The sequence below is a fragment of the Diabrotica undecimpunctata genome, chromosome 5, assembly GCF_040954645.1.
Source record: "Diabrotica undecimpunctata isolate CICGRU chromosome 5, icDiaUnde3, whole genome shotgun sequence".
Lineage (NCBI taxonomy): Eukaryota > Metazoa > Arthropoda > Insecta > Coleoptera > Chrysomelidae > Diabrotica > Diabrotica undecimpunctata.
This window is the reverse complement of record NC_092807.1, coordinates 97,748,926-97,808,478: the sequence shown is the minus strand read 5'-3', so window position 1 is coordinate 97,808,478 and position 59,553 is coordinate 97,748,926. Positions and strand designations below refer to the sequence as shown.

The window sequence follows — 59,553 nt, the reverse complement described above, 5'->3', positions numbered from 1 at the left end:
TTATTTTAATAATATCTCAAAAATAGCACCCAGGATTTTGTATTTTATTTTTATTCATCGTATAGCAATTGACACATTTATATATTTAAATTTACATATATTTTGTATAAAATATAATACATATGTTTACAAACGACCATCTAACTTATTTATACCGATTCGGCAAATTTTCAACTACCGTATACGTTATTCAGTATGTGGAACAAAGATAACACTTAATTGTTTGAATACGAGTGAGACACAATCCACGAACTTGGAGTAGCGAGTCTAATTTTTAAACAGTGTTGCGAAATTTCTGTAACATAACTCCTTCTAAAACATTAGTCGGATACATGAGTGTAACATAATGTTTAAATCCACTACAGTTCATTGTAGAATGAAAATTAATATTGCCCCAACAAACCTTACATGAAGTAATCATGTAAGTATTATTTTTTAAACGATTATATCATTACTTCATTAATTAACAAAGAATACTGAATTGAGAAATTGAGATGCGACAACAGCGTGAGCTAAATAAATAACGCACTTCAGTAGACAGGTCAAATAGTATAAACCATTTGCCCTCTCTACGACTTCCCCTCAAAAGAATAGGCGGTCCTTATCTCTACAGCAGGTTTAAGGTCAATAAGGTAAGGTCTATTTCTTTGATTTTTAGCTGTCGTGGTAAAAGGTTGAAAACAATTAATTAACATGCCAAGCGTATACAGTAGAACCTCGATAAGTTAAATTCCAAGGGAAAAACCAAATATTTTAAGTTATAGAGGTTTTAAGTTATCAAGGGTCTATGTTGTGATGGATTAATATAGGTCAGAAGTTCATTAAAATGTAGGCATTTATTATACACTACATTCATTTATTATATTCGTTACAGAAAGTTAAAGCAATAATTAAAGGTATAGTCTACTAAAAAAAGTCTGTGATTTTCTTTTGTTTTAAACAATTCATAGGTTCTAAATCGATTTGATTTTCAATAACATAGAGAAGAAAATACGTTATCTTTTATGTTTCTACACTGCTCTATAAATGATCGTACAGTCGTTATAGCACTCTTGCTTCGTTGATTGATGAAGTTTGTGGGTCGTCATTAAATTCATCGTCTTTATAACTTTAAATACAGTATGTTGTTATTCCATTATTCAGGATCATTATTATCTTCCTGTTCAAAATGATTTCTTGAGGTTCTGAAGAAAAACCACAGGTTCTAAAGCAGTTTTTCACTGTGAGGAGTGTTACGTTTTGCCATGTTTTGTCCATCATCCTCATTACTTGAAGAACATTGATAGAAGAAATCGTATTTTGCTCCATATCAGCTATCATTCTTCTAACAACTTCTTTTCTGTATAATGTTTTAAAATTTTTAATGATACCCTGATCCAAAGGTTGAAGTTGTGATGTTGTGTTTGGTGGAAGAAATTGTACTTTGATTGCCTTTAATGCTGGTATGTCCCCGTGTGCTGTTCAGTTGTCGATGAACAGAACAATTTTTCTATTTCAAGTTGCCCTTTGCTAATCTATATTAATCAGCTATTTTCTAAAAAGTTCTGCTGTCATCCATGCTTTTTTATTGGCTTCATAATCCATGGGTAGTGATTTTAAACCTGCAAAACACCGAGGTTTTTTTGACTTACCTATATAATTAAAGGTTTGAGTTTTTCTCTGCCCGTAGAATTTGCACAAAGCAGAATCGTAAGTCGTTCCTTGCTGTGTTTTTCTCCATGACATTTTTTGTTTTTGAATGTTAATGTTTTTTCGGGAAGACATTTAAAGAACAGACCAGTTTCATCAGCATTAAAAACATCATTGGGATCATAATTATTCACTAAATTATGCAAGTCAGATTTCCATTCTTGGCAGACTGATTTGCTTACGCTCGTACTTTCGCCGCACATTTTTTTAAGGCTAAATCATTCGTTTATTGAAATTCTCTAACCAGCCATTGCTGCCTTTAAAATTATCGATTTTTAGTGAATTAGCGAACTCTACAGCCTTTTCTTTCAATATGGGTCCACTGATACTGATGTTTTTGTTTCGATACTGTTTTAACCACGTAAACAAACACTGTTCCAAATTAGGGAATTCGGCAATTTTTGTCTCCTGATTCTTGTTTTTTCAATAGTTCGGTTTCTTTTTTTATGATGATTGATAATGTACTCTCGTGTATTCCAAACAGAGCCGCAACTTCTTCTCTTTTGAATCCATTTTTCACTGCTTCTATAGCTTTTAATTTATCAGCATATGTTAGCGTTGTTAATTTTCTTTTTAAACTCATTTTAAGCAAGGTATCACACAGTACCTATAGTAGAAACCCTCAATTCAGAAGAGTGATATCATAGTTTAAACGCGGAATATCCTCAAATTTAAATGTACACAGCGGCCCTCGAAAACTGCCTGTTTTCTCGATTGCAATTTGCGTTTCCTTATAAGAAATTACAGAATATATAAAGTAGTATATTTATTTGTGCTTCTCTATAGTAGACTTGACCAGAAGTTGTTGTACAGTGTAGCCAAATCTTGTTCACAAGTAGTAATTATGGTCATACAAAACCTGTATTCTTCCACGCAGCGATTATTACCGTCATAAAAATACCAAAAAACATGATTTTTTCAATAGTAAAAATTAAGCACAAAATTGTAATAAAATAAATTTTATTTATATGTTCCGTTTCGTTACGTATTTAAATTTATAAAATAAAAATCGATATTTTAAAACATTATTTTTCAATCGTTTGGCAATGTTGGAATTAGCGAGGGAACTCGGTTTTACAATTCGGATCCAGACATGCAGTAAAACTAGTTTTTATTATTTTTTGCCCAAGAAATGAACGAAGAAAACATTGGTGTTTCTATGGGTAAATAGTGCATGTGTTTTTGTGAGTATATTTTATGTGATAAGTTTGTAAACTTATTGTTGTCAATACTGTTTTATCAATACTGTATTGTAGTATTGATAAAACGTGTTATAGATAATAAGAGTGTTATAGTTTGTCGTTTTATAGTAAATATTTAGTTATATTCTTTGAAATTATTGTATATATAGTATATATCCAGATTATTGAAACACAATGGACGAAAAACCGAGTTGTTCCAAGAGAAGACAGCAAAATTCTGATGTTGATTCCAAGAATGAAAAGCCGCAAAAGAGACGGAAAATGTTAACGTCCGAAGAGAATGTAATGATACGAAACGTTTATGAAGGAATTGTCGGCAGAAAAATGGCATTAAACGTTAGCCAAGCGGTCGACATTTGTAGCAGTTTAACAAAAGTATCCGTTAGCTGTATTTATCGTGTACTTAAAAATACATCGGAAAATAAAAAGCAAGAAAAAGGTAAAACTAGAGGTAGGAAAAGCATTGTTTTGGATGACGAGACAAGGAATATTATACGTCGAAAAATTCATTCATTTTATTTTCGGAGTGAAATTCCAACACTGAAAAAAATTTCTCAAGAGCTCGAAAATGATGACTCTTTACCCAAGATATCTCGTAGAGTCTTAATCAGGACCATGCACGAAATGAACTTTCGATACGTAAAACGCAACAGAAAAAGTATGCTATTAGAAAAAAATGAAATTATTCTGTGGAGAAGAAAATATTTAGAAGAAATACGAAAAATTCGCAGCACTGGATGCAAAATATATTATTTGGATGAAACCTAGATTAACGAAGGTCATACAGTTGGAAAAGTTTGGCAAGATTTAAATGTAAAAAGTAAACGCGAAGCATTTATAGAAGGCTGGTCTACAGGATTAAAGGCTCCATCAGGAAAGGGACGGCGTTTAATCATCGCCCATATAGGAAGTGATACAGGGTTCCTTGATGATGGTTTGCTTCAATTTGAGTCGAAAAAAACAGGTGATTATCATGAAGAAATGACTTCTGAAGTATTTGAGCGCTGGTTTAAGAGAATTTTACCAAAATTGGAATCTGGGTCTGTGGTTGTTATGGACGATGCGCCATATCATAGCCGCAGACTAGAACAATTACCGACGACGGCATGGCGGAAAGCGAGAATTCAAGAATGGCTTACAGAAAAGGGAATTGCATACGAAGAATCAATGCTCAAAATTCAACTACTTGACATTGCACGGTTAAGGAAAATTTAATATCTTAAATATGCTGTAGATGAAACTGCAAAAGATTATGGTGTCAAAGTTCTGCGTCTACCACCTTATCATTGCGAACTTAATCCCATTGAACTTAGCTGGGAGCAAGTGAAAGGAGAAGTAGCACGCAATAACAAAACGTTCAAATTAAACAAAATTAAGAAACTTTTGAATCAAGCAATCCTCCATGTAACTCCAGAGAAATGGGCTAAATGTATAGGCCACATAATTAAAGAAGAACATCGTATGTGGGAACTTGACACTCATATCAAAGTTTTACTAGAGCCAATTATAATTACACCAGGTGGTGAAGATAATGACAGCGATAGCAGCACTGCATCTTCAGGTTTAGACAGTGAATAATATTTTCTAATAGTTTAATAAGAACATCAACATAAAAAAAAACCAAAAACAAAAAAAAAGAGAAGAACATAGTAAGTGTGTATAGTGTTTGTGTTTAAACACATCAAACATTATTTTTATTTTGTTTTTATAGAATTTTATTTTGTTTTATAGGATTTTATTTTGTTTTGTTTTATACTGTTTAAGTGTTTTGTTCATTTTATTTAATAAGACAATATGGCTCTTGGCGATTACCCATTTAAAAAAAGTATCGCGCCACAAGACATACCTCTGGGGTGGTGTGGAAACTGTCTTAAAATTTGTTTTAAAAAAATTTCATTGTGTAACTCTTTAAGAGCGGGTCACGTCAAAAGACGTTTTAGCGTAACTTCCGCGACAGCCGGTTGGTATCAGTAAACTTTCTGCAAAATTACTTATTTTTTATAGCTTTTTGTTTGTGGCATTCTGTATTTTTAGGGGAATGTAGGGAATGAGCCACAAAATATTTATTCATATGTTTATTTATTGACGTTTCGATCTCTATATCCAGAGACCGTTTTCAATTATACAAATGATAGTACTATTTATTTTCTATGGCTTTTCGCTTGTCGTTCTGTATTTTTAGAAATACTGTTGGGAATAAGCCACAATATATTTATTCAAATGTTTAATTTACGGACGTTTCGATCTCTATAAAGAGACCGTTTTCAAACATACAAATGACAGATATATTTATTTTTCTATAGCTGCTTGTTTGTGGCATTCTGTATTTTTAGGGAGAAGGTTGGACATAAGCCACAATATATCTATTTACATGTTTAATACATTGACGTTTCGATCTCTATTCCGTTTTTAAAGATAGAAAAAAAAAGAAAATAAACAATATAAGATTATAAAAATATATAATAATAAACAAATAAAAAAAATATTACTATCATTTATATCTTTGAAAGCGGTCTTTGGATATAGAGATCGAAACGTCAGTAAAAACTTGTAAATAAATATATTGTGGCCTATTTCGAACATTAATATTTGAAAAATAAAATATAATTAACGTTAAAATAAAAGTAAGTGTACGTCACTGGATTTCCAAACGGCTTTCCGCATTTCTGGGTCTTTAAACGATGACTCACTCTCTCAAATAGTGAAATTATACTTTAAATCGATGTTTCTAGAACAGTGATCAAAACTTATGATACAGTAAGCTGTTCAGCTATCATTGGTAAACAATATTATGTTATAGAGATTGTGAAAACATTTCTTTAAGTTACTGAGGGCCAATATTGATATTATTTATTTAAGTTATCGAGATTGTGTATTTTAAGTTGTATAGGTTTTGGGCTCCGATGGGAAGGGAACATATAATTTTTTGAAGTTATAGAGGTTTTTAAGTTATTGAGGTTTGACCTATCGAGGTTCTACTGTATTTTCTAAAAGAAAAGATTCAAATGGTGAAATGGTATTATGGGAACCATTCTATTGTAGAAATAATACAGTTATTTATTGCTGCTTTTTAAAAACAATAACTTTTTAAAAAAATTTTTCCGATGAATCTTCATTCACAATCCATAAACGTCATAATCCATCTGTCGTCCGCTATTGGTCTAGTGAAAAGAAACATTTGAGTATGTAACAAAAATTGTGCTAATGTAACAAAAATGTGGTAAGGAGTCGGGGTGACTCTATCCAGTGTAGCAAAAGGGTGAACTCTAAAATGCACCTTGATACACCAACGAACTAATATGTGGAATAACGGAAGATGGAAGGGGTTAGATAGAAATAAATTATGTAAAAGAAATAAAAAAAAGGGTAGATATGAATTTCAAAATATAGCAGAATTAAGTGTTGGCTAGCGACTATGCAGGAGAATGACCACTTGACACTCAAAGAAGGATTCGGCCAATTTGCATGCCCTACAGAGACCGTAAGATATAAGAACTAATGACAAGAAAACCACCAAGAAATAAACAGATGAAAAATAAAAGTTGCTCTAATGAATTCTTGGGCGCCAGGAAGTTAAATGTTTTCTTCCGAGATATCTTGTATTGCTGAAATATGAAAGATAGGTACTAATTGAAATATTAAATTTTAACCACAACTTTAATAATTACCAAACTTAGGTACAAACTATTTTAAAAGCTTATATACTAAACCACCACCTCTTATGTACAGTTAACTATAGCTATATTTACAGTAAAATCCCTGAATATAATTATAAAACAATTTACCCCTGATATACCCCTTAAAAATTTCAAATTGTGACAAAAGTTATATCCAATAATAATGTATAAATGATAAATATAATTATATACTACTCACTAATAGTTTAGTTTTCGTTCAAAAATTGTTTAGGTTTTTAAGTAAAAATTCTCCGAATATGTGTGCACACGAGAACCTAACAAAGAGAAATTCAAGGGAGAGTTATAATCTCATCCCTTGGTAGACAATAAATAATTAAATTTAATTACAATGATAAATGTTTTTTTTTTTAAATTGAAGATATTTATTATTAAGGATATTTTTAAATTAAAGTGAAACTAAAAGTGAAAACCTTGAAGAGGACGTAGCAAAAGTTATTTAAAATGACTGAATGATAACAAAAATAAGTCAGTTCTTCCTGCCGGTTTCCGTAGGTTTCCCTCGAAGATGATCCGGTGGAGAACTGGACTCAGGTGGTAAAAGGATACCAAACCTGTATTCCCTGAATCAGGTACTATTGGACAAATAATTCCAACTAAAAATTCTTCTTAATTTCCATAAATAAATTTGAAATTTGTTCCCCTCGTCCTAAGTAAGGATAACCCCAAAACTAAAAAAAATTCTTCCCTTGACTTTTAACTGGATTCTTGGAGTAGGCTAAAAGGAACAATTGTGTTACTTCATGTTCTTTGTACATACAAAAGGTAAGGAAAAACACAAGGGTTATCAACCTTGAAAGGCGATACAAAAAATGTCAGCAAGTGACCTTAAATTGAAATAAAAACCTTAATGGTTTTCGGTAAATAGTGACCTTCGAATGGTGTGACAATGTTTTTATAATGTAGGGATATATTAAATAGATAATTTTAACGGAAAACATGATCTTTATATATTATAGAATAGGAAAAAAAAGAAATATTAGCCGGTTTTAACGGTATGAAATTGAAATAAATAATTGTTTGCTTTAACTCTTGAAAGGAAATAAAAATTTGAGATAGATATAGAATCTAATACTTATAATTTATTTAGGTATAAAACATTTTCCTTAATGAAATAAGGTGAAATATGACATGTCTAAAATATATGAAATACCTATCAAAGACGAAATTAAAATAGGTCTGAATTTTACTAACAATGGCGGATGATATGAAGGATTTTTCCTTATAATTTATTTGTAAATTTATCTTACCGGCTAGGGTGATCCAACTGAAAATATCCTCGTACAAAACAACAAAATAACTCAAATGATTTCCTCCAAAATAAATAGCTCTTCACAATAAAAATAAACTTAAACTAAATTCGGGAAAAAGTGGCACTCCCCCAGCCGCAACTACTCTGATCGAATCGATCCTCTTTCGATCACCTCCAGTTAACAAGTACCCACGTTGAGATTCTACACGTCTCAGAATGAGTGTACTTTCAGAATTTTACCACTGAGGGCGCAGTTTAATGCCAACCTTAGAAAATAAAATTTACTGGGAGTTATTTAAATATTTAGTTTAAGAATATTTCAATATGAATTTAATTTAGAATTAAATTAAAAGATTCCAGTCACAAAAAGAAGGTAAAGGATTATTTAAGTAACGGACTCGTTACAAGTATTGCTGTGAAAACACAATTCCCAAAGAAATTAAATGTGTGGACTGGCATTTATAACGATAATAAAATTAATCCATTTTTTATTACGGGAAATCTGAATGGACGAAAGTATCTAGATTTATTACGCCATCAGATTATTCATTATTTGTAACAAACATTTCCTGGACGAATAATTTCTACACGAGGAACAATAAAATGGCCCCCTAGATCACCAGATTTAGCACCTTTGGTATTTTATTTCTTAGGAATGCTAAAATCAAAATTATATCGGCATGAATTCGAACGAGCCACCAATTTAGCAGAATTGCAAGAAAAAATTGTTCAACCTTGTAGTCGAGTACAACCAAATCAGCTAAATGCAATGAGACTTGCTTTAATTGATAGATTCGGATTTTGTTTAGCTTAAAATGGTGGTTTGTTTGAACATTTAATTGGTTAGAGATTTTTTAAAAATGCCTTTAATTTTAATTATTTAGAATAATTTTTTTGATTGGTTTTTTTCTTATAAAAATAATATTTATATTTAGTTAATGTTTGTTAAGTTAATTATTGTTTTATTTCCTAGCTACCACAGCTAAAAATCTACAAAAATTACATTTAAAACTCGAATACCTATAAGTGTTTGAGTTTTTCTTAAAGATTTACCGACGGAAAGTTGGCGACGAAATAATTTTATGCAAAGAACTGCACCCCATCAATGTCCGATAATTACTGTCGGTCATCGGTGTATTTTTATGCCGCTTCGCACTGTAAAAGAAGGCGTTGCTTAAAATTTTAAACTCTTCAGCGGAATAATGCTTTGTTGCCACACCTAAATTACTTAAATGACTGTTCTTTGTTAACTAATAAAGTAATTGATAAAATCGATTAGAAAATAACAATTACGTGGCTACTTTATTTGAATTTTTTTGGGATAATATTAATTTTTATTCTACAATGAACTGTAGTGGATTTAAATATTATTTTAGACTCATGTATCGGACTAAAATTTTAGAAGGAAAGATGTAACAGAAATAATAGCAACACTGTTTAAAAGTCATACCTACTCCATCGAGATGGTGACTGCCTCTCACTTCTATTCAAACAATTAAGTGTTATCTTTGTTCCACATACTGAATAACGTATACGGTAGTTGAAAATTCGCCGAATCTGTATATTCTGTCAACTCTGGATACGCCATTAGGAAATCCTCTGACCCGCCATCTTGTAGGACACTGTTCTGTGATGTGACAGATGGTTTGTGGTTGTCTGTAGCTCTGTAGTCAAAGACTGGGGATGGTCGTTTACCTCATTTGTGCATCATGTAACCGCATCTGCCGTGTTGGGTTCTGATTCGGTTCAACATAGTCCATGTGTGTTGCGTGGTAAGTCAAAACATGGTGGTTTTTGTGCGATGCAGGGTAAGCTGCTATTTTGCTGTTCCATTCATTCTCGAGTCTAAGTGGTCGTTAAGTTGAACTCATTTTCCACAGCAGTCTGTGCTGTTTTTATTGGCGGTCGTCTGGACCGTAGACGGTTCCGTTGGCAGCATCTATATCTTAATGGATTATTGGCAGGTGGATCTGATAACGCCAGCAATCATTCTCATTGAATTGTTCAATTGGGCATATATTTTGTGTATATGTGGGCTGTTAAGCCAGACTGAAGAGCAGTATTCCGCGGTTGAGAAGACAAGACCCAGGGTAGATGATCGCAAAGTAGAATCCGATGCACCACATGTTGTGCCGCACAGCTTCTGGATTTAAGTTTTTTGAAAGATAGGGTAATGTCAAGAGTCACCCCAAGGTACTTTGGTGTATTATTGTAGGCGAGTGTGGTATTTTTGAATTGGACGTTGAGTGTTCTTCCTGTAAGCTTGTTATTTAGGTGGAAACTGGAAACCTCTGTTTTGGTAGCATTTGGTTGGAGTCTTCATTTACGGAAATACTTTCCCACTATGTGTAAGTCCGCCGTGAGGATTGCTTCTGTTTCTTCAAATTACTTACACTTTGTTACAAGGACCCAGTTATCAACGTAACCAAACTTCCTTGATCTGGTTGCTGGTATATCAGCGATGTACAAGTTAAAGAAAAGAGGAGCTAGGACAGATCCCTGAGGCAGTCCATTCTCTAATTTTCTTGGGGTGCTAATGTTGGTTCCAACGACTACTTGAATCGTTCGGTCGGCTAGCACGCTGTTGATTATTCGAGCGGTGGAATTAAAAAAGATTGTACAGAGGAGCTTGTATATCATACCTTATCTCCAGACTGTATCGTAGGCCGCTGTTAGGTCTATGAACGCGGCTGCAGTTTTAAGTTTTCTGTGGAACCCTGCCTCAATAAAGGAGGTAAGTGAAAGAACCTGATCTGCGTAGCTTCTTTTCGGTCGGAAACCTGCCTTATCAACCGGTATTGATTCAAGTAGCTTTGGATTAATTCTGTTGTTGGATAAGTCGTTTTAGTAGCTTGTACGTAGCCGATAGTAGGGCTATTGGTCTGTAGTTCGTAGGGTTGTTATCATTTGGTTTCCCTGGTTTTAATTTAGCAATGACCTTCAAGCGTTTGAGTTCATGTGGTAGGGTTCCGGTCTTTATAAGGTCTGTGAAAAAGTGGGCCATCCATTCTCTCGCATATTTGCCGCTGTTAATTAGGAATTCGGGATGAATATTGTGAAAACCTGGGGCTGTACCTGGCTTTACATCCTTGAGAGCTACAGTGACTTCTTCGCAAGTGAGAGGTCGAGAGTATTGGGTTTCTGTAGATTGGAATTTTAAAGTTTTGAGCTCTCGTTTTACCTTGATTGTGTGGGGCTTGTTTTTTAGGGCCCTAGATGTCGATACCAGATGTGAGACAATAGTGTTTCGTTAATTGTTGTTTTGTTCCTTATTACGGCAGTTCCGCTTCCTAATTTTCTTAGTAGTGTCCATGCTTGCCTACTTGATGTGTGAAAATTAAAACTTTTTACAGTTGCGTCCATTTTTGTTGTCTCACTGCACCTAGGCAATGGTGCAGTTTATCGGCTAATTCTTGATCGCTGCTTTCAAGGAAATTTTGGTACAGTTCTTCGCTGTTATGGGACCAACCAGGAATGTATTTTTCTCGATAGCCTCTTAGTATATGCTTTTTTACTTATTACGGCTCCAACGAATCTTTTAGAATTTCTGATGGTATATGGTATCCAGCCTAGAGTCTTGTCCAGTTCCACAGGAAATCTGCCCCACATAGCTTTCTTTAGATTCCACCGTGGGCGAGGGATGGATGTGATTATAGGAATTTGGGTTCCTTCCTCTGTGATCGCTGGACGGTGTTGGCTGTGTGGGAAGTCGTCCATTACTTTTCGAGAGACTGCTAGAGGTTGCCTGTTTTTATTAGTAGAGACAAAACATAAATCAGGATTGTACTCCTACTTACATGCTGCTGACATAAATGTAGCTCGGTCTTTAGCATCAAACTTAAGTGATAGATGTTCGTCCTCTGTCCATTTTACTAATGCATTCCCATTGCTGTTCTATTTTTCACACAAAAATTCAATGATTTATTGATTAATTTTGAAATAATTCCTATAACAACAACATCAAAATACAGTAAAAATAATTAAGTTTTAATGAAACTATAGCATAACCTTAAAATATGAACATTCATAGTAAATATCTTAATCCTTTGATATTCTTACCTAACAAATTCACGAACAACAAATAATACCAATCGCACAGAATGAATGTTTATAGCCAAAAGTCCTTATTTATTCTTCAAACAATTAAAAAAACCAATATTTACTACTTCTTATGGGACAAATACAAACAAATTAGAAATGTTTGGAAAGGTTTTTAAAAGCGCTGCTTATTGTGACGTCAGAGCTGAGGTAGTCCATTGGAACTCAAGAGGAATTACACTTTACTCTGTTTTAGAAGAATTAGTGCCACTTAGTTCTTATTAGTTTAAATAAATTATCATCTCTTAGAAAATGTGAGCGTTATTTTTAAATAATTATGTGTTATGTACCTACCGAAGTATGTACATAATCGCAATTCTCAAGAAGGAAATATTGTGAGGAACCAAATCGACTACATTACAATTAACAAAAGGTTCCGTAATGGTATTCTAAATGTAAAAACGTACCCAAACTGTGAGATAAATTCAGACCACAATCCTGTAGTTGCAACCATCCGATTAAAACTTAAAAGAGTAGACAAGGCTAAACCCAGTCAGAGAATAGCATGGAATAGTGCTAACCAAGGACAGCAACAGAAGTATGAAGACATGATAGACACGCAATTAGAGTCTAAGACAATAGCTCCTACTAAGGAGAAGACAATAAAAGAAAACATTAAAGACATGTGGGGGAATATTAAAAATACTGTCTTGGAGGCAGCAGACCAAAGTATACAGAAATAAAACCGTAAACATAGAAAACCATGGATAACAAACGAAATATTACAAATTATGGAGAGGAGACGGATGGTAAAAAACAAAAACCTAACAAGATACAAAGAACTCGAGGGAAATTAAGAAAAAAAATAAATATAGCTAAGGAAGAGTGTATGAAAGAAAAATGTAAAGAGGTAGAAGATTTGGATATGAAGCATAAAGATAGAGAACTACACAGAAAGGTTAAAGAAGTAGCTGGAATATGGAAACCCAAACACTTATCGATTGTAACAAACAAGAAAAACCAAATGGAATTAGACCCTTAAAAACAGAAAAAAATATGGGAGCAATATCTTAAAGATTTGTTTGGCGATCAGAGAACAGAAGAGCCCCCACAAATAGATACAGATGAAAAATTAAACATTCTCACCGAAGAAGTTTTGCAGGCAATAAAAGACGCAAAGAACAACAAGGCACCCGACGAAGACCTAATAACAGCCGAACATTTTAAACACCTAAGTGATAATGCTGTCAGGAAATTAACATCCCTCTACAACACTATATATGAACATGGCATAATACCGCATGACTGGCTAACATCCACATATATAGCTCTTTCTAAAAAACAAAAAGCAAGGAAATGTGAAGACCATCGAACTGTATCCCTAATGAGTCATGCCGCTAAGATTTTTATGCGAATAATTTATAACCGAATTCAATATAAGTGTGAAGAATACCTGAGTCGTTCTCAATATGGCTTTAGAAAGGGTACAGGCACTAGAGAAGCATGAAGCTTTGACCGCATCAAACACGGAAAATTGATCGAGGTGCTAAAAAAAGTAGGGTTGGACGGACACGACATAGCTATCATAAGTAATACATACTGGAACCATACAGGATGCCTTCGAACAGAGAACGGAAACACCAAGTACATCAACATAGAACGAGCAATGCGTCAAGGGTGCATTTTATCCCTACTATTATTTAATGTATATGCCGAACATATAATTAGAGCTTCTCTTTAAGATCGCCCTGAAGGTGCCAGAGCCAATGGAATCATCATTAACAATATAAGATATGTCGATGACACCGTAGTATTAGCAGAAACAGAAGACCAACTAAAAATATTGATGAACATAGTATCAGAAGAAAGTCACAGGCTGGGCTTGGACATTAACTTTTCCAAAACCAAAATTCTGGTATTCCACAAAAATTCCCATTAACAAGTTACACCTAACATACAAGTAAATGGTATCACCCTTCAGAGTTCCCAAAGCTTCATATACCTGGACAGAGAACTAAATAGTCAACTAGACCACTCAAAAGAAATTAGAAGACGCATTGAAATAGCAAGGTCTGGTTTCATGAATATGCGTAAAATGCTCTGTAACCCCAAGCTATCAGTCTCAATAAGATTGAGAAACACTAAAGTATTATGTACCGCCGAATGCTAAGAATAAGCCGAAAAGAAAAAATCTTGGCTACTAAACATCAGAGATTGGACCCACAAAAGAGGAAATGAATTAATTTATCAAGCCCAGAATAGAGAGAAATTTGCCATATTGATCGCCAACCTCAACAGAGAAGGCACTTCTCTGGAGGCACAAGGAGGAGGAGGATGTACCTACCATCTACCTATATTATTATGCTGTGTGGGGCAATCGCGTAAATATAATAAATAAATAAATTTAAAAGGAAAATTCCCAGTAAGTGGTTGGCTTTATCCCGTAGTTTAAAAAGACTGGACGTAACGAAAAATGACGTAAAAACTTTTTATTTTTAAATTTATTTATTATTTTTAAATATATTATTTAAAAAAAAACTTATCAAAATTTTAAAATTATCCAAAATCGATTGATAAATTTTCAGAACGTTTTCGATCCTATAAGATCATCAGTGAAAAACCTACAAATAAATGGTAAAATTTTGACTGTTAAGTAAATTGAAAATGGAGTTAATACTTACATCTATAAAGTAATTGGAACTAGTGACAACATGCATGAGATCAGATGACCCTTAAATTACATCATTAGAGTAACGAACATTATAATTATTGAGACAGTAGGACTAGGTCGATGATAAATAAATAAATATACTTATATCTCGTAGATCTATATCATATCCTATAACCGTTTAACCAATTCATTTCTCTTAAAAATTACTTTCAAATGCTTTTTACGCTTTACTGGTTATATTACATATTCAAAACAATTATCTAGTTGTTTTTACAAGAAATTAACCTGTTTCAAATTGTACCACTGCGTATGGATTATTCTGTAAGTAATATTTAGTTGATATTTAATATATTATTATAAAACATAATGACACAATTAAAGTGATATCCCCAATCGTTCCAAAATTAATAGCTTTGCAATATAGCCTTGATCAAGACGTTTATAAAAGAACAAATAAGTAGAAAAAGGTATATTCTAATTTGTACTATTATATTTTTGATGAAATCTACAAAAATGAACATCCGATTGAGTTATTTTGTACCATGTTTCTTTTATGTCGCAATAGTACAGTCAACGGTCCCATATATGACCATGAATGGAGGAGTTAAAATGCCTGCAATAGGCTATGGAACATTTTTGGTAAGTTTTACCATTAGTTTTAGTTATAACTATTTACATTTATATGTTTATTTATTTGTAAACTTCTGCAGGCTATGTAGTGCTAGCATAACCTTACTATATACATAGTACAAATATACATTTTTTTATTATTAGATGATATTTATAATTTTTTCTTCATAATCAGTCCATATTCGTCCATTAAAATACATTTGTATTGCCAGTGATATAGTCCATTGAAAAGTTACATTAGGGTTCATTTTTGAGAGGACGAAATTGTATTGCGGTGGTGGTGTATATTGGGGGGTGGATAAGAATAAGCTTAAGTTCAAGTTTGTGAAGTCATCACCCTTGTCCACCGGGACACTACAAATTTTTTTATTTTATTAATTTCTCTGGGTTTTTCAGCACTCCGAAATTGACCGGCTTCTTGAATACTCGTAAGAATACGATAAAAACTAACTCTTAGGCTTAGTTTTCTATTATATATTTTTTTATTCGAATAATTTATCATTTTCTTAACATTCGTAGGTCATTATTAATTAATAGTCGACCTTTTCCCTGACCACCTGGACCATATGAGGTAGAGTGTGGAGGTGCGTTTTTTTAAGTGGTATCCTCATTAAGTCTAATCAACGGATAATTTCCAAGCGAAAGTTGATTTCCAGCTATTATTTTTTCATTTTCTTTGATGGTCCAGGCTGCGGTTCAGAATCTAATTCAGTATCGAAGGTTTGCAGAAGAACGGGAGTTAGAATTGGCGTCATCATCATTCTCTTTGCCTTTATCCCTATGCGGTGTAGGCTTTCTTAATTACGTTCCTCATAAGTTTCTATCTTGGGTCATATTATTATTAATACCGTTTACCGACATGTCCTGTCTAAGCGTCTCCCCCTAGGTCTTTTTTGGTCTTCCTTTCCTACTACTTCCAGGAACCCGCAGATCAGCAACTATTCGTATTGGGTGATTCAAATCTCTACGTTAAACATGACCAAAGCATCTTAACCTATTCTCTCTCATCTTGGCAACAATTGGTGCCAATCCTAGACTGCCTCTAATATACCTACTTCTTTTTACCTAATTTTATCCTTTTTTTGTCACTCCACTCATCCATCTAAGCATTCTCTATGCCGCCCGTATACGCTCGTTGTTTCTGTTTCTTTTTAACTACCCAATATTCGGTTGCGTATATCATAGCTGGTCTTATGACTGTTTTATAGAATTTTCCCTTCAGTTTAATTGCATTTTTTTTGTCACACAACACACCACTCGCTTGTTTACACTTCATCCATCCAACCCTAACTCTACTGCATGCATCTCTATCTATTCCCCCATTAGTCTGTAACACCGATCCTAGGTACTTAAAACTATTACTTTTCACAATCATTTCTCCATTCAAATACCTATATAAGTACTAACCTCATCTTTAAATGAACATTCCAAATATTCTGTTTTTGTCCTACTAAGTTTTCAATCTTTTTCCTCAAGAGCTTGTCTCCACTGTTCCAGTTTTTGTTCTAAGTCAATTTCACTATTTCCCACTAACAGTACATCATCCGCAGACATTAAGCACCACGGAATATTACCCTGTAGTTTCGGTGTTATTTGATCCAGAACTAATGAAAATAAATAAGGATTTAGGCTTTGGTGCAATTCTACTTTCACATAAAATATAATAGTCTCTCCCATACCTTTCCTAAAACTAGTTGTTACTCTCTCATACATGTCTCTCACAATCTTTACATATTCACTAGGGACTCCTTTCTTATTGAGTGCCCACCACAGAATCTCCCGACTAACTCTATCATATGCTTTCTCAAGATCAATGAATACCATATGAGCGTTTGTTTCTTTATTCCTACATTTTCCCATCAACTGTCTTATAATGAAAATTGCGTCTGTGGTCCGTCTATTAATTACTCTCTGCCATATTTTCATGGTGTGACGAAGTAGTTTTATGGCCCTGTAGTTTGTACATTGTTGTACAAACCTTGTTTTTGTAGACAGGTACTAATACACTCCTTCTCCATTCATATGGCATTTGTCCAACTTCCATAATTCTATTAAATAGGCCTGTTAACCAATTTGTCTCTGTCTCTCCTAATGCTTTCCACACTTCCACAGGAATATCATCTGGCCCAACTGCTTTTCCTTTCTTAAAAAATAAAAAAATATAATTAACGTCCTTTGGTAAATGCATAGAGCATTTTTAACTGTTGGGCGTTTATCAAAACTTCTTAATCTATCGCCTTCAATATTTTGTTCAAGCAAAATTTTGTTTCCCCGTGTCACCCCGTATTAGATATGAGGAGTTTAAAGGGAAAACAATTATAGTCCACTTTTGGTCGAAATTAAGATAACGAAGTTTTCTAGTGATGAATACATATTACTTTTGGATGGCACGGAGTAAAAGGGAAAAACATTTACAGTCCTTTTATTACAAATGTTAAATGTAACGGTGTACTGGGGAAGAACCATCATAGTCAGCGCGCTGCGAGGGAATAATCGTCAGGGTCTGAAGGCGCCTCCACTTTGTCTCAACGGGTCGGGTCGGGTGCAGCATTTCTGTGATTCTCTTTCTTAGTTTAGCCACAATATATTGCTAAAGAATTCTTTAGCAATATACTGTGGTTTAGCAACTTGGTTTGTGTGTTCTAGTTTGCCAGTTGATTCTATTTGAACAATAGTAAAGTAGTGAGTAGTGAGTACATACTGATTAAAATGGAAAGTAGTGGTAGCGATTGTAGTGATGTAGATGTGGAGAGTGCTGCTAAAAATAGAAGAACAACAGGCCGTGTTCGTGACGTTATGAAACTTCTGAGAGCCACCACTCATGAAGTAGGCCAAATTGCAAGTACCACCGTTTTCGTTGTTTTGGGAACGTCAGTGAAGCCGAAAGGCGACGCTTTTTGCTCAATTCAATGAACTTGCTAACTAAGACGATCAGAATCGGTATTTTGGTCTGATAACCGTTATCCTAAAGAAGGAGTGGAGACCAACAATATAAAAGAAATTTCACAGATAACGCACGAATATTATACAAATCTCTATAAAACAGAACAAAAACCAACCCAAGAAATCCGTACCTAATCAGTTACAAATGAAAATAAAGAACGTTAACTCTGACCTGCAACCAGAAATCAGTAAAAATGAAATAAAAAAGGCACTCAAAGAAATGAAGAATAACAAATCTCCTGGGAAAGATGGAATAACTGTGGAAATGCTAAAAAATGGGGGGAAAACTACAGTGAAAGTCCTTTATATACTAATGAATAAAATATTGAACACAAAACAAATACCCACCACATGGAAAGAGGCCTGAAAAACTATAGGCCCATAACGCTACTGAATGTAATTTACAAACTGTTAACTAAACTACTAACAAACAGATTAACAACTAAGTTAGATAATTACCAGTCAAGAGAGCAAGCCGGTTTTAGAAAAGGGTTCAGTACAAGCGACCATCTGCTTACGATAAGAATATTAATTGAAAAGGCCAACGAATATCAAATCCCAATGTATATGGCATTTGTAGACTTTAAAAAAGCATTCGATAAGGTGGAATATTGGGCAGTAAAGAAGTCTTTACAAAATGGGAGAATAGACTATAGATATACGGACTTAATTTCCAATATATATGATCAAGCAACAACATCCATCAAAATAGTTGAACAAACGGAGCCCATTAAGATACGGGGAGGAGTCAGACAGGGTGATACTATATCACCCAAACTATTCAATCAAGCTTTGCAAGACGTTATGAATTTGCAAGAATTGCAAAATATGATGGATGAATTAAATAGTGAATCAACAAAAATAGGTCTACAAATGAATTATAATAAAACGAAAATTATGACCAACCAACCAGAAGAACTAATAATTACAATTGCACAAACAACTATAGAACAAGTAAAAGAATATGTATATTTGGGACAACTAATTAAATTAAATAAAGAAAATCAGACCGGAGAAATAAACAGAAGGATACGGTTGGCTTGGGTATCCTTCGGAAAACTTTCCTATATACTAAAAAATAGAAAATACCCCCAATACTTAAAAACAAGAGTTTTTAACCAATGTATACTTCCTGTTCTCACCTACGGTTCTCAAATTTGGACGTTTACAAAGGAAAACATGGAAAAAATAGCAAAGACCCAAAGAGCCATGGAAAGGCAAATGCTGAACATCAGGCTATCAGACAAGAAAAGAAATACTTGGATCCGCAACAAAACAAAAGTGACCGATGTATTAACGCAGATAGCAAAACTTAAGTGGAAGTTCGCTGGACATACCATAAGACAGAAAGACGACAGATGGAATAAGATGATTATACACTGGAGACCATATAGTTACAAACGAAAAAGAGGAAGGCCACAAATCCGATGGTCAGATGACTTGAAGAAACACGCAGGCCCGAAGTGGATACAAACTGCCTACAAGAGAGGGACGTGGAAGAAGGAAGAGGAGGCCTATGTCCAAAATTGGATAGCAAGGGCTGATAGATAGAACCGTTATCCCGGTTATGCGTCGACAAATTCGAGTGGGTACAGGGACATCTAATCTTGCTTCTTATTTCTATCGTGTTAGGTGTGGCCCTGATGGAGATCTTCGTGAAGTGCAAGTATTTTTCAAAGCATTCTTATCCATTCATGGAATTTCAGCTTTCAAAGTGCAAAGAATTCGAGAATTACTGGCCTTAACTGCCCCTGTATCGTTAGACGCTAGAGGAAAACACGGAATTAGGCCCCACAAAATTTATAAATATGCTATCCTCAAAGTGACAGAATTTATTGGTTCCTTGAAAGAAAAAAAATCGCATTACTCCCGGAAAAAACTAAGAAAAAAATTAAGTTACATACTATGTACTTGGAAAAAAATTCCGATAATGAATTGTCGTATGACAAGTTTCGCGAAATTTTTAAAACAAATTTTAATACTGCATTCGGTTTTCTTAGAAAGACAGTTGTAGCTAGTGTGACACTATAAAAGCGAAAATATCTGCTCTTTCGCAAAAATTGGATGCCAGCAGTGATGAATATAAAACCCAAATCTTGGAGAAATTACAGGAAAAAAACAACAGGAAACAACTTCATCTTGCAAGAAGTAAAAAATTTTATTCTTAGAAAAGGAAATATCGAAAATTGTCGTCAAAAGCAATCGATACCGAAGCCATAACCATAGACTTCCAAAAAAATTTACCAACCTAATGTGACATCAAACGATGTCTACTATAAAGGCAACTTAATTTTATAAGCTTTAATGTACGTGTATTGGCTGATTCTATTACTTTTTTATATGCTTTTGACGAATGGGTAGCAAAAAAGTGTTCGATGATTCATCACTTTGTTTATAACGTACTGTCATCTCAGGTTCAAAATTTAAAAATATTTTGCGACTCTTGTGGAGGGCAAAATAAAAATTACAGTTTTTCGGTTCCTTCATTATCTAGTTCAGACATTTGGGTTCAAATGACAGTTTGACTTTGTGAAAGTAATTTTTCCCATCAGAGGACATTCTCATCTAGAGTGCGACCGGGACATGAGTTTAATTAATGATAAAGCCTATACGGAAACTCTAGGATGATTGGAGAGAAGTCTTCCGCAACAGTAGAGTGAAACCGAAACCGTTCCAAGTGATGGACTGTGGGAAAGATATTAAATTTCTGAATTGGACTAAGCATTTTTCCAACAAGTATACCAAGAAATGCCCAATGCATTTCGATACCTATTCGAGTGTTGGAAATCAGGAAAAATAGCCTTCAATTTATCTTTCACAAGAATACCTATTCTGGGTAATTTGCAAGATCGCTGTTCGAATGCAAAAATTAAACGAAACCCGAAAAGAAATTTAAGGAAGGCTCATAATATTACAACTCCGGAAGTTACTATGCAACAATCACCCGAAGTTATAAGATCTGCTCCACTTGGCCAAATATTTGGAAAACGTAAACTCTAGGAAGTTCTACACTGATTTACAAGGTACTGAACAGAAGGGAAGTTCGAAGGAAGAAACATTTTGTGACGTAGAAGCTTGAAGGTATTAGGAAAGAACGTTCATGGCCCATGTCGGTACACTCAATTTTTGGTGTGATGTTTCGCAAATAAAATATTTTTTGTCTTCTCTTGATTTTTCCTCTGAAACATGTCAACGTACCACTGAAAAAATTTACCGGTTTATACGGTTGAGTTAAAACAATCTGTTTTAATTTGAAACATTAAATTTCGATTTCCATGAAAACTGTTTTTGTGGAATCAGATTGTTTTCCCCCTGTCTCCTCATGTATCTACCTTATTTATAATTTTTAATTAATTTATTACAAAAGTTTTATTTTTTATTCTAATATCTCGTTTATTTATTATTACATACTCAAAACGTTCACAGATTATTTGTTTCTAGAAGTAAATATTCCCAATTTTTGCGCCCCTCAAAGTTAGTGTGGGCTCTCCGGCACCCGCGGAACCCGCTGTGGCGACGAATGTGACCAGAATGATTTCCCTCGCGAAATTCATAACATTACATTAAAATATTCACATACTGTAATTAATCGAATCTAGTTCTTAGTGAAAATTTGAATTTAATTGTAGATGATGAACGAAACAGTTTTAAAAATAGCCCTAAACGAAGCGTTAAAAGTAGGCTACCGTCATATCGATACTGCACAATTTTATATGAACGAACAAGTAGTCGGAAAAGTTCTCAACGAATGGTTATCTTCGGGAAAGTTGAAAAGGGAAGATTTATTTGTCACAACCAAATTGCATATAATTAATGAGTTTCCCCATAAAGTAGATTCTGCTTTGAAAGAATCTTTAGAAAAGCTGCAGCTAGATTATGTCGATCTGTTTCTTATTCATTTTCCCATCGCTGTAGACCTGACAAAAGAAGGAGGCTTTGTTCCTAGGCCGACCGATCTAGTTGGAGTGTGGAAGGTAAGTGGTAGTTTATTAGTCAGTAATATTCAAATTAAAACACTTGTTGACAAAAGCATTACACATATATTATCACTCCATCCGTTTATCCATTAGTTTATCAGGACAATGTCTGATAAAATTTCGAATCTTGGATTATGAAATTATGTTTGCTAATTACTCGAGGAATTGCCACAGTCACGGTGATTTGACTATATTTATATGTATGTTTCGAAAGATTTACGCGGTTAGTACAATTAAATCTAGAGTTAAAATTGTAGCATTTGTATTTTCTTTCGTATGTATGTAAAAATCACCCTGTATGAATTAAAACGCCGAAGAATATGTTCAGTGTATTTCTATTTCCTATCGTATAAGTTAAAACACCGAAAAAGTATTTTCTATCCTTTTGCATCGCTGGAATTGATAATAAACACATTTTAAAGTTTGTTTATATATCACAGATGCGTATTTCCTTGGTATTTCTTTGATCGTGAAACCGATTTAGAATATTTTGCGCGTCAAATAAACAGAATATATTAGTTTATGCTTTGTTGATAACGAGTTGGGCGAATGAGTTTTAAAGATTATGACTTTCGGTAAAGCCGTTCTTAAAGGCGTTTAGTTTTATTGGAGTCCAAATTTTTCTTCAAATTGGTAACGTTTTTTCATTTTTCGTCTTTTGTCTTGGGAAAATGTGTATTATTGTTAATTGTGCAGTTAGAGAGGTTGGATTAAGATTTTAAAGAGAGAAGACGTGGGTGTGGGTGGCTGGAAGGAACCGGCAAATTGTTTGTGGATATGTGAATTCACTCAAATGTAATGTGCCAGTTTTTGTCTGAGTAATCACTGTTTTGTTTCGTGCTGTGTTTTACCTGAGGAATTTGTAAGACGGCGTTCCAAACAATTTTATAGATTTCCACATGGTTCCAAGCAGAAGCTTGAGTTTTTAAAAGCCACAACATATCTCCTCAACTAAGCAAAAATCCTTGGCGAATTGGTTTCTAGTACTCATAAAGAATATACCGGAATAAAAGGAAAAAAACAGTTATGGAAAATGGCTTCGATATGGACGCAATAGCGACATATATGACAATAAATTACGAATCTCGAAATCCAAAGATTTCTAATTGTCAAAACCAAATTCAGATTTTTGCATGAATCTGTGCCTTCTAACAATTACAAGGCAAAACAGACGTTGATAAAAATGTAAGCAGGCCCAAATATATCACTTATCTTCTACAGAGCGCTAATACGTTCAGTGATAGACTATGGATGTATCTTATATGGAAATGCAAGTTTGACTCAACTGGAGATATTCAAAAAAATAAAAAATAACTGTTTACGACTTTGTCTTGGATGTTGAAAAAGCATACCAACAGGTATTTTAGAAATCGAAGCAGCAGAGCCTCCTTTGTATCTTAGACAACAATTTTTGTGTGATGTTTTTAGATAGATAGTTCCTTCTAGCGACATAAAAAGCATCCAAAAGTGATAATTAGTTATCAACACCTAATTCAAATTAGTAGCTTAAAATATATCCAAAAAATTCAAATGTCTATTTACACTTCAGAGTTCAGCGCAATTCTTCAGGCTTTGAGGTATATTATTGCCCATCACAAGAGTAAGTTATATTAACAGATAGCAAAAGTTCGGTAGATACAATAATACAAACTAAGTTATCAAGGTCTTCATCAGTCGTGATTATAAGAATTTTAGAAGCGGTACAGTCACTTACGAATAAAGGTAAACAAATTCCTTTGGTTTGGATTAAGGCCCATTATGGAATTAACGGAAATGAATAGTGTATTTTTATGTATGAGAGAGTAATAAAACAATAAATTATGTATGCAAATCCCTAAACTGTTGATACGGGTGACTCAATGAAAAACAGATATTTGTCAACAAGTTTACAGAAGTATATAGGAAAACAATTTTAAATTGAGTATGACCACCAGGTATAAAGGTTGGAGCAGAATAGAATACAATAGTTGTGAGGTTACTAATCCCTAAATAAGGTTGCCAGTGTCGGAGTGATGGAGGTCAACAGGTACTAATGAATTTGCAAGAAATGTAAGATGTTTATTTTATTGGTTATATATAACCAATAAAAGTTTAATAAGTACCTACCTATTTGCAAAATAAAGTTTAATTCTTTAGATAAAAATAAAACGTTTTATTTTATCTATTTGCAAAATAAAGTTTAATTCTTTGCCTATTTGCAAAATAAAGTTGAAATGAGTGCATTCCACGAAGTAAGGGTTTCAACAATAAAACATTTAATTCTTTAATTCCAGGAATCTACGACAGTAATTGACTAGATAATTACCTTCTAAACTTATTCCACAGAAAATGTGATAGTGGGTTTTTCCATTTTGTATATAGGAAGGTCCAAGTGGCGTATTCAAAATTCTTAACAGTTCACTAAAAGTAGGTCCTTCAGTTGCAAGGTGCAGTTTATTGTGTATACTAGTGTTATGGAAAATTTGGAAGTGCCGTGTAAACGCCGAAAAATTGGTCCTCTAACAGTTAATGAAAAAACATTAATATTTAATTGTTTTAAATCATTTACAGACAAACGTTTATGTGAAAGTGTTGATGAGACCGTTGAGTTAGTTAGCAGTACACTTGGTGTTGGGAAATCTACGATTTACAGAGTTATTAAAGAAGAGAAATGTGGTAGTTTTCAAATGCCACGTAATGCTCCAGGGAAACCAAAATTTCAAATAGAATATCATTTTAAAGAAGGACTTCGACGGAAAGTGCATGAATTCTTCTTTAGACAAGAATTTCCAACATTGGATAAAGTTCTTGTCTCAGTTCGAGATGATAAGGATTACCCAGAAATGAGTCGAAGTACGTTATGGAAACTTTTAAAAGAAATAGGCTTCCGCTGGAAAAAGAATCCCAGAAAGTCCATTTTATTAGAAAGAAGCGATATTGTCATATGGAGAAGACATTTTCTAAGAACCATAAAGGAAATGAGAAACCAAAAAAGAAAAATATTTTATCTTGATGAAACATGGATCAACGAGGGTCATACACCAAATAAATTTTGGCAGGATGAAACTGTTACAAGTCAAAGGCACGCTTTTGTAAATAACTTATCTACTGGTTTAAACCCACCATCAGGAAAGGGACGCAGGCTGATAATAGTACACATTGGCAGTTCAGACGGTTTTGTTGAAGGTGGTTTATTAACTTTTGAATCAACTCGTACCGGTGACTACCATGAAGACATGAACGCTGATGTCTTTCAAGAATGGTTCGAACAAATGATAGATCTTCTTCCTAAGAACTGTGTAATAGTAATGGATAATGCAAGTTATCACTCCAGACTTATAGAAGGACTGCCCACAACCAAGTGGTTAAAAAAAGACTTGCAGAATTGGCTGAGTTCAAAAAATATTACGTACCATCCCGGATCTATAAGAAAGGAACTTTATTCGTTGTGTGCCCTTCATAAAGAAAAATTTAAAAAATACGAAATTGATGAAATTGCCAAAAATCGTGGAATGACCGTACTTAGATCCCCTCCATATCATTGTGAATTAAACCCGATTGAACTGGTATGGGCACAGTTCTGAAAGTTCATCTTCTGAATCTGATTTGGATTTGTAACAAGTAGCTGTAAGTTTTATATTAATATTTTTATTCATCTATTTAACATACCTTAGACGGTTTTAAAAACTCTTTTTCTCTTTTGTAATTTTTAAAAATTAAAAAAAATGTGAATTTTTTAAAACCCTTTTTAATGTAGGCCAGTCAGTTCTAATATAGTGTGTGATAAAAGAGGTCACTTTTGTTTACATACACATAACACTTTATAACACTGAAATAATTCATTTATTTTTTACAATTATTCAAAGTAATTTTTCAATTAATCTTGAGCACGCCCATGGAGTGGTCGGAGCTACCAGTTAAAATTATGCTAATTACTCTCTCGTTCATAAAAATAAACTATAGCAAAGGATGCTACTACAACAGGAAAAACGATAGAGGAACCATAAATGCCAGTCACTGATATACGACAATGGGGTAAGAAAAAACAAATGGAACAATGCCAACAGCAATATGACATCTCATTGAAAGGTATAAGATTTCATGATATCCAACTAAAAATTTATATAAAATCGTGGTTTTACGGTCTTACCAATCGGCACTTCATTAAGACTTTAAACAGACCAAGGAACAAACATGGTTTATATCCATCCCACAAAAATAAACTGGGGTTGGCCAATTCTCAAAACTGAGTTTGCGGAGAGTTGGGTACATTAGAACATGTGATTTTTGATTGTCCAAGCTCCAAATTCTAAACCAAACGTTATACAAAAATCTACAAACAGCAGGCGCTACTCTCCCCACCAATTTAAATGCCATTAAAATGCCAAATCAAAAAAAGAATAAGAATAAAATAATTATATACAATAAAAAAGTTACAAAAAAATACATAATGAAAAATAAAACACAAAGAGGGTCTAAACCTTCGAGGTATTGAATCGAGTTTAGGTCTTTAGGTCTTCGAGTTTAGTATTTAGGTTTAGCATTTAGTAGTATAGTTTTAATATAGGAGAAAATTACACTAAAATAACTACTTAATGCCACATTGCCTCTCCATTCTTCTTATAGATATCTAAAAAATGTCGTTTTAGAAAATGGAAGAACAAGTTGATTTGGGAAGAACAAGAACTATAGGAGTCTCTAACTTTAACCAAACCCAGATGGAAAAAATTATGTCACACGCTAGGATTAAACCGGCAAACCATCAACTTGAGCTTCATCCCTATTACCAACAAAGAGAATTGCGTAGATATTGTAGGAAACATAACATTGTCGTTGTTGCTTATTCGTCTTTGGGTGCTCCGGGATTCTATGAGTTCGTGAAATCTGTTGGTCTGGAGTAAGTAATAAATTAATAAAAAAGTAAATAATAATACAGATTGATGAATTTAGACTATTTTTTATGTCATTATTCATTCTTTATCAATCATTATTTAGACTGTCCATTTAATTTATCTTGGCTGGTAGAGGAAAGAAGAAACCTGAAAGATGGAAATTGGCAGTCTGGAAACTGGCAGTTCGAATTTTGGCTATCCTCATTGCTATTTCGCACGGAAATTTGCTATTGCTATATCGTATACCTACACAAAATAGTTAATTGGAGTTACAACCAAATCAATCTCTTAAATTAGCCAAGACGTCTTTCTTCTCTCTATACTTCTTCCTACAATTTTTTCTTGAATTATGATCGCACCAGGGTGGTCTGGGAGTCCGTTCCTGACGCTCTACCCTCCATGTAGTACCTGTGTTGCTACAGGAACACCTGCTTATCCCTGTATGTGCGAACCGGTGAACGCAGGTAGGAATAAGATCCAGACGGCCACGTTACTGTACTTACATTCATTGAAATAAGACAAATCGCACTTTGCGTGCGTTTCTGCGGTCTCTACACTACACTTGGATTGACGGCTCACCACCTCTCATTCTATCCCATTATTCGCCTCCATACCTGTCGCACTCTTGTAAAAAAAATGTCACCACATTTAGTTGGCTTCCAGGCCGTATGAAGCCGTGCGAAAAGCTAATTTTGTGCATCATGAGACATGACTTTTCAATAATTAGTTTATAAATGACAAAATAAGTATATTAATAATGGGTTATTTATTTCTTTATTATTTAGAACAACATATTACAACCATCTTGTCTTACTTACAATTATTATATTCGTTGACTTTGACGTAAGTCATAAGTACACTGTAGCCAACCTACACTATTGTACCGTCCTATACTTAACAATGACATTTGATAAGTCCTGCGCTGTGACCAGACTGACCAGATTACCAGTACCCTAACCTAACCTAACCTAACCCTCTTTTCTACGATCGCCTATTACGATAGGCAGGGGCCATAGCATCCAGGTGTGGGAGGAAGTCCGAACTGGAAGGAGACCACGCGGACCATAGGCGAGATAATATAGCAGGGGACCTAAGCACTATGGGCGTGGAGAATTGGATGGAGGTTGCTCAAGACAGAAAACAGTGGAGGCATGTTGTCGAGTCGGCTAAAACCCACGAAGGGTTGTAACGCTACGGAGTAAGTAAGTTAATAAGTAAGGGGCCATAGCATTAGCAGTAGCTCTTTGTCCTTTCGCCGAGTAAGGTAGGCTACTTGGATCGGCCGCTACTAAATAGCCGAAGAGTTATTAGAAAATAGTTTCAATATTTCCTTTCTTATTACGAATTGCTTTATACATGTTTTTCTAGTGTTAAAGTTTTTCTAAAACGATATAAATAGAAATAATAATTTTTAGTCCAATAAAAGTGCCACCTGTGTTGGACAATCCGGAAATAAAAAGGATAGCTGCGAAACATAAAAGAACTGCTGCTCAAGTTATTCTGAGATTCGTTTATCAATTGGGTGTAGTTGTTATACCGAAAAGTGATCATAAAAATAGAATCAAAGAAAATTTCCAAATCTTCGATTTTTCTTTGGATAGAAACGATATGAAACAAATGAGAAAACTAGATCTAGGAGCACAGGGCAAAATTTTTGATTTCAAATTTTTGCACCCTGAGTAAGTACATTTTATTATATTTATTTATTTCCAAGTAGATTCATAAAAAGAAAAAATACTCGTAGCTTTTGTTGAACTCGAGATATGAATAAAAGCGCATAAACATAAATATTTATTTATTATAACTTAAAATTAAATATGTGAAAGATCATACAAATATCTCGATCATTAAAACTTAATGTCCAATTAAATGTTCAAATTGTTTTCCGTCGTTGTCCACACAAAGATGTAATCTTTCGCGCGTAGACATAACAGCTGCTTCAATCTCAGCTGTTGATGTACTATTTATTTCGTTTACAATGCGCTGTTTCATGTCGTTTCGCGTAGTTGGTCGAGTTTGGCACACTAAGTCCTTCAATCTTCCCCACAGATAAAAGTAGAGAGATGTTAAGTCTGGCGATCTAGCTGGCCATGAAAATATACTTCCCCTTCCAATCCATTCATTTGGATAACTTGCATACAACTAATCTCAAACTCGCCTGAAAAAGTGCGCAGGATGCCCGTCATGTTTTAATATCATATATCTTCTTGTTTGTAAGGAAATATCTTCCAATAAAACAGGAAACTGATTTTCCAGAAAATCCAAATATGTTTTGCCATTTAAAGTTCTATCAAAGAAATACGGACCTACGATATTTCCATCAACTATACCACACCAAACATTAAGACTACATCTACCTTGAACCTGCACCCCATGTATCCAGTGCGGATTTTCCTCAGCCCAATAATGCATATTATGCAGATTAACACCACCCGCACTATTAAACGTTGCCTCGTCTGTCCACAAAATCTTTGACATGATATGCGGTTGTTCTTCTAGCAGACCTAACATCCAATTGCAGTAATCCAGCCTTGTATCAAAATCTCTCTCATGTAAAGCTTGGTAGAGAACTACATGATAAGGATGCAGTGTAAAAAACAGAACAACAAATATTGGTGAAAAAGAAACCACTCTATTTACTAAAACTCAAAAAATCTTCAAAAATCCACAATTGTTTCACAAGATAAATCGTGCATAAGTATTTTTAAGAAACGAATGAAAGGATAAAAGCGCCGTGTTGCCGTTTTTATCGATATATATATATATATATATATATATATATATATATATATATATATATATATATATATATATATATATATATATATATATATATAACGTTCACTTTATAATATGAAAAACCAACCTGTGATGTTTTAAAATCCTTAGAACAATAGTTTTGGGTATGTTTAATTCTATAGAGATTTGCCGACTACTTATATGTGGAATATGCTGAATTAAAACAAGAACATTGATTGAATTATCTTCGGTGATACCTCTACTACGTCGTTTAAAACAAGGACGATGAAAACTACCACCAGTTCCTCTTAATCTTCATGCCTTTCTTTTAAATACTTCTTTGCCATAATGTCTCCTGTCAGGATATTTACAGAATATATACGTGAGGCAATAGCGGCATTTTGGTGACATTCGAAATAATCTCCAATTATATCATACTATTCTGCATTTGATATACTCATCACGAATATTGGTACTGATAATTAATTACTAATATTACCAATATTAATATCTATTGAAAAAGTGCAATCTTTAATTCTAATTATATTATAACACTTCTTAACAATGTTTTGACTGCTGTCAATAAATAAACAATATGAACTCCCCGTCAAATTCATTCGTAGCCTACTCAGTTTCAAAAAAACTATTTTTAATCATATGAAATAACAATGGTCAAAATAGGTATCAACATAAAGATTCTTTTGCTATAAAAAATTTGAAAGTACCTACCTACCGACTTATTTTTTAATTTAATATATAATACAGGGTGAGTCAATACTATACTTACTTATGTTTATGTGTTTTTATTCATACCTCGAGTTCGACAAAAGCTATTAACATGCGGGTTACGCCGTTTTGTTACGAATTTAATCCAGTTCCATTGTAATTTACAATAAATAGGTGTTTCCATTAAATATTTCGAAGAAAAACAAATTTTAATTTTTTCTATTCGAAAGTACCCTCTAATTATGACAATTCAAACTAAATTCAATTATTTTATAGTAGACATAAATTAATTTATCTACACTCTTTCTAATGACACTAATTTCGTTAAAATCGGTTGATCCAAACCAAAGTTATAAGTTTTTATCCACAAATACTTTCCCACTCTGCCCCACCCTTTATTTGAAAAAATAAAAAAAAAGTACTTAAACAACTGTGTGTAGAATTTAGACCTCTTTCTAGTTTACTTATTTTACACTTGGTATAATTGGGCATATTTCCCAAAAAACTGCTTTTCAAAGTTTTCTTCACAGGTTACGCCACCTAGCGGTGAACCCAGAAACTTGAAAGTTATATCCAGCGATTTCTCTTGCCCACTTTTACTAAGGAATTTTTTCTCGTAAAGGTATAACATGAATAGTTTCTGATATGTAGCCGAGAGATCGGCTTATTGGACCACCCGGTACATAATAACATACCTATAACTACATAGATATAAATACGTATTAAATATATGATATGATATACTCAGTGACATTAGAAGTGTTACACCCAGAAGGAATAATTTCTTGAACTTAATTTTTTGGCAACATGGTAGATTTACATCAAGAATTTTTATTAACAAGTAATCAAAAAAAAAATTAATAATGTGTTTGGCGACCCCGTAGATGAATACACTCCTGTATACGTCTAGGCATGGACAAAATGAGATGTTCAATGTCTGCTTGTGGCTCCTCGTTCCAAGCAACTTAAACTTCATGTATTAACTGTGCCAGAGTCTGTGCAGGATGGTGCAAAGTGGAGAGTCTCCTTCACATCATATCCCATACATGTTCGATAGGATTTAAATCCGGAACACGGGGCGGCCGTGGCAACATATTGACGCCAGCTTCTTGGAAAAAGTCCATAGTTTGATGAGCAATATGGGGACGCACGTTGTGTTGCTGAAGAGAAGCCGTCGAGATAAGGCAGTAAACTGGTTTGTAAGATGTCTTCAATATAACGCGCAGCTGTGATATTGCCTCGAATAAACACAAATGGTGATCGGTTACCATAGGCAATAGCCCCCCAAACCATTACTCCAACTGACCTGTATACATGCCTCTCAACAGCAAACCCGATATCTCGTCGTTCTCCACGGTGGCGTCTTACCATCCTACGACCATTATGCATTCCTAAACAGAATCGTAATTCATCGCTGAATGCTACATTACGCCATTCTGCTTCCCAATGCTGCCGTTCTCTGCACCAATTCAAACGTTGATGACCGTGGTCCGCAGTCTAAGACAGCAGTAGTCATGGGAGGAATGAAACCAGTCCAAAGGCTCGAATACGACGGTATAGTGTACGCATACTAACAGGTCTACCTACTACTCCAAACCATTGGTCAGCAATTTGACGCGCAGTAGCAAAACGGTCTCGCAGAGCCAGTAATCTAAAGCGCCTATCTTGACGCTCTGTGGTACGCCTTGGTTGACCAGTTGGTCTTCTTCGTATTCCTCTGCCTTAGTTTGTCCACACACGATAGACACGCATAGCCGTCATTGCCGTACAATTAACACGACGGCCAATTTCGCGATACGACAAACCCATATCTTTATACACAATACATCTACCCCTGTCAAAATCGCTAAAATTGTGGTAATTATGGTTTATTCGAACTCGAGGCATTTGATTACACTGAATACAATTAGACTGAGGAACAATAACTAAAAATTTCTATACGAACCGGTTTTCACAGGTCGGTCTCTCACAAAAAAATTTAAAAGATAAAACTTTATTTTTACAAAAAGTAGAAGAGATAAACCATTGGTATTGTTATCATAGAATGTTTTAAATATAGTCATTCTGTTGCCAAAAAATTAAATTCAAGAAATTACTCCTTCTGGGTGTAACACTTCTAATGTCACTGAGTATATTTAATTTTATATTTATTATTCCAATCCTATTAAAATATTATATGTACTTGAACTTTTTTGTTAATTTTAGCGAATCCGCTCCTGGAAGGTCTGTTGTTTGTTATTATAATACTAAATTGTGGTAGGGTGATCCCACAAGCGTCAGGCAAATTTGTTATATCTTGACGGAAACTATTGATCTTGTGTAGTTTTCCAAATTATTTATCAGAACCATTATTAATACATATTTTATTTTAGGATATTCGACCACCCTGAGTACCCTTTTGCAGACCTAAAATATCGAAAAGCCACATAAATATTTAAATTTTTGTTTAAATGTATGTAGACATAAATATTTTTATTTAAATATATGTATATATAAAACAAAACTTTTTGTTTTAGTTTTCCTAGTCGAAAAAGCCAAGAGTTGTTTTTCAAGTAACATGCTGTCTTCTGGCACTGGAGAGCAACAACCTGATTTAAAGTTTCTTCTTCTTCTTCTTCTTTTTATATAGACACAACTCTGTCTGCTTTTCAATGTGCCTCCAGTAAGTTATCGTTCCATCGTTTTCGTGGTCTTCCTACTGATCGTCTTCCTATTGGGGAACCGTCTCTTGCTGTCTTTACTACTTTATTTGTTGTCATTTAGCTTATACGATTGTTTCATTCTACTCTTCTATTTCTTACCAAGTTCTTAATGTTCTCTACCTTGCATCTACGTATATCTGTACTTCTAGCTCTGTCCTATAGTATCTTACCATCACTTTTTTTCTGTGTTTTCATCTCTGCTGTTTCTAACATCCTTTGTGTCCTCCCTGTGTCAGGTCTTGTTTCTGCCACGTATGTCATTATTGGTCTGATGACTGTTTTGTAAATTCTGCCTTTCGTTTCTTTCCCGATATTTTTATTTCTCCATATTGTTTCATTCAGGCAACCTACGGCTCTGTTTTCTCTATTTACTTGATCTTCCACTTCAGTTTCGAGCTTTCCGTAGCTAGATAATGTGGTGCCTAGATATTTAAACTTTATCAGTTGTTCTATTATCTGACCTTCTAGCTCCAATTTACATCTTAGTAAATTTGCTGTTATAACCATGCATTTTGCGTTTTTTTTTTGGGAAATTAACATGTTAAATTTTCTGGCGGTTATATTAAATTGGTGCAGCATACGTTATAAATCATTTTCACTTTGAGAGAGTAGTATTGCGACGTCTGCATGGCAGATTATTTTAAGCTATTTTTCTCCCATTTGGCATTCTTTTTTAGTTCTTAGATTTAAAGTTTCTATCAGAAAATTATTCTACGACTTACACCTCTACTATACTGACTATCTTGTGGTCTGACCCCATATCTGTTTCTCGTACACTCCTAATGGCCTGGAGCCAGATTTTTCATGTTGACAGTGCCTGATCAATTTGATTTCTATATTTGCCTCCCGGCTTATTAATACATACAGGCAAAATTGTTATATGCGTTAATAATATGCCTAATTTTAATTATATATAAACCAAAGCTATTTTATGCTCCGTCAAGCGCAAAATTCAAAGGAAGAAACAACATTAAATAATTACTGATCACACGAATGGAATATAGTATTTTAAACCTTATAATATTTGCTTTTATGGAACCAATATTTAAGTAATAACACACTTCCTATAAAATCCCTGACAAATTGTTATAAATTTTTTGTCTAGTTTGTATCAGTATTAAATTCCATCGAAGAGAACCTCGTTCGATGATTTAAGATGTGCCCGAAATTTTGTAGTATTTTTCTATTATGCTTTATGTTTATTTCTTTGAAATCCATAAGAGTTCCGCATCTTATTATGCGGGGAGGTATAAAAATACCTTCGATTGGATATGGGACTTATACAGTAAGTATCCTTGTTTTATAAAAACTATATTTCACTTAGAATTATTTTTATAATCTATTATTTATATATTTGTCTCCGTATTTGTTATTTTTTCTCTAGTTTTTTCTAGTTTTTTCTCTAGTATTTGTTATTTTTTTATACACGATATAAAAATATTTTATATTATTTTAACACTTTGGCTACTGGCTATAAATTTGAAGTTTTTTGTCAGAAACTGAAACTATATTTTGGTAAAATTCACAATATTTAATACTAAAAACATGTAAATATCAACATTTAGGTATTTTTTTGAAAAAAAAAATCATGTGTAAGGGTCGTGTCAAAAAATGGTACACACAGTTTGTGGCAGAAATAAATGCGTAATTATCTTCTTAGAAACTATGTGTACCATTTTTGGACACAATGTTCATTTTTTTGCTTGATAGTAATGAGTGTCAAAAAAGCAGTTGGTACACAAAAACTTATCACTGCATGCTAGACAAGATGTTTTAACACGTTTTGTTTCTTTTATAGCAAAGTTACGTCCATTTCTAGCACTATTATTTTTATAACATCTTGTACAATCCACTTCGGAAAGTTTGTGATTTCTTTCTTGGTTAACACGACGATCATCCAAATTTTTCATCTGAATATTTCGAATACGAAAAATTTCTGAGGCGATTTCTTCTCTAAATTTAGTGATACTTATCTTTTTGTTTGTTATAGCCTCGTATGCAGTATGTGCATTTATAATAGATGTGTTAACCAAAAGTTCAATTGAAACTTTCCTATACCACTTAATACCCCTACGCACTGCTGATGAATATGATGCTTTTTGATCAGAGACGTCTATAAATGATTTCACATTATTATACTGCACGATTGTGGAAGGCTTTCTCACGACACCCCTTTTTGTTGGCACGTCCACTATTTCAGGCACAGACTCCGTAGTGAGAAACATGACATCTCTTTTGTCTTTCCATTTTCCAATTATGATTTTACTGTTACTCTGTCTCATGACTAATTCACCCCTTTTTAATTTAGCCTCACTTACTACTTTTGGATTATGCTTCCTGTGTTTTCTCAGTGTGCCTATTAAATGTGTATCTTTGTACAGAAGTTCGTGTGCTAAATTCACGCTAGTGTAATAATTATCTGTGCACAAAACGCGACCTGAATGTAAAAGTGGTTCCATAAGCTGTAGCACCACTTTTGTACCAATTGGCTTTTCATTAGGTGTTTGCTCTTTTCCTGTATAAATTTTAAAATTGTATGTGTAACCTTTCACTCCACATAGTTTAAATAATTTCACACCGTATTTGTGACGCTTCCCCGGTATATATTGGCGAAAGCTCAGTCGTCCTCGAAAAGGAATCATCGTCTCATCTATACACACATTCTTGTCAGGAGTATATGCTGATTGGAACTTCTTGATTAACAAATTTTGCAAGGGAAGGAATTTTTTGAGCCTATCATCTGAGGCAATTTCGTTGTTTGAGAAGTGCAAATTGGACAAAAGAAGCTCAAACCTTATCCTGGACATGTGAACAAATTTTCCAATTTCATTTTTGTACAGCATATTGGTGCTAAAATAATCTTTCAAAGTGGGTTTACGATCCAAATCCATCCATATTTGAAGACCTAAGAAAACAAAAATTTCGGATTGATTTGTGTTTCTCCATTGTCCCAATAATGCTGTTTTTGTTAATGTTTCATTTGTAATTCCTGATACTATTTTCTGTTCAGCATATCTGTTGGTTTCCTCGGCAATAAGTGATAAAATATCGTTGTCAATAAATAATTTATAAAAATGAATTGGATGATCTCCTTCCCTTTGTGCAAAAAAACTTTGGGAGAATCCTGAATCTTCCGTGAAAGTAAATGTGTTCAAATTACCTACAAAATTATAAACTCAAAACTATAAAAGTGAATACTAATTTATATATTACCTGCACAATTATTCCAAATGATATTAGGATTAGGATTATTTAAAAAATATCAGGTTCAGAATCGTTGTTGAGAGATTCTAGATCAGATTCGAATTCTAACTCTTGCCCATCACTGTTAATTTCTAAATTAGAGGAAGAAGAACACGAATCTTGATCATTTGGATCATCTATATCCATAGCATCATCATCATCATCTTCACTAATAAACTCATACTTCATTTCACTCATATTCTCGGCTATTTCACGTAGTTCAGCATCACTTAATTTTTTATTTGACATTTTAAGTACTAATTTTAGAACCGTAAACACACAAGACTAATATTGCACAAACAACAAGTTTCTGCAAGTCAGAAAATGGCCATAATATGCCATCTGCTGAAGGAGTTTCAAACTGCTCCGCCATAATTTAAAAAAATCGGTCATAGTACAGCCATCTGTTGATTAAGTCCCAAACTGCTTCGCCAGAATTTAGCAGTAAACTGTAGGAACCTAGATACGCATTTAAAACCATCAGAACTGTGTTCACCAAATGTACACACAGCTTGAAACATTACCATTTCATTTGACCAAATTTGGTACACGCAGTTTCTGGTAAAAATCAACTGTGTACCAGAAATGGTACACACAGTAGCCAAAGTGTTAAAGCTTTTTCGTCTTTTTTTGATTAGTTCCTTTGTCTATATTTTATTTTTTAACACTCCGATCGACTACGTCTAAATAATAACAAGATCGCACGACGGTGGTCTATTTGGATCACAAATAAGGCTATATTTTTATTTTCTTTTAATTCAAACTTTTTAAAGAACAATTTTTATTTGTACTAATAGGATGTTTTCTCCAATCTGATGAAAATATTTTGTTTGTGTATGTCTACCTTGTAACTTGTATTAAATTAAACTATCACTCGGTCAGTTTCTTAGGTCTTTTTACTGAATACACTCCGCATGTGTATTCAGTATGTTATTCAAAATGTGCAAAAATATCACGTTTTCCTTTACATATTTGCAATGCCTTCTTTTACCTGGTGGTGGATTAGGTCGGTTTTGTGTCGGCATTCCAGAGTATTTGATTTTGATAACAGCTTATCGAATGTTAGAATCTAATCCTGATGTTGTAGCCCTTGATTCCAAATAGCTTTTTACTAGGTCTCCTCCTAATTTTTTAAAAAATTATCTTGGTTATTTAGTATATTTCGTATTGGGATTATTATGTTTGGTAATTATAAAAGCGTTTATACTGACGATATTTTGGACCCCATAAAAATTACAAGTGGCCATCGTTTAGTATTTCTAGACACATCGTAAGACGAAGTCATTTTATCTACAATATCTACTCCACATTTGGTATCATTATAGAATAAAATCATCTCTGGCTTCTTGCTAGTTTCGTCTACTGTATATGTGTGATAAAAGGATGAAACTAATAACACATTTTTATTCTTTTTGCGTACATTCGACGTCACCATCATATGTACTCCAAAACAAAAACAGAGGAACCTACAGGGCGGTCTTTCGCATTGGTCATAATTTTGAGAATCCTTTTTTTTGGTACTAAATCGTACTCACAACCGTTAGCCTGTGTTCTCTTTTCAGTTGGATGACAATGTTGCAAGTAACAAACCAGCGGTCCTTGCACATGCATTATCTACTTAATATGGTCCAGCAGGTTGTTGACCAGCATATATTTCCATATTATTAGTGTAAAATGTTTGGAATGTACAGCAAAATGAAAAGCAAAAAGCATCTTATCGGTTGCAGAGAAAATAAAACGGTTGCGGTTTTGTCCGCCACAGTTATAAGAGTAAAGAATTACCTTTTTTTCTCCGGTTTCTTTTTGATGATTAAAAATATGCAAAATACAACTGCTCTTTTCGTTTTACCCTCTTTTCGCAAGAACATTGTGCCACACATAGCCTTTGTTATTTCCCATATCATAAATTGTAAAATTATATGTGGCGAGTTTACTCTTGTAATAAAAGTCGCTCACAGCAGATTGGGGCGTTACGAGGAATTTCTGTAAATCGAAACAAGCGGCATAAACTGACTTATCATTTCTGGCAGCTATTTTATTAGAAATGTGTTTATTAAACCTATCTTTTATTTTAAGTTTATCTTCTGGACTTGCTAGTGGATAGGCTGTACAGAAACTGCATTGGTCCTTTTTTGGTTTAATAAATGCAAGATTGTACTCGGCATTAATAATTTCCCCGTAATGTCTTAAAGTACCTACTTCTACAACATTTCTCTCTTGCATATATTCTATGCATGCAATTAATATTGCAAGTACAATCGATGCATTATTCCAACGTTAAGACACTCCTCCAAGTACATTTTTGTTGACTTTTGTCTGATGTAGTGGGAAGGCACCACAGGAAAAAGTTGAATGTGATGTCGTATCGAGTTTAAGATGCTTTCATCAATTTTATTTGGTTTTGTAGCGTGTTTCACTCTTTTATCTGCCTTAAGGGATCCACTGTTTCCAATTTTACTTAAAGCGGTTGTTATCCACTGTTCGGATATTCCATAAGTATTGAGAAACATAGCTTTGCAAACCGGTATATCGTTGTTGTTAAGAGCGAGCAAATATTTTCTAGAGAAATTTCGTCTTAATTTGCCGTCTGTTTTTCTTACTTGCTTTTTATCCTCTTTCTTAACGTATGTAATCCCATTTTTTGTGTGATCACCAATTTTCCAAAATTCTTCAAACAATATCTTCTTATTTTCCTCACTTATCTTCTCTCGACATTTATTTCTACAGGCTTCTTTGTATTGATTCTTCATCTGTCTGGTAGGAATAAGTTGACCCTTGCGGTTTTTGTGTTCGATGCCTACATTTCGATTCTTCTTAGCCTTCACATCAAGCCACCCACTTGTATTTCTTACACGCTTTCTACCTGTTTTTTCTTTACGCATCATGTTACGCTTTCTACAGACGTTGACACCCTTAATTTGACTTTTAACTTCAGTATCTGGCATATTAGATGAGTCAGAATCTGATGTTTGTTCTGGTTCATAATTAGGATCGAGATCTGAACTACCAGACAAGTTCCAAGTAAAGTTGTTGGTGTTATCGACAGTTATATTAAGTAATAGTGATGCACCTGATTGTACATTATGAGCACTGATTTGCTTGTCTGTAGAGTGCTTGCTGGGAACTAAAGCTGTATCATACGATGAGGTTCCTGCATCTGATACAAGTAAATGAAGTAAATTCAGTGATTGGGGAGTCATCCAATTCCAAAAAAGGACCAGTAAAAATAAATAAATAATAAAAGCAATGATCATAGATTGTAATGTACATGTGCTAGAAGGGCATACTGTTTTCGAATGTTCTTCTGGTTCTAAAATAATAATTCATGTTAGTAAAAAACAAGAAATAAAATTAATATAGATCAAACTTACTTGAATCTGATGATTGTTTTTCACATAAGTTTTTTGCATTGTGCAAAATTTTTTGTGTTATTAATTTCATTTTAATTCGCATTAAAAATGATTATTTTCACACAGCAGCTACTTTAAATCTTTATAGTAGTATGTAACAAACATAACCTACAAGTAAGCATGCGGTGAAACCAATAGTAAGTCAAACTTGCAATACCTTCCACTGTTTCTCAGAAGGCAGAAGACAGTAACTCAACTTACTATAGTTTTCGCCTGCAGAAGTGAGGGTCAGTAAACTTACTATACATATGCAAATGTTTTACTGGTTGCCTTAAAATTAATATCTAACTTACCATACTTTTCTACCAAATAGAGCTTGAAAAGAATAATAATACCATAATAGTAAGTCAAATTAAGCGTTTTTTGAGTTACTATAGTCTTCGTTGCATGGGTCGACTGGATACGTAAAAACCACACTCAAAACCACACAAACTAAATGTATGGTTGAGTATATTGCGTCGGCTTAGTGACACAAAAATGTAACTACATTTTTACCCGTTTTGAGATATCTACACCATTGAACTTACTTTAGTGAGTTCTATTGAGTGACACAAAACTGTATCTCTCCGACCACCTAAAACCCCAGTAAGGACTTTTCGTAACTACATTTCTTAGCAATCTTTTGGTGTCACAGAAATGTAAGTGCTGTTACATTTGTGTGATACTATGTTTTCGTACTATAAATAAGCTGATATTGAGTTACATTTTTGTGGCATTAATTTTATTGCACTGAATGGTGATTGCAGGTAGCAACTGTGAATTTGATAATTTGTTTATTATGTTTAGTAGGTTGGTCCATTGTATTTTCAGTTCTGTTACAGTTGTGAAACACGTGAATAAGTTGATAATTTGTTTATTATATTTGGCAGGGTGGTCCATTGCATTTTCAGTTTTGTTACAACTGTGAAGACGTAAATACGTGAATCAGTTTTAAGATAATTGTTGTAGAGATTATTATAATAATTGATATAATACTGTTTTATAATTTTATAATTACACAATAATGGATTCAAGAGGTAAGAAATTAGTTTTGTTAACTCTTAACAAATCGGTACGAGATGATAAAACACATAGTCATAATTTACCGCTCTCATCACAACAAGTGACATATTCAGATAGTGCCTTCCATGTTTCTACCAGTGAACCTAATGTATCATATATCATCAGGATATGAACAATATGAGGATATATTTTTTTGGTGACGATTAAGAATAAGTGACACATGTGGTGGCCAAAACCGCAACGTAAATGTATCTGCTATGTTGCTTTACGCTGTTCAGACATTATAGATTCCAAAAATTGACCATTGCTTGTTTGAACCTGACCATTCGATGATGGAGTGTGACTCGGTCCATTATCATATTGAGAAAGCATAAAAGAATGTGGACATATTTGACTTCACTGTGTGGTACTCCACTGTAAGAAGGGCGCCAAAGAAATCAAAATACACTGTACACGAGAGTGGATAGGAAGAAATTTATGACTTCAAAGCTTTTGCCACAATTCTAATAAAAAACAAAAAAGTGGACATCTATGGTAGTATTATAAATTGGCTAAAATTAACATGGCTGCAGTACAAAAAAGACGATAATAAACACATTTTTTAAATAAAACAAGGAAACTGAAAATTTTCCTTGCCAAACTTAATAACGGCATATGAAAAACAAGGGCCAATAAAAGAGGAAAACTATAAGGATTTATTCGGCATTATTCCTTCTATAGTATAAAGGCATTATTCCTTCTATAGTATCCTTCTATTCTATTCCTTCTATACTTCCTCCTAGTATCATCTCTTTTATAAGTCGTTGCTCACCAACAATGAGGTCAATTAATCAGATGTGCAAAGTGATTGACATAATTAAATTTATTGTTTGAAAATGTTTTCGAAGTTTATGTTTAATTAAAAAAAAATATTTTATGATCTTAAATAAAGTCATAAACGTCTCGATGGGAATAACCATAATATATTTATTAAAAAAAGAAACTTTATTGGCGTTTCGACTTCTAATTCAGAAATCGTTGTCTAAACTTTTTATAAAGTTTCTTTTTTTAATAAATATATTGTGGTTATTCCCATCGAGACGTTTAAATAGTATTTAATGTCACAAGAAATTAGCTTTAGGACAATAGAAAGTTATAAAATAAATTATAATTATTATTTTTGTTATTATTATTAGTAAATTGGGTAACCTTCATTTGTGAAATTAGATTATAATGCTACAGCAACAAAGAATTACAAGTAGGTACCATTTTATTTTACAAAAGCTTACTCTTAATCCTACTACAAAGTCATTTGTATTTACATGGCGTGGTTAAGATTTCGGACCAGGTAGAGATTAATTAATTTTAATTTATTGTACTTTTAATTATTATACCTGCCACTCAGTATGTTCATCTCTCGAAATTTATCGATATTACTCAAATACAAATGACTTTTTATTAGGATTAAGATTAAGCTTTTCTTAAATAAAATGGTACATACATAAGTCTCTATAATAATAGACTACTCAGTTAGGAACACAAAAATGTATCTCCGCTATTTTATCTAATTGTTGATAATTTGAAAACACAATTTATCCGTTGTTGCGTATGATTGTATTACCGTCAAGAATACATTCCTAAGATTAATAATTCGGAACAAAAAAGTTGAGAATAAACTACAGATCATTACAAAATGCAAATCATTTTTTTAAAAACCTTATATAAGCTCTCCTGAAAAGTAGTCATTTTTGAGATACATTTTTGTGTCACTAAGCCGACGATTGGGTACTCACTTAATTGGACCATTTATTATTAAATAAAATTTTAGTGAGCCACGGTTTCAGCAAGACAAAGCTGCACCTCATTTTGTTCGGTGTTATTTAGATCAGACTTTCCAGGACGAAGGATTGGTAGATTAGAAGTATCGAATGGCTTCCTCGTTCACCGATTTGAATCCTAAAGATTATTTTTATTGGGGAGAAAAATAAAATTTATTTTTAAATTTTTGCGTATACTATCATTTCAAATAATTTTTATTTTAGCTAATGAATGAAGTCGATGCGTTTAAAGCACTAGACAAAGCACTAGAAGTCGGATACCGTCACATTGACACAGCTACCGTCTACGGAAATGAACACATAATCGGAAAAGTTCTCCGAAAGTGGTTTTCGGAAAAAAATCTTAAGCGAGAGGATATTTTTGTAACAACTAAACTGAATTTATTTAACAGCTTTCCTGATGCCGTAGAATCTAGTATAAAGGAATCATTAATGAAATTACAACTGGAATATGTAGATCTTTTTCTTATACATGCACCAGTGGCACTTAAAATTTTTAAAAATAATACCATACTAGCTGTGCCAAATGACCATTCAGCTCTCTGGAAGGTAGTAAATATATATACACTAAACTTAATAGCAATGCTATTGCGTCATCTTTGACTTGCCATATTTCAATGATCGTATTTCACTTGTCGCATTTCAGTTGTCATATTTAAATAATAAAACTCGTTGTGTGGTGAAGAATGATATTAAAGAGCAATAAAAACCAATATACGTAATTTATTTTTTGCGAAAATTAAACTAAACAATAACGTTGTTTTACGTTTTTGTTACTTAACTTTGTTACAGTAATTTAACATTTGTAGGAATAATACAGTTTTTTTTCTTGTTGCGAGCGAGTTATAAATTGCAGCTAAATATTTTAAGGGTAAATCGATTTAATAACATCAGCGGAAGATTTTGTCTTCCAACAGGCAGGAGCAGGTTGTCATACCTCATAAAAAGAATTTAAAATGGATTGAAGACCATGGCATACCACTTCTGGAATGGGTTTCTAACAGTCCCGACTTATTCCCGATAGAAACTTTGTGGCGCGAAATGAAAAAAGTTTTGAGAAAACATCCTGCCAGCTATGCCAACGAATTAAAGGAAAAATTGCAAGAAATATGGAATTCGTTTACATTGAGTTTTGTCAGAACTTGAAAAAACTATGCCTCGAAGAATTGTGGAGGTCAATAAAAATAAGGGGGATGTAACTCAGTGGTAAACTTTCACGTTTTTTTTGTTAATATTACACATTCTATGCGTTTTTTTAAATTTATTATTATTTTGTTTAAGCAATATTTTTCATTACGTGATAAAATATTTTCTGTAATTAGGAAATTCAAAAATGTTGTTTGGCAAATGGGACCCCATTTTAGATCCACTTAGCTATCACGTGAAAAGACGGTGTCCTTGATATTAAAACATAACAAACAACAAGGCGAGTTGCCAACCGCTAATGCAGTAAAGCGGTAAGTTTAAAAATATGAAAAAGTAGGTGAAAACCTTGTCTGTACGAACCATTTAATAAAAGAAAAAGATGCTTAAAAACACCATTTTCCCTTCAGGGAATGGCTCGAAGAAAAAGAAAAAACAAGTTAGGTCGATCCCTACATAGATGTCTAAGTTGTAGCTGGTTGGCCAGCCACATGGTGCAGATTTAATTCAACTTCCAACAGTCCAAGGTTCATAATAATTTGGAACTGCGAAATTAATAAGAATTCTATGAATTAAATTAATTTAAAAATTTTATTAAACTATTTAATCAAATTTTTTCTATGAATTTGGTTTTTCATATTGTACTTTTTATATGAACTGATGATGCTTTCTCATTAGAGAGCGAAACGTCTTCAAATAAATAGATGAAGTAGCCAACTTCTTTGTCTTTTTTCTCCACCTTTTGACCGAAAAACCCACTACTCTTCGAGTGATCCTTAATTTATATTGGATTAACGGTCGTACTCCTTTTCTCAATATATATATATATATATATATATATATATATATATATATATATATATATATATATATATATATATATATATATATATATATATATATATATATATATATATTTATTATTTTTTTTATTTTGTCTTTTTCTTATGTGTCAGTTTGTATAGTTTGTCAATTTAAAAATTTTTTACACCATGTATTTTTTAATTTTTAACTCATTTTATGAGTGGTGCGTAATATTGTCACATGTTAGTGTAACATCCAAGAAATACTAATCTCAATAACTTTTTTCCCGACGATGAAAATATACATTTTCGAAAGCTTGAAACTCAGTTAAAAGAGTACACTTATTTCACCGCTGCGTATCCCAATAATCCTCAATCGAATTATCGGGTAAAGTGGTCTGTAATGAAAATCTTTCTTTTTTCTAAATTACTCAATATTTCGCCATTTATTTAATAGCTTCTTCAGGAGTAAACTAAAACAATTTGAACATTACAAAAAATGGCGTACAAATACATTTTAAAACACTAACAGAATTCGCAAATAAAAACTGACATTGAAGTATTTGAAATATTGAATGTCAAGATTAAATTGTCTTAAGCACGTTCGTTACAGCTATACGATAAAAAATTAAAATTATTTCAAATGTAAAAATAAAAATAACAATAAAAGAAAATTTAGAAGAATAATATTTCTTTGATGAATTATTAAGGTTAGTTGTTATTAAGATGAATGTTGGCTATTTTGAATATTTATAAATTTTGTTCAATATGTTACAATATATATATTACTTAACTGTCCAGTGTCCGTTTTATAATTTAAAGTGTTTTTAATTTTAATATAATTTTAATTTTTATAAATAAATTGAATTTACATTCAATATTTCAAATACTTCAATGTCAATTTTTATTTGCGAAATCTTTTAAATTCTGTTAGTGTTTTAAAATGTATTTGTACGCCATTTTTTGTAATGTTCAAATTGTTTTAGTTTACTCCTGAGGAAGCTATTAAATAAATGGCGAAATATTGAGTAATTTAGAAAAAAGAAAGATTTTCATTACAGACCACTTTACCCGATAATTCGAACGTATTTATAAATTATTTTTTGGTCGAAATAATCACTAATATATATATATATATATATATATATATATATATATATATATATATATATATAGATATATATGTATATATGTTATATTATATACAATTTTTCGCACTATTACTCAATTTTCACTTTCGCCGGATTATTATTTACAGACCTTTTGGATTTGGCACTTTGTGTCCGCCGATTTGCACACTATCACATAATTTACTCATTGGATATTAACATCATCCTCATCTTCACTATCATCGCTATCACTTTCGATACTTTCACTGTCAACCGTCACATTTATAATCACAGGATCAATATCGTCCATCAACCCGTCAATAACCCAAAATTTTTCTCTTCGTTAATAGCATGTTTACAATAATTTTTACAGTTTTCCACTGTTACTACGCCACATACATTTCTTAATAATTGTTCCATAGCGGCGGTCTTAAACTCTGTGTTGTGTGAGGCAATATGTCTTTTGACTTGACTCCATACCATTTTAATTGGATTTAACTCACAATGGTATGGAGGTAGTCTCAGAATGACAACATTTTTCTCTTTGCTCATACCGTCGATTTTATATTTTATGTATTTTTCTTTGTATGTGTTTACCACTTCCATGAGCTCTGATTTTAGATAATCTTCTTTAAAAAAGATATCTTTCTCCAGCAACCATGTCTTAATTTGATTTTTATTGAAGGCTTGTGTCGGAATCACTTCTTCTCTCTTCGAATGGTACGAAGCGTTGTCCGTCAGCACAACAGTTTTCTCTGGAAGATTAGGAAGTAGCTTTTCCTTAAATCATCGTTGAAATATAGGACCATCCATCTCATCATTATAGTCCGGTGAGTTTTTTTTAGCTAAAAACCAAAAAGCAGCACCTTCTACAAAGCCCAATTCGCTACCCGCATGCACTATAACAAATCGGGGGCCTCGTTGTGTCGGCTGTTTTAGGCCTGTTAACAACCCCTTAACAAAAGCATCCCTGGTTGAAGTCACTGAGAGGTTCTTCCATTATGGAAACACTATGTCCAACATTCACCGAAACGAAATTTTATTATCTCACGCAATACTGATGCCTCCATTTTGGAATATCGGGCCGGTCAATCATACTTGACTTTACTCCTCGTTTTCAAAAAACAAAGTTTGCTAAATCTTTGTCTTTTTTAACCAGTGAAAAAACTTTGTTCAATGTCGGCGGTAAATTTTTAAAGAAAAAAACTTTTAAAGAGAGAAAATCTTTTCTTTCAAAGCAAGACGATTCTTTTAAACGGCGTCCTAATATTAAATAGTTTAGGATTCTTAGTCTTAGGATTCTCTAGTGTCTCCTAGTCTCCCCAAATAAAGGAATCCTTATCCACGACTCAGCTCTCTAACCAAAACATGAGTGGCCGTTCGCAAACGTTTCAATTTATTTGTTTACCGTATCCCCAAGCCCAGTAATTGTTCAATCACCCGTTCAACCCCCAATAAGCGAATATAATAAATTGTTACACCATCTGATGCACATTATTTTTAACATAAATTACTAATATGAGAAAGATTTCGTTTTATTTAGAGCTTACGACAAGTTCGCTTTGAAGAGTCAAAAAGGACGGAATATGAAATATTTTTGTGCGCGTACATGTATCAGAAATTCTCCATTTTCATTGCGTGTATCTTCATAATGTTTGTTTTCACTTGTTATTACGTCCTTGTCAATTTCTCCGTTTATGTCTTTTTGTAGTTTGCAGGTCTCGATTATGTATATACTTGCTCATTTTAATAAAAAAAATAGCCAGCGATATTATTTTAGAAAATGGAAGAACAAGTTGATGCTGGTAGAACGAGATCCATAGGACTGTCAAATTTTAACGTATCCCAAATAGAAAAGGTTATGAAATCTTCTAGAATTAAACCTGCCAATCTTCAGATAGAAATGCACGTGTACGATCAAGAAAAGGCAACCAGGCAATTCTGCAAGAAAAATGATATCGTCGTTGTTGCTTATGCTCCTCTGGGCGCTGTAAAAGCTGATGTTTACTTGGCTGATTTTGGATTTAAGTAAGTATTGTTCAGTAGATAAGGCTTTTGATTTTTGAAGTTATACTTCTATACGCGCGCTCCACGTTGGAAATTTGTATGGGAGTGAATCTGTGAAATCATTACATATGTAAGATAATGAGTAAGAGAGAGACAGAAGATATATTTTCTCTCTCTTCCTCTCTCGAATATAAAAATGTTCCTTTTGTATATATAATTTAATATTACATATATATATATATATATATATATATATATATATATATATATATATATATATATATATATATAATTTAATATTATATATATATATATATATCATATAAATATATATATATATATATATATATATATATATACGTAATATTATACATATAACAAAATATTTATTAATATTATTATTTATGTGATATGTTTTGTATTATTTATTAAATGTTCATAATTATATTATTTTTTTGTATTTCAAAATAATAATCTCAATAAATCACTGTATGATCCAGAACTGTCAATTTTGAAATACATTTGTGTCATGTCCTCGGTAGTGTAGTAGTCAGTATCCCAATCTGTCACGCGGGAGACCGGGGTTCGATTCCCAGTCGGGGAGGACTTTTTTATTAATAATAATATTAATGTAATATTATTACATTATTGTCATTTTTAAATACTTATGGATATTGAATTTTAATTTGTATTGTATTATTATATATGGAATTATGCTGCACTGTATTGTAGTGTATTTTTTTATGTATATCATTGTCATTTTTAAATACTTATGAATATTGCAGTTTAATTTGTATTGTATTATTATATTAATAACAAAATAAACAATGAATTTTACTGCACAGTATGTATAAAAAAACTTTGCATTCAACTCCTTTCATACATATGAAAATAAAAATATACATTTTCATCAAAATATTGATTCAATCCTTCATTGTTAGTAAGTTGTTATTAATTCTGTTTCTCTTTCTGCTATGTCTTACCTATAGAATTACATATGTAATGATTGTGCAGATTGACTCCCAAATAAATTTGTAACGGCGAATGCGTGTATAGAAGTGTAACTTCCACCGGCAGTCTTACTGGACTGCTACACCCGTTTTTTTTCTAAATATAAACAAAACAATACTTTCATTATTATCGTACCTTATTATAGTTATAGTTATATGTCTAACGTTATTATACCTTATAATACCGTCTTAATAGTAAGCAACGCACAAGAACTAAAAAATATAATAAATGCGGTAGTTCATCATAGCGAGAAATGTTCGGTTTACATCTAAATGTTTCCAAAACTAAATTTCCAGTATTTTCAAAAATGTGTTCCGAGCTACAGATTGAAAATCAATGGTGAAATTACGTACCCTTGTCTCACTCCCCTTAAGATTTTAACCTGATTTGTATATTCTCCATCTATTCGGAGCACCGCTGATTGATTCCAATACAGGTGGTGAAACTTTGTCTGATCTCCACCAATTGTTGGGGGAAAGCTTATTAAATTCCTTGTCTCAGCGTGTACAGTACCAAATATTTAAGGACCATGGACTGTTAAAGAGTTTCCTTCGATATCTGTAAGCAGACTTCACGGCGATGATTCCTTATGTGTTTGGTTTGATAGGGTTGTACTTAGAGAAAAATAAAGCGTAATCAATCGATACTACACATTTAATAACTTGAGAATATTTACAACATCACTATTACTAATTAAAGAGTTCGCTTTAACACATTGTTCATTCATACCGTCGTTATAGGGGAGCGCGAATATAGCGGAAACTAAGGCACATTTAACCCAATTTTATAATGACACTTATGACACACTTATAATGACATTTATGACAAAAATATTTTTAGGCAAGAAATACTGTGAAAAGCATTGTAAAAATGAAAAATTAATTAATTTTAATATAACTTGTTGTTTTTACAACAACAGGTTAGCTATTATTTTTAGGTCTCTTCCGCCAATCCCTGTCCTCTTCAGCACTTCCATCATTTGATCGTGCCTGACTCTATCGAAAGCCTTCTTGTAGTCAATGAGGCATGCAAAAAACATCACAGCTGACGGATGCTGAGAATTCCAGGTACAAAAACTTACCAAGGTAAACCTTTGGACGGTAAAGTGCAGGCAAAAGAGCAGTTGGAAGACGCCAGAACTCGTGGCTGAAAGATCTGAGGAGATGGTTCGACTGCTCATCCGCAGAAATCTTTCGTGAGCAGTTTACAAAGCTACAATTGCTAGGGCCTCTGAAGTGGTTGTAATAGGCAGAAACAACTCGGAGAGAGAAAGGCAGTATTTTGAGCAAATTTCATACTTAACACTGTATTATCATTACATAGCGTCATCTACTTTTAATGACAGAAAATAGACGCCACTATTGTAATGCCTCTGAACTGCTTAGAGCCCGCTGAAATATTTGAAAATAATTTTATCTTTTACAAACAAATATTTGTAATTCGTATTGTACAGCAGAATACGTGAATGTTTATTCTATATCTTGAAAAGTATGTTTTCGTTCCCACTACATGTTTCCAAACGGATGGATGGTAGATGTCAAAGACAGACTTGGATTCAGTCAAAAAGAAATGGCAAAATTCAAAAAGTCTGTATTTGACTTTTAGCATTATCCGATGACGCCTAACTAGCCCAGAATATGCCAATAAACGATCGTATATCTTGTCTCTTTTATGACGAATGCGATCATGTTTGTGTATATATGTAACACTAGTATAAATCCTGCTTTTTATATGTGTATAGCTTGAATTTACTTGTTTGTTTTAGAACGAAAGCTCCTATAAATATGCTTCAAGATGAAGAGCTAATAAAAATAGCTGCGGCCCATAATAAAAGCACAGCTCAAGTTGCGCTCAGGTTTTTACATCAACTGGGCGTAGTAGTTATTCCTAAAAGCATCAACGTAAAAAGAATAGAGGAAAATTACGATATCTTTAATTTTATATTAAGTCCCAAGGAAATGAAAACGCTCAAACAATTAGATAAGGGAATGAACGGCAAAGTCTACGATTTTAAATATCTCGCTAGCAAGTAAGTTTTGATTTAAATATTTCAAGAATTTATTTCAAAGGGCCTGGTAATTCAAACCGCAGGATGTTGTTGGCACTAGCGAAGCTTTCGAGGCAGTTTTGAAATAGCCTAAAGTCTCAAGTCGACTCAGCCAGAATTACTTCTTCATCTTCTTCTTCTTCCTCTTCATAAGCAATTCTGCTTGTTCGTTGGCGGATTAATATCTCTATCGAAGGTTGTCACTCCATCTTTTGCGTCGTCGTCTGATACTTCTTCTGCTGATTGGTGACTTATCTCTTGCTATTTTGACTACACCTTCCCCCATTCTGCTTATGTGGTTATTCCATTCTTTTTTTCTATTTTGTGTAAATTCATTTATACACTACGTTACATATTCATCTAATGCCTTCACTTCTCTTTCGATCACTCAGCGTATTTCCTGTAATTCTTTTCAGTACTCCTATGTCTGCCGTTTCCAGTAGCCTTTGCGTTATGGCTGTTTTGGGTCTTGTTTCTGAGCCATATGTCATTATTGGTTTTATACTGGCTTTATAAATTCTTGACTTCATCGCAGTATTCTTGTGTGTGTTTCGCCATATAGTGTTATTAGGACATCCTGCCAGACTATTTGCTTTTTGTATTTGATCTCTCACTTCTTTGTTAAGTTTTCCATGGCTAGACAGTGTAATTCCCAGGTATTTTATTTCCATTTCTTGTTCAATACTGACGCCATCAATTTTTATTTTACATCTGGTTGGTTCTTTGCTGACTATTATTGTTTTAGTTTTCTGAGATGAGATTGTCATATTAAATTCTTTTGTTCTTATGTTAAATCTGTGGACCAGTCTTTACGGACTATCTTCACCTTGGGCGATCAATATTGCGTAGTCTGCGTAACAAAGTATTTTTATTCTTTTGTTTCCCATTCTGTATCTTCTTCCTTTGTTAACGCTTTTGATGATTTCATCCATGATCAAATTGAAGAGCATGGGGCTCAATGAATCCCCTTGTCTTATTCCACTGCCTATTTCTATAGGTTCTGTAAGTTGTCTATCTCTTCTGACTTCCGTTTTGTTGTTTTGGTAGATGTTTTCGATAGTTTTTATAATATTTAGGGGAAGTTCTCTGTTATACAGAAGACGGATTACATCTTTGAGTCTTACTCTTTCGAATGCTTTCTTTAAATCACTCAGACACGGAAATGCTAGTCTATTCTACTCTAGTGATTTCTCAGTAATTTGCTTTATTACGAATATTGCATCTGTACACGATCTTCCACTACGAAAACCCTGTTGTTTATCTGCTAAACTTATTCTCTGATTTATTAGCACAACTAAAATTTTAGTTGTAAGTTTTAGTGTAGTATTTAACAATTTAATAATTTATTATTTTAAGTTTATACCTCTGTAGTTTTCTGGCTGTTTTTTATATCCTTTTTTGAATAGTAAAATTAGTTCCCTTGTTCTTCATTCTTCTGGTATTTTATTGTGCTTTATAATTTTATTAATTAATGTTGTTAATTGTTCTATCATTCCTGCTCCACAATATGTCAGTAATTCTTACCTTCAGAATTATTTACCTTCATGAATGTATAACTCAAAAGGTTAATTATTATATTTATTTTATTTATACTCAAAACGGAATTTAATATATATATTTAAACTAAGTAGTAATGTTACCCTTTTACTTTCTTTTTTAGCATGGCTGAGAATCCGGAATATCCTTGGACTGATCTTAATCACTAACTTTAAAGCAACAAATATGTATGTACTTAATGTATGTAAATAAAAATGTTAATTAAATTTTTAGTAAATTGTATTAAAAAAAATATTTGCTATTTGACAGTATTTTTCCTTATTCTAGTCCTTTTGATAAATTTTTAAAGTCAGTTTTTAGGTCTAGTATCTCTAAATAATATATTCATACCACCTGCTTACTTACCTTTATCCTTGAATCAGTTAAAATACCTTGAGTCCAGTTGTGTTTGATGCACTTTATGTTTTCCGGCAATCTTGTTGGAGAACGTCCTCGATTACGATAAGCATGGTGTCTAGATATCCAGATACCTTTAGGCATATACTTGTTCAATTTGAGTGCCATACGTTAAAAGTATTTTGGCCAGTACAAGATTGGTCATGTATTGTATCCTATAAAAGTTATTTTTATAAGATACAATACATAATCTAATATCTTATGAGTATCTTACAAAAATTTTAAGCCTTGTGCATTTCTACAGGTCTTGAAGAAGTTGCCATGCACGATCTGCTTGATCTACAATAAGGACTATGTCGCCAAGTTGTTGAGAGACTCACCATTTATATTGACTAGTTTAGAGAAGATGGTGTCTCTTTGAGTAATAATCTTCTCTAAGTGCTCGGCCACGCAGCACGAGTACGACGGACCCGCGAAGTGCACAGTAGAGTGTACAAATTAATGGTATTAGATTGTAGTATCCACATATACAGTGAAAACTAAACATTGATTGTGTCGCAAATTTTATGTCGCAAGTAGCTTTGGGATATCACGTACCCCCAGCATCAAAACAGAGGTGTGCTTGACAAATTAAGGGCAAAAATATCCAGGTTATAAATATTCCTGGTAATTAGGAAGATGTAATGTAACATAAATAAACATTAAGCAAATAAAAGCAAAGTAATAGTCTGTTTTGGTACATTTATATTAACCGTGAATATAAATAGGATAATTTTTAAAACAGTTTTGTGAAATAGTGTGTAAACGAGCTTTTTAAAGACTTTTAAGCGAGGGGGAATTTTACAATTTTTTTTATGGCTTATTAGTTTTGTGAATTCAAAAAGCAACAAAACGTTTTACAACTAGCTATTAAAAAATGGGTTTAGAGAGAATAAAACAATAAAAAAGGTTCGGTTCGAATTGTTTAATTTTCGAGAATCGCTCTCTGATTTTTTCACTTTTATGAGTTTAAAAAAAAACAAAGCAAAATCAGCTGTACGTCTTGAAAGATTTGTCAGCTATCCCTCATATACCTGCCTTTTAGAACCTTTAAAAACTGTACAAGATTTTTTAGCTGTTTTTTTGTATGAAGAAATAGTTATTGCCATTTCGCGTTGGTTAGGCCTTTCATCTGCTTTATCGTTTTACTCATGCCATACACATTTGCCCTTTCTTTCACTAGTAAGTGAATTTGTAGTACCCCTGCTATTCTCAACAGGGCCTTTCTCTGAACTTTCTCTAAAATTCTTCTGTATTTTTGTTTATGCATTTTTAGGAAGATATGATCTGAATAGAAAGGAATAGAAAAGAAAAAAATTAAAAGGGAAATTCTCAGTGACTGACTGTGTACCATAGCATTGTATTTGAGTTATTTTTTTGCGAAGTTAGTTACTTTTTGGCCCTTTTTATACTATGCTAGAAGTGGCTGGAAATTACTATACAACCAAGCATACGTACTCATAGCCAATAGTAAACTCATAGTAAACGTAAATAAAATAGAACTTTACGAATTACCGACAATCAATATTTATTCATTGATAACAAATAATAAACTTATTTAGTGTAAAAAATAAAAATATTTTGAAGAAATAAATTCCACAAAATTAAGCAGCCACCAGTCGATCAGAAAAGGTCTTACGGCATACTTAATTGTTGTTTACGTTTTACTAGGATGGAATCAACATACACTTTGGTTTTATTATCTTACAAAATAAGTATACTTCCCTATGCAAAGAGGATTTAGCAAAGCAAATACATGATACTATTATAACAAACAAAGCAAATATTAGTAATTTCCAATAATTCATTCAGTTATGCTAGGTATTCATGTCCTGCAGAACAACAATAGAACTATATTTAATAAAATAAACAACGTGATTAATACAAATATTTACTAGAATATGTTAAATTATAACTGAAATATATTTTTGAAATACTTATTACCCAAAATTTTGGGTTTGGGTTTAGTATACACTTCCACTATTTGTAATAATTCTTCTTTTTTCAATGAAGAGTCTATAATAAAAGTTTATTTAAGCTGTTAAAACTGTGAGATAGGAACTTTTGTGTTGTAGGTTTTTAGCTATGAATCTGTCAAAATATGCTCGAACTAGGCGAATGGACCTTAGTGTTTTTTGAATAAAAAAGAGTTCTTAAGCAGGTGAGAGTCTACAGTTAGCGGTAGAGTCAGTCAGAATTTTACATTTATACGTATTTCACTCAAAAATAGCGTTGCTATTGCAATGCAGCGTTGGCCAATCTAGTTCATTGCCTGTTATACATTTTCATTGGCCCCCATATAGGAGTTGTTGTGAATTTATTAAAAGGTTCAATATTTATAACACTTACGGATTTAATTTATTTCTTTATTTATATTAACTTATCTGACAATAATTTATATATATCCGTACGTAACAAATTCGCGAGCGCGTCTTCGGAATTAACTGTCCCTCCATAACCAAAATTCCTCTATAAATATAAAGTCCTGTTATTCGAGAATGAAAACAGTTGTTTCTCGAAACACATCGAACATAGACCGCTGTTTTGCTGAAAGGCCTTCTAGACAGAGCGGCGAATTGTTCTCAGAACCGGTATGGTTAAATCGGCTTGTCTCCAGAAGGTTCGAATTGATGTTTTTATTACAAAGGGGGACCCATCGTGTGTCAGGTAGGCATTACCTAAAAAATACGTGAATGAATGAAAATATTAGTAATAAATATATTTACGGTTTTGGGTCAGAATTTATCGTAACATTGCCCCCCTCTTAAAAGATTGTTCCTCCTGGAACCTTGTCGGGACTGGAACCGGAACGGTATGCTGGTATCGGCAACTGGACCCTCTTTTACAACTTCCAGTTGTATAAAAATGACAAGGGACGGTTTTCTCTCCGCACCAGTAACTATGCGGATTGCAACAGACTAACACCTGGACTTCGGTGTCTTTAAAGATCTCTTCCACCATATTTCGGATAACCCTTCAATCTAATTGGCGGCACTCCAACTTTGGCATGGCTAACTTTTGCACGTCGGACTCTAGTACGTGCTCTCTCAATTGAAGTAAGGCTTCCCATACATCTCGGTAGGTAGGTTGGTCACGGGCAGTGTCTTTTGTTACCAGGTAGGAAAGGTAACGTGATGCATCTTGGAGTTTCAAGGTTTTACCGGGAGCTGGCACCTGGCATTGCAGTTCTGCAACTCGACCAAACTTCCTTCGAAAGACGGATGCCAACCCTGGTGCGTCTTTGATACTGGCCGGGATGGTAAGGGCCAGCGAGTAGTCATCGGGGAGCGCGAGTAGATCTTGCTTTTCTTCAGTGGTAACACCATGTCTTGCTTTACCGGTACCTCCATAGGCACCCATGAATTCCTCAAACGTGAGGTCAGACACGTCTTGGACTTGGTTTACTTCCACTTCTTCATCTACGTCGTGGTCACCTTCGAAAGACGCCAGCCGGTTATGGTGTACTATCATCGGCTTTCCCCTCGGAATCTTGCTTATTCGATAGATGACATCGTTGATTTTCTCCATGACGAGGTATGGACCTTCCCAAAACTGCTGCAATTTGGGAGAACAACCTTTTCGCTTCTTGGGATTATACAGCCAGACTTTGTCGTTCTTCTTAAAGCAACCCTTTTCGGCTTGTGTATCGTACCGTTTCTTCATTCGGTCGCTAGCGATCTGAAGGTGGGAACGGACCAACTCATGTACATCGTCCATTCTTTTTCGTAATTCGATCACATAATCTTCACCCGCTACATCTTCTCCAGGTCGACACCCAAACTCTAGATCACAAGGTAGTCGCATTTCGCGTCCGAATAGGACTTTGGCTGGTGTCTGGCCTGTTGATTCGTTAACAGCAGATCTGTAGGCCATTGTGAAGAACGGAAGGTATTGGTCCCAGTCTCGCTGATGATCGGACACCATCTTTGTCAAATACTTGCCAACTGTCCTATTCATTCGTTCTACCATACCATCCGATTGCGGATGATACGCGGTAGTTCTTGTTTTCTTCATGCCTAGTCTATCACATATTCCTTGGAATAGATCGCTTTCGAAGTTCCTGCCTTGGTCACTATGGATCTCCAAAGGCACTCCAAATCGGCTGATATATTCTTGGATCAACTTATCTGCAACGGTGGCGGCCTTCTGGTCTGGAAGTGCGTAAATCTCGACCCACTTAGTGAAGTAATCCATTACTACCAGCATGTACTTGCCTCCATTTTCACTTTCTGGAAATGGCCCAGCGATGTCCAAAGCTATTCTTTTAAACGGGCTTCCAACATTATATTGTCTCATAGGAGCTCTCCTTTTTCGGTAAGGCCCGTTACTCGTGGCACAAATAGTACATTTCTTACACCAGTCTTTTACATCGTCGGAACTGTTCATCCAATAAAACCGTTCCCGAATTCGCTGAAGGGTTTTCCTTACACCAAAATGCCCTCCCGATGGACTGTCGTGTAACTGACGAAGTACTTCGGCTATTCTGCTCTTTGGGATCACCAACTGTCTTCTCTTCTCTGAACCGTCATCATTTTCCAGGACTCGTTTGAGCAAGCCATCTTCGATGATAAATGAGTCCCACTGGGCCCAATACGTCTTAACTACTGAGCATAGGTTTGATATTTCCTGCCAAGGTGGTCGACGGTTTTCCTCTTTCCATTTTCGGATTTTCTGTATAACTGGATCTCTCTCTTGTTCTTCCCTTATCTTAGTAGGCGTCCAGTCGTCGTTGAGAATCGTCGTTCTTAGCACTGCTGCTTCCTTGGATTCCGTTTTGTTGCAGTGGGAACACTCTGCTGGGCATGGCCTTCTGGAAAGAGAATCAGCGTTTCTGTGGCTAACTCCGGCTCGGTGCTCAATCTTAAAATCGTATTCTTGGAGTCGTTCGATCCACCTGGCTATCTGACCCTCTGGATTCTTAAACTGCATCAACCACTTAAGGGCGGCATGGTCGGTTCGGATTAAAAACTTCCTTCCATAGAGGTATTGATAGAAGTGCTCTACTGATTTCACTACTGCCAGAAGTTCTCTTCTCGTGACGCAATAATTCCGCTCAGGTTTTGAAAGAACTTTACTAAAATATCCGAGGACTCGTTCCTGTCCTCCTTGAATCTGAGACAGCACTCCTCCAATTCCCACATTACTTGCATCCGTATCTAAGATGAACTCTCCTTCTGGCAGTGGATACCCTAAAATTGGTGCTGTTATTAAATGCTTTTTCAACGTTTCAAAGGCATTTTGGCAGTCTATATCCCAGCGGTATTCTCTTGCTTCCTCTGTAAGTCGCGTTAATGGCTTAGCGATATCTGCAAACTTCTTAATAAACCTCCGGTAGTAAGTACATAGTCCAAGAAAACTTCTCACTTGATGTTTGTCAGTTGGTTTTGGCCATTCCTTAATAGAATCGATTTTTCCCTTATCCACGGCCACTCCTTCTTTACTGACTATATGACCCAGATAATTGACTTTACCTTGAAATAGCTGGCACTTCTTGGGGTTTAGCATCAATTGGGCAGCTTTAAGTCGATTAAAAACGTTTTCTAAATTCCTCAAATGATCTTCGAATGTCTCCCCCAAGACGATTATGTCATCTAAATAAACCAGGCATGTTTTCCAAGATAACCCTCTCAACACATTTTCCATAAGCCTCTCAAATGTCGCAGGAGCATTACAGAGTCCAAATGGCATAACGTTGAATTGCCACAATCCAGATCCTGTGGTGAAGGCTGTCTTTTCTTTATCTACTGGGTCCATTTCTACCTGCCAGTATCCAGACTTCAAATCCAAAGTAGAAAACAATTTACTTCCAGCCAATGTGTCCAATGTGTCATCGATCCGAGGCAGAGGATAACTATCCTTCTTGGTAACGTTGTTCAGCAAACGGTAATCCACACAGAACCTCGTCGTTCCGTCTTTCTTCTTAACCAGGACCACCGGAGAGACCCATGGGCTCGTAGAAGGTTTTATCACCCCGTCTTTCTTCATTTCCTGAACAATCGTTTCAGCTTCCTCTCTTTTCGCCTGTGGTAATCGTCGAGCTGTTTGACGAATTGGCTTAGCACTACCAGTATCAATTTTATGCTTAACAACGGTAGTTCTTCCCGTCTTTCCTCCTTTCGGTACGAAAATATCACGATACTGCCGAAGAAATTCCTTTAATTTCCTTTTCTCCATCTGGTTTAGAGACTGTCCTGCAACTGCAACCATTTGGTCGAATTTGTCGTTGGAATTATCAGATGTTGTCGCCTGATGGATTATGGATGTCACAGGTACACAAGTTCCTACTTTTGTCTCTTTCTTTATGGTCACTGGGTAGTCGTTGACATTGATAAGTCTCACAGGAATTTCTTTAGCCGAAGTCACCAATTCCTTTCCAATTATGATTCCACGGCCAACCTCATCGTCGTGGTTCCAAGGCTCCATCATAACAGGTCTCCCTTCGTCTACAATTCCCTGTAGTCGCGCTACTATGATCGTTTCGCTTCTCGCAGGCACGACTGTATCTTCTGTAATGGCTGCTTGCACAGTGTTGTCATTATGTGGATGGAGAAATACCTCCTCGTTGCCAACTTTGATTACCTTATTCTTAAAATCCAATTGGAATCCATGCATATTCATTACGTCCATTCCTAATATAACATCCTCTTCGATGTCAGCAACTATAACAGTATGGACAAACTTTTCTGCCCCAATTCCCAATTGTACCTGGATTTCTCCATGAATGTTGGCATTTTCACCTGTAGCGGTCCGAAGTCGTAACCTCGTTGGTAACAGTTTCTTTCGGCTGTTTATAACTGTCGGGCGTATAATGGTTCTGGTCGCTCCGGTATCCACCAACAACGTATGCTTTTTACCATTTATGTCTCCATCTACATATACACTATCTTCACGACA

At 33.9% G+C, this 59,553-nt stretch overlaps 2 protein-coding genes across 2 annotated transcripts; both read left to right on the top strand.

Moving 5' to 3' along the window:
* Positions 1-14,993: 14,993 nt before the first annotated feature.
* Positions 14,994-32,932, top strand: LOC140440710 (aldo-keto reductase family 1 member C15-like). Its single transcript, XM_072531072.1, has 5 exons — positions 14,994-15,186; positions 21,750-22,094; positions 26,726-26,973; positions 28,384-28,647; positions 32,806-32,932. The coding sequence occupies exons 1-5, from the start codon at positions 15,046-15,048 to the stop codon at positions 32,861-32,863; spliced, it is 1,056 nt and encodes a 351-aa protein (XP_072387173.1). The 5' UTR covers positions 14,994-15,045; the 3' UTR covers positions 32,864-32,932.
* A 1,307-nt stretch (positions 32,933-34,239) lies between these two features.
* On the top strand, positions 34,240-52,517 carry LOC140440709 (prostaglandin F synthase 1-like). Its single transcript, XM_072531071.1, has 5 exons — positions 34,240-34,420; positions 42,812-43,156; positions 47,443-47,690; positions 50,446-50,709; positions 52,388-52,517. Exons 1-5 carry the CDS (start codon positions 34,292-34,294, stop codon positions 52,431-52,433), a joined length of 1,032 nt encoding a protein of 343 aa, XP_072387172.1. The 5' UTR covers positions 34,240-34,291; the 3' UTR covers positions 52,434-52,517.
* Positions 52,518-59,553: the final 7,036 nt, after the last annotated feature.

Bases quoted from the DNA above. Each gene is read 5' to 3' on its own strand.
- LOC140440709 (XM_072531071.1), top strand. From the start codon at position 34,292: ATGTGCCCGAAATTTTGTAGTATTTTTCTATTATGCTTTATGTTTATT. The intron at 34,421-42,811 runs GTAAGTATCCTT...TTTTTATTTTAG, and splicing joins TTGGATATGGGACTTATACA to CTAATGAATGAAGTCGATGC. The intron at 50,710-52,387 runs GTAAGTTTTGAT...TTTCTTTTTTAG, and splicing joins TTTAAATATCTCGCTAGCAA to CATGGCTGAGAATCCGGAAT.
- LOC140440710 (XM_072531072.1), top strand. From the start codon at position 15,046: ATGAAATCTACAAAAATGAACATCCGATTGAGTTATTTTGTACCATGT. The intron at 26,974-28,383 runs GTAAGTAATAAA...AATAATTTTTAG, and splicing joins GTGAAATCTGTTGGTCTGGA to TCCAATAAAAGTGCCACCTG. The intron at 28,648-32,805 runs GTAAGTACATTT...ATTTTATTTTAG, and splicing joins TTCAAATTTTTGCACCCTGA to GATATTCGACCACCCTGAGT.